This window comes from Rutilus rutilus (genome assembly GCF_951802725.1).
Source record: "Rutilus rutilus genome assembly, chromosome: 1".
Lineage (NCBI taxonomy): Eukaryota > Metazoa > Chordata > Actinopteri > Cypriniformes > Leuciscidae > Rutilus > Rutilus rutilus.
Genome location: NC_140209.1, coordinates 3,339,922 through 3,412,010, shown reverse-complemented (window position 1 = coordinate 3,412,010; position 72,089 = coordinate 3,339,922). Strand labels below are relative to the sequence as shown.

The following is a 72,089-nucleotide window of genomic DNA, read 5'->3' as shown; positions in this document are numbered from 1 at the left end:
GGTAAGAGGTGCTCACTCCTGTTCCTGGATATCTACCTTCCTGCAGAGTTCAGTCTGATCCAACAAAAGGTAGATATCCAGCTACAGGAATGAGCACCTCTTACTTAAGGTGTTTTGCATGTGCTGTTGTGGTCAGCAAATGTGGAAAAACTAAGTGGATTATTGAAAAATAATCAGTGTAAAATATATTATAGGGAATAAATAGGGAATCTCTCAGACTTTGAAATGTAATTTTTAATTTTTATTGTGGTCTTAGGGGCTTCCTGGGCTTCAACCCTGATACAGGATCTAAATCAGAGAAGAAGCAGGGAGGCATTGATCAGCAAGTTTGTTCTCTGCTGCGCAAAATTGTGGATTTTGAATGGATGGCAACATAATCAGATTTTGTGTTGAGTATGTACTCGCATGAACCCTGTGTGCTTGGCCTCGGGTTGCTGTGTTATTGTGTTATTGTTTTGGACTTTCCCTCTGGCTGTGTTTTCTGGACTGACATCTCGTTGCCGACTCCTGCCCACTGCCCACAACGTTTGTTATGATATTGTAGTATCAGTTTTATTGAAAATAAAATCAATTGTGAAAAGTATTGTTTAATCATTTTTTTAATACTTTTATGTCATCACATTGCATTACTGTATTAAATTGTAAGTTTACAGTTAATTACTGACTACTAGTTGCATTACTTTTACAGCTGAAACACAATAAATTACTGGTCAAGTTACAGCTGATAACTATATTTATACAGTTATGCACTGTGAAATTACAGTAATGATGTGATGTGATCATTAACTGTGAAATCATTGTACACAACTGTCATTTTACATGTAATTTACATTCAATTTCTTACTGTACTCTTATTCAATTTTTTAAATTAAGTAAGGGTTAATGCCCGACGAGGTGTCCATTATCAGGTATTAATGGACGACGGCGAGGCGTGAATCGTCCGACGCGCAGCGAAGTCCATTAATACCTGACAATGGACACCTCAAAGGGCATTAACCCGCTTATACCATGGTCACTTAGGAAAGAAATAAATATTTAATCAATTAATAATACTTGTTTTAGAGTAAAACTCATGAGGGTTTTTATTTATTAAGTCGAGCGCACTATTTAATATCTCCCGTATACAGGCGTTGCCAAGCAACGTGGCCACAGCGCCCCGACCGCAGCAGTTGATCAGTGAGTTTGAGCCAGCGCAATCATTTAGAACTGTCATCAGGCAAATTGACGGGACGCCTTTCCTTTCCTACCAGACCATGGTATAAGCAAGGATAATCATGTGCATTTGATCTGATATAACAGTATAAGGGTAGGAGATGCAGTATATTAATGCTAGGCTAAAGAGAAGCGTCTTTAATCTAGATTTAAACTGGGAGAGTGAGTCTGAGCCTCGGACATTATCAGGAAGACTTTTCCAGAGTTAAGGAGTTAAATGTGAAAATACTCTCCCTCCTTTAGCGGACTCAGATATTCTACCAGAAGCCCTGAGTTTTGTGACCCTAATAGACAAAACTATAGCATATTTATTTTAACCAGCCTTTTAAAGTACTCTCACATGACCTCTAGGTTCCAGGTGGGTAAATCCATTTTTCTTGACTGACTAAACGACTGACGATTGTTTTCATCCACTGTTTGTTATGAATTTAAATGTTCATTTATAGGCTATTGACAACTTTGACTAAATTTGTTTATGACGCTGCTGTTGTTTATGCTCACTGGGAAACGCGAAGCTAACAATATCTTGCTATTATTGCGTCCTTGTATGGGAGCTATAATTATAACCACAACAATATTATAATTTTAAGATAATGTTTCTCTTTTTCTGCATTCTATTCTGCAATATATAAAACCCTTTATCTAACTTGGCGACATTACACATTGAATGAAGTATCAGTAAAACTTAACTTGTTTGTAGTGACTACTTTGACTTTCCTTTATGCCGGAAGGGAGGGGAGGAGGGAGGAGACGGGATGAGGAGGAGGGAGGGTCTAGCTAGCCTCCGTTTTGTTTGACAACAATTCGAACGTCAACAAGAAGTTACGTCTCCCAACATCGCTTAGAGCACCTTTAACTTTTGACTATATCACAGATGGTTTCAATAAATCAACAAAAAATAAATAAATCAATGGTAAGGAATAAAAGTTTTGAGTTCAGTTGAAGGAGCATGTCTAGATGTCAAGTCCACATTTATCTGACCATTACTGAACCTCTCACTGAATCACACACATGCTCTGTCCTGCTAGTTTATGTGTAGCTCTGAATGCAAGTCTTGCTGCCTCTCTACGACTGATTCCTCTACTCTCAGCCTCCTTTATGGCTCTGTCTTCCTCTTCACGGGTCACTGTGATCTTATTATGTGCTCTGGCAGTAGCAACTATGTAGACATCGAGAACATTTCTTAGGAATGAATCAGTAAAAGACTCCTTAGCTTCCTATCGTGACTCCTCTACTAAACTCCAGTATATTTTCTGCCATTCTGTTAGAGTAACCTCTTCATGCTCCTGTTTGTACAGCTTCACTTTCTCATCTAACTTCTGCTTCTGAATCTCCTGAATGCGTTTCTCTGTTTCATCAAACACATCATTGGTGAAGTGTCTTCCTCCATTCTCTTCTACCATCATCTCTACTTTACTGATCAGATCTCTGAACTGTGGGAAACTGGCAGACGTATTATCTAAACAGAAGAACCGGTTTCCACAACTCTCTACAAGTTCTTTAAGATCTGGATTACTATCCTGTAGAAACTGCTCAATGGTTTTGTTTTCCTCTAACTGATCTTTGTGAGTAAAGAGGATTAAAGTGTATTTTTCCATTTGTTCTCCAAACACTTCTTTGAGCTGCTGTATTGTGTTTTTCTCCTCCTCAGTGAATCGACCCACTTTAATCACGATAATAAAAGCATGTGGTCCAGGAGAAGCGTATGTTACGCATTTCACTATTTCAGTTTTAACTTCCTCATTATTGAGTTCTGTATCATAAAGTCCAGGAGTGTCGATCACTGAGATCTCTTTACCCATCCTCACTGTAGTTTCTGCCCGACACTGTTTCGTCACAGAGTCTGAACCAGCTGTAGATTTAAACCAGTTTCTGCCGATGATGGTGTTTCCAGTGGCACTTTTCCCAGATCCAGTTTTTCCCAGCAGAACCAGTCTGATCTGGTCTTTCCTCACAGGAATATGATGCTAATCTTCAGCTGTTGAACTTTCTCCTGAAACTACAACACAACAATCACATCAATGTGCAATTTAATTAAATACAACCTTCTCTCTCAGCGATATTTACATATCAGGCTTAAGCAGATGTTCACAAACAGGTTATGAAATGCATTTTAAGTTGTTTTATAATTGTCCCTGGGGTGGACTTAAAATGCTAGTATGATTTTTACATAAAAAATAATTTAGAACTTAGTCATAATTTAGAAATAAATGGCATTTTTCATACACTGATTTTAGCCTCTGATCTGAGCGCTCTGTTTTAAGGGGCGTGTCTGTGTGAGACTGTTATAACCCACTGCTGTGATTGGCTGCTGTGAGACTTCAGTGTAAACGCCCACTGCTGTGATTGGCTGCTGTGAGACTTCAGTGTAAACGCCCACTACTGTGATTGGCTGCTGTGAGACTTCAGTGTAAACGCCCACTACTGTGATTGGCTGCTGTGAGACTTCAGTGTAAACGCCCACTGCTGTGATTGGCTGCTATGAGACTTCAGTGTAAACACCCACTGCTGTGATTGGCTGCTATGAGACTTCAGTGTAAACGCCCACTGCTGTGATTGGCTGCTATGAGACTTCAGTGTAAACGCCCACTGTTATGATTGGCTGCTGTGAGACTTCAGTGTAAACGCCCACTGCTGTGATTGGATGCTGTGAGACTTCAGTGTAAACGCCCACTGCTGTAATTGGCTGCTATGAGACTTCAGTGTAAACACCCACTGCTGTGATTGGCTGCTATGAGACTTCAGTGTAAACGCCCACTGCTGTGATTGGCTGCTATGAGACTTCAGTGTAAACGCCCACTGCTGTGATTGGATGCTGTGAGACTTCAGTGTAAACGCCCACTGCTGTGATTGGCTGCTATGAGACTTCAGTGTAAACACCCACTGCTGTGATTGGCTGCTATGAGACTTCAGTGTAAACGCCCACTGCTGTGATTGGCTGCTATGAGACTTCAGTGTAAACGCCCACTGTTATGATTGGCTGCTGTGAGACTTCAGTGTAAACGCCCACTGCTGTGATTGGATGCTGTGAGACTTCAGTGTAAATGCTCACTGCTGTGAGACTTCAGTGTAAACGCTCACTGCTCTGATTGGCTGACAACTTTGCATATGAAATAAGTATTACATGTGTATTACATGTGGAATAAGTATTACATGTGGAACATATCCATGATGCCTCCTTACATTTAATGAATAGGTTGGCTAAACCCAGGGGTGTCAAACTCATTTTATGTCAGGACCAAATCACTGTTACTGAATATCTAAAACCAATTTTGTTACTCATATTTCGAAATACATCTGTAATGATGTAATCCTGGAGGCAAGTTGAAGTGAACTCAAATGCAACTTTTATCTATTAACAAAACAAACATTAAACAAAGGCTGGAAACTGGAAACAAAGACAAGAGCCTGGACAAACATGCAATACTAGACCAAGACACAGGGCAAACATGAGGGCTTATATACACAAGACTAACGACAAGACAAGGGACACCTGTGAACAATAATCCTCTCAGCACTGGGCATGCCTCTCAGCACTGGGCATCACAGGAACTTCACTCCACTGGTTTGAGTCCTATCTCACAGGTAGGTCCTTCAAGGTCGCATGGAGAGGCGAGGTATCCAGAGCACATCAACTGACCACAGGGGTTCCCCAGGGTTCAGTTCTTGGTCCCCTCCTCTTCTCCATCTACACCACATCACTGGGACACATCATACAAGCACACGGCTTCTCCTACCACTGCTATGCTGATGACACACAGCTCTTCCTCTCGTTTCAACCAGATGATCCCACAGTAGCTGCACGGATCTCAAGCTGCCTGGCAGACATCTCGACGTGGATGAAGGAACATCACCTGCAGCTCAACTTGGCAAAGACTGAGCTTCTCGTCCTCCCTGCCAATCCGTCTCTACAGCACAACTTCACTATCCAGCTAGAGTCATCATCAATCACCCCATCAAAGTCGGTGAGAAATCTTGGAGTAACGTTTGATGACCAGCTGACCTTCACAGATCACATTTCAAAGACAGCTCGATCATGCAGGTTTGCACTGCACAACATAAGGAAGATCAGGCCTTTCCTAACTGAGCATGCAACACAACTTCTCGTCCAGGCCCTGGTCATTTCTAGGCTTGACTACTGTAATGCTCTTCTGGCCGGACTTCCAGCATGTGCAACTAAACCTCTACAGATGATCCAAAATGCTGCAGCCCGTCTTGTCTTCAACGAGCCAAAGAGGGCCCACGTCACTCCTCTGTTCAGCTCACTGCACTGGCTACCTCTCGCTGCTCGCATCAAGTTCAAGGCATTGACGCTTGCTTACAGATCTATCACAGGCTCAGCTCCCTCCTACTTTCACTCACTCCTACGAGTCTACATCCCTGCCAGAAGCCTACGATCGGCCAACGAGCGACGTCTCGTGGTTCCATCCCAGAAAGCCACAAAATCACTTTCCAGAACATTCTCATTCACAGTTCCATGCTGGTGGAACGCTCTCCCCACCCTCATCCGGAATGCAGAATCCCTGACAACCTTCAAAAAACATCTGAAAACCCATCTCTTCCGGGAGCACTTAACCTCATAAAAAAAAATAAATAAATAAATAAATAAATAAAAAAATAAAAAAAAACACCTCCCCTTTCCCTCTAACCCTCACTTATCGGGCTTATGCTACTCTGAATAATGCCTGAACGTTGTATCTTGAGCACTTCTTGCGCTGCTTCTTGTTTTTTGCCTCTTCATGATGTCTCGCTTAATCTAGTCCTACTTTGTAAGTCGCTTTGGATAAAAGCGTCTGCTAAATGACTAAATGTAAATGTAAAATGTAAATGTAAATAATCAGAAGATTAACCAATGACAAGACACATGGCAGGATCACATGACAAACAGGGAATCACATGACAAGACGAAAACCAGGAACAAGAAACAAAACCCAAAACATGACAACAGGAAATTCAGACTATTATTGTTTTTATTAAGAATGTGCTGCATTGAAAGCATTAGGCATTATAGGTATTGTTACGTGAAGTATACAAGGATGCAAGTTGCAAGTAAGATACAGATACATAGCCCCTTTCACACAGAGATTCCGGAAAATACACGGATAAAGTGACCCGGGATTTGACCCGGGTTCGTTTTATTTTGGTTCATTCACACTGCCAGTGATTTTCCGGAATCAGAGAGCGCGTTCACACACAACCCGTAAAATTCCCGTAAAGACACGTGACATTGATGTGACTTGTAATGTCTCAGCAGCATCTTAAGTTTGCTTATGAGCTGCGATTTCTCTCTCGAGAAACCATGCTTGTGCATTTTTTTCTCTCATTCGATCATAAACTTGCGCATTACGTACCGCTTCACAGCTGGCAAACGATCCCGCGCTTCAGCATCATCACTACGACACGGCATTATTACGGCTTTTGTTCACACAGCGCGCGTTCCGGGACTGAGCAGGCCAATGTTACTAGGTGCCCAATCCGGCATCGATGCCGGCATCACTTCCGGGTCGTGTTTGGGTTCACACAGAAGGCGTTCTTAGCCTGGATGCCAGCCGAACTTAGCCCCGCCCACAAAAATTTTTGGTCGGGAAGTTCGGTCTGGACTTGATCCGTTGAAGAGCTATTATGCCCGAACAAAAATTGTTCGGACCAATCAAATTGTCAGGGCGGGCTTTATACGATGATGGACATGTAAGAACAATGGGTTGTACATTAATATTAATATTAGCTCAAATGATCTATAGGGAATTTTAATAATTAATCATGAATATGATTAATATTTTGTATGTTACAGTTACATTAATTTATCGCAGCTGAACTAGATTGATATATGAACGATTACCATAACGGGTTATGGTTCGTCATTAATACATCAATTGTTCTTATTTCAGCTCGAAGTTATGGGATAACTTTAATGGAATTAATTTAGTTATCAAACAATCTGTTTGTCCAGCGAACAGATTGTACGTAAGATTAACTTAACTCTCAAGGAAAATTATCCTTCTTACAAACACGAGAAAGAGTATCTTTTCCAGGCCTTGAAAAGACACTCTCGGTGTTTGTAGACTAAAATTAGGTTACTTAAATCGTAGCCTACCAAGATAAAGCATATAGCTAAGATCGAACATTTCAGGGACTAAGTAACATGGGCAATTAAATCAGAGTCAGTCAAGGGCATATGGAATTTAATAATTGGACTAATACATCGAACTAAGGAATACAAGTTCTACAATTTACACGAGTAAATATGTATGTACAGGACACGTAAACAAAATACAAGACTAAACGGATAACAGATGAGAGAGGGAGAGGAAGGGAGAAAGTGAAACTAAAGTTTCAGGACGAGAGAGATCACCGAGATGATCTCAGCATGGCAAAAATCACAGACAGTAACCCGTAAGAGACAACAAAGAAATCACATTGTAAGTTCAATTCAATAATCGATACTTGCATGGCACATGGTTCTCTTTGTATTTGCTGAAGAAGAGCTCCTTTAAGAGCGGGGCGTGTTTCCTCGTGTCTTCGGGGCGAGCAGACTAGCGCGCAGTTTAAAGGTTCACTGAAACGTGAAGTGGCCAGAAACATGATTCAGAGTTCAGTTCCCTTTGTGGAGGGAGTAACGAATATGAAAATAAAACTTAGTAAAGAAAATAAAACGGAGATGAGGACTCCCTAGGTCCCATGGAGCCAGGAATTTCCTCAGACGCAGTGCTCGTGCACGTCCTCAATGAAGAGGAGCGCGCGCCGCGGGATTTTCAACAGAGTCTTTTCCTTTGAGTTGAAGTTGTCGGCTGAAGTTCGAAGACGAAACAAAACTAAAAGACTTAAAGAAAATAAAATATAAAGCCCCCTAAACGGGAGCCATTGATGGTCTCCCTGATGAGGAGGGTTCGAACAAGCAGGAACAAATAAGACGAAAGAAAATACCGAACTCAACTGAACGGAACGCGGAGTGTAACCGCTTTTCTAGGGTAGCGAAAAATTCCTCCTCCCTGGCGCTTGGGCCAATTGGAACGCGAAATTCCAGGCAGGAGAAATTTCCTTTGTCTCACTTAGGAGTTCGATTTGCATGTTTTATGACAGTCTTAGGATCATGCCATTTCTACTTTAAACAATTATAACTGCAGTAAAATGCATTTTATCATAATTTGGTACCCATATCTTTCCTACGGGTATATGGAGGTTCAATTCAAGACCACATTTGGTATGTTTAAACGCTACGGCATAGAAATGACTTCTTATTCTGTAAAATAAGCATTAAGAGTTCTACTAACAATCTAGGAATAAGATTAACCCAAAATGTGATGTACATTTACAAATGGAAATGAAAATTGGACTTTTAAAAAGATCCACATGGCATATCTATGATTGCAACAGGGTGCACATCTGAAACATTATTCCTTTAAGGTTTACAAGAATACAAAAACCCATCACAGAGAAGAACAATCGTGGAAAAGAGAAATTACATTCAGGTTTACATATTTCTTCAATGGTTATACATATAGAAAATGTAGGATTTAAGTAGGGTTAAAGATTAACACTAACTCTGCTCCACTCCTAAAATGTCTGTTGCTGGACATTCCAGGAGGCAATAAAACACAGTTCAACACATGGGGGAAGGGATTGCCAGAGAATGTTAGTGAACCTTCTCTAACTAAAACACTATTGATTAAAGAACACATTTCAAAACCACACCTCTAGAAAATCATAATTATATGATCAAACAAATTACTAAAACATGCCTACAGGAAGGTCAAACCCAAATCTGAGTTACATACATTAAAACTATATTTCTATAGGAGGATGTTTGTGTGTGTGTGTGTGTCTGTGTGTAGAAAGTTTCAAGTTTCGTTATCTCTCGGTGGTCCAGAGAGGGGAAAGGGGGGGTTCGGAATGTCTCTGAGGTGAAATTAGTGTCGTAAAAGTCAATTGGTCACCGACTAGCTGGAGCCAAAGCCTGATTTGCACTCACGAGTTCAAAGTGCACCAGCTTTTGTATTCAGGAAGAAATGTTTTTAGCAACACAGAGTATTTGAATTTGTTAATTCAAACCAACGACGAATGATTCGATAGCCAATGTTGTTACAGACAGATGAGTAACGTAATCACTACGTCATCAAAGAGCGCTTGGGTTGAATTTGTTTACAACAAAGAAGATTGCCGCTGGAGAATTGAGATTTCACGAGTTCACACCTATGGATCACACTTACAAATAAGTCAGATAGAATAAATGTATATTTGGCGTGCTGTCCGAGGAGAGGGCGCCGGGCTCGGTATTCGGCCCGAACCCAAAGTAGCCTACTCCCCCGTATTCCTGGCTGTGGAAGAACAAGCCGAGAGTGAGTGGAGGGATGCTGAAAACTGTCAAGGAATGTTAGGTGAGTTGACAGAGTGAATAAATATATATGCTTCCTCTCATGCTGATAGGGTAGACACGGTAATTGTTTGATGACAAGTTGAATGGATTGATTATTTGAACGTGCTCCTCCCGAAGTTTGTTTATAAACATCATGTGTAGATTCCGCCATCGTGTCTGTTATAGAAGATATCGACAGTGCATTAATTTTAAAAGAGGAACAGAGAACCGCGATCAAGGCATTTGTCGATCGGAAACATGAATGAAGAACATACGTCACTTACTCCGTTGCTCTGATTGGTTGTAGGTCTATCCAATTGAGTGCAGAGGCATTTTCTTTCCTGGTTCGGTTGAAACACGCCCCATAATCAAAGCTCAATGGAGCAGTATCAGACTCACATTCTGACTAGAATCTGAGTATGACCACGTCAGGCTAGGCGTTCTGGCATTTTCCCAGCAATTTGCTGGGATCATCGCGCTGTGTGAAAGGGGCTTTAGAGACAGATAGAGAATATTAAAAGGTTACAATTAAAGGAAAAATAGATCTGTGTGTGTGTGTGTACGTACTACTTACATTTCAGAAATTCCACTGATAATCCATCACTTTGCTGGGCAACCTGTTTCTTCTGTACCATTTGCCCTGTTGTATTAGATGCCAATTTTCCTCTCGACGACTTTGTTCCTGTTTCCGGATTAATACACACAAAGCGCCTAAAGGGTCAGGAAACAGACAATATGTAATTAAGATTGGTTTTAAGTTTTTGAGACTTGTAATAATGTTTTTCAAATTGGACCATATATTAGAGCAGTGTTTCTCAACTCCAGTCATGAGGACCTTCCAGGAAGTTTTATATATCCACTAATTAAAACACATGATTTAACTCATTAGTCATTTGCTTGCTAGTGTTAAAGAGGGAGACATCTAAATCATTCACCCTAAAAATTCTCTCTTCTCGAGTTGAGAAACATTGTGTTAAAGGCCTCAACAGATAATATATCTAGAAAAGGCAAGTTCTGATATTGAATACATGTGTAAAATGCAGGTACTGAGGTTGTTAAGAATTCAATCATTACCTTTGAATGAACTCCAAGGCACAGACTGCCTCCTCCTGATTGAATATGTAATATGCTGTGAACAGTATGGGAAGGCCAGACAGAAAGCTGCTCCTCACACACAACTTGGCCTTCCAGTGTCCACTTGTCAAAGTGTCTCCTAAAACAATACATGTGACAATAGTTATTTTTAACTATACCATTTTTATTTTTCAGCTTTTTACATTTAAACTATATTTTAGTATTCAGAGTGCAGGAAATCTTTATTTTAAATAAAGTTAACAACAGCATTGCAAACAAACAATACACAAATTTCACACACAGAGTAGGCTACAGCTAAAAAAACACATTCGTACTGAAATCTAAGCCAACTAGGGATTTTTACACTTGCATATTAAATGTGTGACAAAACTGGTAACTTATTACAGCATCATTCAGAATTTATATGACACACATCCTCCGTGAGTCTGACGCAAGGCTTTAGCAGCCATTTTCATTTTGGCGCCCATTTTAACAGATGACTTGATTTTGATTTGATTTACACCATAAAATAATCACGACAAAGTGTGCTGATCAACACGAAGCTTGTGTGAATACCGACAGTTGTCGTTAAAGCATGTAATTCTTAACATAAGAGCCCATAGATTTTCTGCCCATAGCCGCTAAAGCGCCAGGGTGAGATGTGTAAAATACTACCGCGTCCACGCTGCTGAAGCCCGGTGCAAGTATCCTTCGCGGATGTGTGATCCGGGGTTACCAATATGAACCGCGAATATAACGTTAGCTTCATAGTCTACGATTAGCCAAACATGAAAAATAATAAACTGAAATAATAAGTCACTTACCACAGAGTTGTGAAGCACTCCTCTTGCGCTACCCGAAAGTCAACCACACGACCGTTGAAGATCACAATGCCTCTGAAGATTTGAAATTTACAGCAATATTCTGTATTTTGAATTAAACCGCCTAGCGACCCCAGAATGCATTGCAGTTTACAGCAATATGCTGTATTATTAGAAAACAGGCAGCTGCTGTAAAATAATGGTGTAATTTTTACAGCAATTCATTACAGTGAAGACTTCTTTGATGACTGGAGTCGTGTGGATGGATCTTTGATTGCCTGAGGGTAAGTAAATTATCAGCAAATATTAATTTTTAGGTGAACTATTCCTTTAAGTTGTTTAACTAACATAACTTTATTTTTTATAACAATGCATGTTTGTACAACATTAAAGGGATGGTTCGGAGTAAAATCAACCTAGGGTCCTTTGCACCATGACCTCGAGCCAAACACCCCCAGAAGCCTTTTTTCCCTTGGTTGAACATTATTAAAGTTAGATTTACAATAGTAATTTAAAATAGTAATTTACTGTAAAATCACAGCAGATATTTTACAGTGTTGTGTTCACTCATTCTTACTCAAGTTTTGATTCAGCCACAGAAACTACAGAAACGCTCAAACATGTAAAAACACAACTCAACATCTCTCCCTTTTCACAGAAATGCATAATATATAACACTTATTTTCAACATTTAGTGTCCTAAACCGGCACTATGCAGTGCATGCTGGGAAATAACCTAAACCTGACACAGAAAGTGTTCAAGCAAAGTTTTGAAAAATATAAAATGGATTGAATGTAATAACATTTAATGCAGATCACAATAAAACAAAAACAAAAAATAAATCAAGAACACTGTTGCTTTTGCTTCAGAGGTGACTGTGTCCAAATAATGTTTATATTACAGAAATATACAGTTCAAGATATCACAAATCATGCAGTTAGCTAACATGTATTAGTTTAAACATGTGTACTGCTGTTCACAACATTAAGCAAGGATAATCATGTGCATTTGATCTGATATAACAGTATAAGGGTAGGAGATGCAGTATATGAATGCTAGGCTAAAGAGAAGCGTCTTTAATCAGTGAGTCTGAGCCTCAGACATTATCAGAGACACTATTCCAGAGTTTAGGAGTTAAATGTGAAAACGCTCTCCCTCCTTTAGTGGACTCAGATATCCTTGGGAACTATAACATATTTATAGTCACCAGTCTTTTACAGTACTCTCACATGACTGCTAGGTTCATTATACTGTACATGTATTTGCCATTATAAGAAACATTAACTTTTGACTATTTCACAGATGGTTCAATTAATCAACAAGAAAAAAAAAAATCAATAGTAAGGAATAAAAGTTTTGAGTTCAGTTGAAGGAGCATGTCTAGATGTCAAGTCCACATTTATCTGACCATTACTAAACCTCTCACTGAACTCTACACATCTTCTGTCTTGCTAGTTTCTTTGTCGCTCTGAATGCAAGTGTTGCTGCCTCTATACGACTGATTCCTCTACTCTCAGCCTCCTTTATGGCTCTCTCTTCCTCTTCACGGGTCACTGTTATCTTATTATGTTTTCTGGCAGCAGCAACTATGTAGCCATCAATAATCTTTCTTAGGAATGAATCAGTAAAAGACAGCTCAGCTTCATACCGTGACTCCTCTACTAAACTCCAGTATATTTTCTGCCATTCTGTTTGAGGAACCTCTTTATGCTCCTGTTTGTACTGCTTCACTTTCTCATCTAACTTCTGCTTCTGAATCTCCTGAATGTGTTTCTCTGTTCTCTCAAACATGTCATTGGTGAAGTGTCTTCCTCCATTCTCTTCTACCATCTTCTCTACTTTACTGATCAGATCTTTGAACTGTGTGAGATTGGCAGACTCATTATCTATACAGAAGAACCGGTTTCCACAACTCTCTACAAGTTCTTCAAGATCTTTACCCTTACTATCCTGTAGAAACTGCTCAATGGTTTTGTTTTCTTTCTTTAACTGATCTTTGTGAGTAAAGAGGATTAAAGCGTATTTTTCCATCTGTTCTCCAAACACTTCTTTGAGCTGCTGTATTGTGTTTTTCTCCTCCTCAGTGAATCGACCCACTTTAATCACGATAATAAAAGCATGTGGTCCAGGAGAAGCGTATGTTACGCATTTCACTATTTCAGTTTTAAACTCCTCATCAGTGAGTTCAGTATCATAAAGTCCAGGAGTGTCGATCACTGAGATCTCTTTACCCATCCTCACTGTAGTTTCTGCCTGACACTGTTTCGTCTGAGAGTCTGAACCAGCTGTAGATTTAAAAACGTTTCTGCCGATGATGGTGTTTCCAGTGGCACTTTTCCCACATCCAGTTTTTCCCAGCAGAACCAGTCTGATCTGGTCTTTCCTCACAGGAATCTGATGCTCATCTTCAGCTGTTGAACTTTCTCCTGAAACTACAACACAACAATCACATCAATGTGGAATTTAATTAAATACAACCTTCCCTATCAGCTCTTCTCTTTTAAGATCAGTGATATTTACATATCAGGCATTAGCAGATGTTCTCAAACAGGTTATGAAATGCATTTTTTAAGTTATTTTATATTTCATGAGGTGCTCTTATAATGCTAGTGTGATTTTTACATCAAAAATGGTCATGATTCAGAAATAAAAATACATTTTTCCTTGCCTGATTTTAGCCTCTGATCTATTAATAAGAAATAGACACTTTTGGTCAGGGATAATATCAGTGAATTATCCTACTTTATGTCACTGAAACACATATCACCTAATCATCTTTGTTTCTGGTTCCCTTTGCAACAAATTATGTGTTTTGTTAAACACTGTTACAAAGACCACAAACTCACATAAAAGCCAAGAGTCAAACTGCCAACTAAATGAAATACTGATCATCATAATGGTGACCACACATGTTCAATAAACTTTTAAACCACTGTTAATGTCAATAAGATCTTCTGTAGACGTCTGACAGAAATAAAGTCAGTCTGTTTATTAATAAGTGAAGCTGGTAATGCTGTTTGTGGAGTTGTTTCATCCTCTGCTGAGATCTTCAGAGATTTAAAGGTCCTGTAGGACATCTGGGAAAATCCTAACTTTAGCCTGATAGCACTAAAAGCAAACGTATGCGAGAAGTGATTAAGGAAATAATGCGAGATCACGCGTGCGTGAGACCAAAATTGTTATTAAAAATGATAGCCCACAAGAAGATTGTGATCCAAATTGTCTGTGTGCTGATTTGCAGCGAAAAGGAGAAAAAGAAAAACAGATTATGCAGAAGGAAATGCTTGAGGAGAGCAAGGATTGTGTGTTTCTGCAAAGAGAGTTGGGGGTAAATAAATAATGTTGCAATGTGCTGCTGTTGCTGCTGGTCAAGCAAATGTTTGTGCTTTATTTCTGTTTGATATGATTGTAAATATATCTCTTAAATTGCTGATATTCTAGTCTATAACTCCTCCCCGAACATCCCGCTGTCCTGTATCTTGCTCTCTCATTGGCTGTCAATCATCGCCGATGTAGTTTTCAGTCAGAACACATTAGGCTTGTTTGAGATGCGCCTTGCCTCACCTGAATTGTAGTCAAGAGTAGCGGCTGCAGTGAGGGGAGGAGTGAAAAAAGTGCAGGCGAGACGGGCAGACCTCTCTTCTCGCAGTGGATCAGACACCTGTGAGAAGCCGGATATCGTGGGATTCACGCTTGTGCACGGTGTTGCTCATAAACTGGATGTAATTTAAGTTATGTTGCTTTTATATGAAAATAATTATAATGAACAAGACACCCATTTAATAACATACCAAATACGTGTTTATCAATAATTTTTACTTTAATTACAGACATGTTTTATATAGCCTATATATTTGTATAAATATGACAACAATCAAATAACCCATAGATCACACTGTCAGAGAGTTTGAGAATACTAACACATAATTTATACACATGAGATCAGAGTTTTAAAATCAAACATTTTAAAAGAGAACAGTTCATCACGGTTGTTTAAACCAATGAGCATTAAGCTGTGTCGTCAACAAGTCGTTTCCCATCATGCTTTTGATCATCAGTCGGTGGAGAGCAACTGCACTCGACTGCAGAATTCGACATGTCCGCCTTGCGCTCGCAAGAGTTTTTTGACATACGTCAGCATGACATCAGAGCCAGGCGGACCGCACTAGGACACATTTATAACCGGCATGCATCTCACGCTGATCATAGGTGATCGGTTCTGCACAGATTTTGCTCATCTCAAACAAGCCTATTCACACAGCAGGATTGCTAAATATCTCACGGATATTTTCTCAGATTCACACTGCGTGATTGTCACTCACGGGAACAAGCACCGATTTGCCTGTGATTTCGGGCATTTGTCGGCGATCTCCCAAAACCTTTTAGCGAGTGAAAATTGGGGCTAAAATCGTTCAGTGTGAAGAACTCAGCATAACACTCTTTAGAGCGGGACCACTTGTACTCTAAGCAGATTTCATTTAACTGACTAATTTAACTTAACTTAATTGTTTGTTTTTTTGACAGTTACAACATGCTCTACAATAGAACAAATTCAAACTTGCACTCTTCCATTCACATAGGTATACAGTTACTTTAATACAAAACAAAATCCTTCAAATGGCCCGGAGGTCTATGAACTCTCCCAGTCCTACTCATGTTTTGCTCAGACCCCTTAACTGAACATGGTGAGTCAGACAAAGCACTCAGATCTTTCTGATGAGAAACACACTCCTCTCCACCAGAAACTCCAGACTCCAGGGAAAGAGACTCAGGCTGTGAGTCCAGAACATTGGACAATGTCTGGTTCTGTGACACAAGAGAAACAGGCAATGTGTAAGGACACACCCTATTGTAATGCACAACCTGCGCCCTCTCACCAGAGTCAAAAGGATCTACATTCCGTTAAGTCAGTCCCTTTTCCCCACATGAATCCACCATGAATTGCACTATTTTATACGATCCCTTCCAATGGAGTGCCAGTTTCATGCGGCTCTCCTCTGGATTGTGGAGCCACACCATGGCACCTACATCATAGGGCTGGTGACGCAATCCAACATCATGGTACAGTTTTTGACGGTCTTGGGCTGCCCCACTGTGCATCCGTGCACTGCTAAAGGCAGAGTTCAGTTTTGTCAGCAATATGGAAACAAACTCAACATGTGATGCTGACATCTGAGGAACAAGAGCACGGGTGGGTAACAGTACATCAGCAGGGACCCGTGCAAGAAGTAAGGTGTGAAACGAGTGCTGGAGTGAGTCGTTGTGTTGTAAGCGAAAGCCACATGCTTCACATAATCGTCCCATTCCCCTCCATAGGTCAAAAGGGTCCTAGCCAGTTGATCAATCAGGGTCCGATTAAATCGTTCAACCATAACATCCGACTGCGGATGGTAGGGAGTGGTGCGTGTCTTTTTAATGCTCAGCAGATGACAGAAATTCTGAACCACCTCCGCCTCAAACTGATGACCCTGGTCCGAATGCAAAGTCTCTGGAACGCCATGAATCAGAACATAGTCCTCAAACAGACAACATGCTACTGTCTGTGCTGACTGATTAAAGCAGCGCTATGCAGCTTTGCCAATTTCTTCGCTGTTTTCTCGCTTTTTCTTCGCGGGTTTCTCTATAGAGCTCCCCCTACAGCTTCCGAATAGATATTTGACAAACACTGTCATCAAAACTCGTTGGCGACCTGGATGGTCTTTGGGATTGCATCACCCAGCTCAACGTATAAATTTTAAAATATTGCTGATTACTTACAAAGCACTAAATGGTTTAGCTCCGCAGTACTTGAGCGAGCTCTTAACGCATTATAGTCCTTCACGTCTATTGCGATCTAAAAATTCCGGCCAGTTGATAATACCTAGAATATCAAAATCGACTGCTTGAGGAAGATCCTTTTCCTATTTAGCACCAAAACTTTGGAACAGTCTTCCTAACATTGTCCAGGAAGCAGACACACTCTTGTCAGTTCAAAGCTAGACTAAAAACACACCTCTTTGACCTATCATACACATAACACATTATAGACTTTTACAATTCAATGTTAGGCTGCATAGATTAGGTCAGCCAGAACCGGGAACACTTCCCATAAATCCTGATGTACTCGTTACATCATAAGAAGAATGGCGTCTACGCTAATATTAGTCTCTTTGTTTATCTCGAGGTTTACCGCAGTCCGCCAGATCCAGGCCATATCCAGATGAAGGACCTGCGCCCGGATGCGACGACAGCACAGTCTTGAAATGTCAACTACAGTAGGCTCTTCCCTGTGAAGGCCTCCTTCCCCTCCCTTTACCTATCTACATATAAAGCGTTGTCGGGATAATTCCGGTTCGCGTGGCTACGTGGAAGTGCTAAAAAATCTGTATTATAAATTTGAAGGCCAGACAAGTAGTATGTTGAGGGTTGATTAGTAGGGAAGGAGTACACGCCTGCACACATATATTCAAACGCACATACCTATAGACTGAACTTGTAATGTGCATGTGGTCACTGGTTCACGTTTTTGAAGTTTTTTTAAGTTTGCGCAGAAAGAACTTAAGAATTTTCTGTTAAAACGGTGTCGTGTTAGCGGCCCCTAAGTTAATAACTAATGATCATTGCGACGGAAGTGAATCAATCAAACTAACTTTAGCTGGACAATAACTTTATTCTAGAGCTGCTATAAAGCCAAAACAATCTCTGTTACTTTAATTTCCTATTATCAATGTAAAGATGCTTTGGAACAATCTACATTATTAAAAGAGCTATATAAATGAAGATGACTTGACTTGACTTAAATTGTCATGTGAGTTGACAGCAGTCGCATCTCCTGCCAAATCAGTGACTTCAGAGGAACATGGAATGCCATCTGTTTGATTAGAACTCACCACATTCACTTCCAGTACCTCTTTAACACTGGCCTCTGCCTCGTTAGGGCCAGGTGTCTCAGGGCGGCGAGAAAGCGCGTCTGCATTCTTATGTTTTTTTCCATCTTTGTGTACAATGACCCAATTCAATGGATCAAGCTCCAGTATCCACCTCCCTCTTCTTCCTGTTGGATCATCATTAATGGACATACGTCAAAGTGCCAAGAGTGGTCTGTGATAATGGTAAATGAGGCAAGTCCAATGTAATGCTTGAATTCCCTTACTGCCCACACAATAGCCCACAACACACGATCAAAGGTGGACTAACGCCTTTGTGTGGAATTCAATGCCCAGCTGGCATAGGCTATGCGACCACACAAGTCCATCTCTGTCCTGGGCAAGAACTGCAGAACGGCCAGGTTGGATGCATCAGTGTAGATTTTAAAAGGCACACTGAAGTCAGGCAATACCACTACAGGATCGGATGACAACACACTTTTCAAAAGGTTAAATGATTTGTCTCAGTGATGACTCAGCATTCCACACAAAGGGCACATTTTTCCTGACGAGATGGTTTAGTGGAGCAGCGAGTTTAGAAAAATCCTTGACGAATCGTCTGTAATAGGAACACAGTCCCACAAAGGCTCTCACCTCAGAAGGAGAATGGGGAATTGACCAGTTCAAAACTTTCTCTGTGTTCTTTGGATCAGGTTGAAGACCTGTTCGAGAAACGACATGGCCAAGAAAGACCACATGATCTCTGGCAAGGTAACATTTGCCTAGATTTAGTCTCAAACCAGCAAATTGGATTCTTGAAATCACCTCTTTCAGGCTAGACAGGTGTTCTTCAAATGTTTTGTTATAAATTAAAATGTCATCGAGATATACCATGCAAATGTGCCACGGGAGCCCTCTGAGGACAAACTCCATTAAGCATTGAAATGTGGTGGGGGTGTTGGATAGGCCCATCAGCATGGACAGTAGTGTGTCATCCACATGGGGTAGAGGATGAGAGTCTTTAATAGTCACACTGTTTAATTGCCTGTAGTCTACACAAAAATGCCATGTTCCACACTTCTTTTTCACCAAAACAACTGGTGACGTCCAGGGACTACAGCTCTCCTCAATGACTCCATCTTCTAACAGGCCAGCCACTTTTTTCTCTATCTCAGCACGTTTTTTAGGGGAAGCACGATATGCACGCTGTTTGATAGGAGTCTGCTCACCAGTTCTGATGTGATGTTTTGCTAGTGCACATCTACTGGAATTCCATTTGGAGGAGCTGAAGATGTCATTGTATTCCAACAGCAATGCTGAAAGCGCAGCTCTCTCAGATTCAGAAATAGGTGACTCATCCAATGAGACAGGAGGCGTGACCCTGGAAAAGGTCACTGCAGCTACGTCAACTGGAGCATGAAACAGCGGAACATCTGAGTCATCAACTGTGTAAAACTCACCCAGGTGCATACCTTGTTTCAATTAAATGTCCTGTCCAGTAGGATTCAAAAAACAAACTTTTGTCAGTCCGTTGTGAATCATGGCAACTGTGTGAACCACTAGACCGGAAGAATCCGCCACATTGGGTTCCAGATAGCCAACAAAGTCACTAGCCAAATGGACTGTGTTGGGTGTACACACTTTAACTGCCACAACTGACTCACTGAGAGGTGGCAAGTTCATAGCGGTGGCCAGCGACACATTGCAGCACAGTGGAACAAAATCTTTGCTGGTAAGGAGAGGAACTGAGATGTCCCACAGTAGTAGCTTAGCATGGCCGAGGTCCAGTAAAGCATGGCTCCTCAACAAAAAGTCCCAGCAGAGCAACACAGTCTGTGTGGTTTCTCTTAGCACATGAAATACATGCTGCCACAACTCAGTTCCCAGCTGAAATGTTACTGTGATGGTGCCGAGTGTATCTAGCATTTGTCTATTCACAGCACAGGCTGACACATAGTCCTTTTTTAATAGCCGATTACGAAGTGTTGGAGTCCACTAACATCTGAACCTCCACACCTTCAATTCAATTCCTCTCACATAAGACACCAGCTCCTGGCCAGCATCCACAGTCACATTGATGTCTTTTGAAATTGAGTCACCATCATCAACATTGTCCATTACAGGGTCCACAGGCAGCATAGCTGGTGTTTGGGCCACAACATCAGCTAAAGTCTGTTTCCCAGCCCATTGCGGCGCTCCACCAGGAGACATGAAACGCACTCCCCGCTTTCTCGAGTCATCCTCAAAGCTGTTCCATCTGCGAGGACCGGGGCTAGGGCTGCGTCTTGCAGGAGACTGAGCAGAGTACGAGTCTTTATAACCACGAACATCCATACCTGGTGTACACTCATCAAAGTGTTGGAATGATTTCTTCTCAGGTGAACGGCCCCTCCGCACACTGTCAAAGACACGTGACTGGCATCCACGGCCCCCGCAGACACACTGGCAAATTCCACTCCATTCCACTCATCCATTGCTCTAGGACTCACACTGGATTTCAGTCTTGGTTTTCATCACCCAAGCGCCAATGTGACCGAGCATTCATACAGGGTTCGCCTAACACTCAGAAATAAGAAAACAATAAATGATAGCAGTTTGAACCCTTCTCCACTTTATTATACAACACCTCAGATCACCAACTCCAAAAACCTGTGACACTCCAGTACCAAGTGTGCATGACCCATGCCTATCTACGGCAAGCCCAGAGGGGAAAAATACATTGCATACACACATATACAACAAGCGCCAGTACATCCAAAATTTGTGCATCATAACAGAATTCAACAAAGTCTGTTACACCAGCAAACACTGGGAAAAAGATTTTTTTCTATATAATAAAAAATAAAAAAGTTGTTCATATTAATAAGGGAGGAATATTACCTTTTTTTATGTAATTTCCACCTACCCAAATCTAAACTCTGCCCATACACCCATATTTGACATTTATTTATTGAAGAGGAATAAACCCTTGAGATGAATCATCTCGTTTTCGAGGGGATCCTCAAATCCAGGTACAAAAATTGACATTGACCTTACAGCGGCAGTCAAATAAAACAAAAAACACAAACACAAATGAAACAGAAGACACATACACAACAAAGAAAAAAAAAACAACTTACTTTACGATAATAGTAAGTGCAGAAATATACACTCACCTAAAGGATTATTAGGAACACCTGTTTAATTTCTCATTAATGCAATTATCTAATCAACCAATCATATGGCAGTTGCTTCAATGCATTTAGGGGTGTGGTCCTGGTCAAGACAATCTCCTGAACTCCAAACTGAATGTCAGAATGGGAAAGAAAGGTGATTTAAGCAATTTTGAGCGTGGCATGGTTGTTGGTGCCAGACGGGCCGGTCTGAGTATTTCACAATCTGCTCAGTTACTGGTGTGAAAAGGGAAAAACATCCAGTATGCGGCAGTCCTGTGGGCGAAAATGCCTTGTTGATGCTAGAGGTCAGAGGAGAATGGGCCGACTGATTCAAGCTGATAGAAGAGCAACTTTGACTGAAATAACCACTCGTTACAACCGAGGTATGCAGCAAAGCATTTGTGAAGCCACAACACACACAACCTTGAGGCGGAAGGGCTACAACAGCAGAAGAACCCACAGGGTACCACTCATCTCCACTACAAATAGGAAAAAGAGGCTACAATTTGCACGAGCTCACCAAAATTGGACAGTTGAAGACTGGAAAAATGTTGCCTGGTCTGATGAGTCTCGATTTCTGTTGAGACATTCAGATGGTAGAGTCAGAATTTGGCGTAAACAGAATGAGAACATGGATCCATCATGCCTTGTTACCACTGTGCAGGCTGGTGGTGGTAATGTAATGGTGTGGGGGATGTTTTCTTGGCACACTTTAGGCCCTTTGGGCAATTGGGCATCGTTTAAATGCCACGGCCTACCTGAGCATTGTTTCTGACCATGTCCATCCCTTTATGGCCACCATGTACCCATCCTCTGATGGCTACTTCCAGCAGGATAATGCACCATGTCACAAAGCTCGAATCATTTCAAATTGGTTTCTTGAACATGACAATGAGTTCACTGTACTAAAATGGCCCCCACAGTCACCAGATCTCAACCCAATAGAGCATCTTTGGGATGTGGTGGAACGGGAGCTTTGTGCCCTGGATGTGCATCCCACAAATCTCCATCAACTGCAAGATGCTATCCTATCAATATGGGCCAACATTTCTAAAGAATGCTTTCAGCACCTTGTTGAATCAATGCCACGTAGAATTAAGGCAGTTCTGAAGGCGAAAGGGGGTCAAACACAGTATTAGTATGGTGTTCCTAATAATCTTTTAGGTGAGTGTATAATGCATAACTCATACAAACAAGACATTTACTCAAGACTCTTTAAAAGTTGCTCATTCATCCCTCAACAAAGTAAACACATGAAATATATATGTACCAAAACACACATAGACACCAGTAAACACGTATGCACACATAAATGTAAAGGATTAATGCACCATGCTTAACCCTCTGGGGACCAAGGTGTTTTTGGGGCCCTTGAGATGTTCTGACATGCCTTGACATTTGTGGTTTTTTCAGTTATTTATAAACATGTTAATGGCTAAGGTGTAAATTCACTCTATATAGCAAAAACAGGGCTACCATAATATGCGAGCAACGTGTATGTAGATGTTTGTATTTTTAAGAGAATAATGTTTATGCGTGGTTATTGGAAAAAATAAAAATGAAAGTTGCTGAATTAAGACCACAAAACACATATTAAATATGTGTCCACAAGACTTTTGACTAATGGATGTTGTCCCTTTGAGTTCTAGCTTCAAAATTATGTGAAAATAGTCTTGCTTTATCGTTCACAAAAAAAAAAAACATTGATTTAACCCTCTGGGGACCAAAAACGCGCCCGCGCGTTTTGCTCGGTTTTTTTTTTTAGCAATGAAAATAAACACTAAATGCTCTGCTAATTTTGATCTTTCATTTTCGTGTAATACATCAATCGATCCTGTTAAGTGTGTATTTTTTTTCTGTATACTCACAATAAAAATAAAGTGTTTTGCTTTTTGACAAATAAAGAAAAAATAACATGATGCGATTTCTGCCTTCTCTCTGTCAGTAAACTCCCATTTGAAACGCGTTCGAAAATGATCTATAACTCCGCGAAAATTCAGTCAAACAGGCAAACAGACCCACGGGCATAAAGCTTGAGATCGCATCTTTTAAATGAAGTCATTTATATAAAAAACAAATATTCTCAGCTTCTGTAATCTGTATAAAAAGAGAGCGACTCCAGTCGACCTCATTACGAGATGATTCACAGTAATGTGACCACTCCCTGGAGAGCGCGTGCTATTCAAACGCAAATTCTGAGAACTATTTCAGACCTATGAAACGCCCACATCAGCTGTAAACACAGCGCGCCGCGACTCCTCGCGAGTGAGACATTATAGCCTACCTTATGGAGAAAAGATTCTTCAGAACAGTGCTGATGAGGAGCAATATCTCCTGAAATGAGGAGCAGATTCCGCTGAGGAGTGAGGTAGGCTGTTTTCTTTTCTCACGTGTGGAATAACGTTATGGAATAACGTTAGTGTAGGCCTATGTAAACCGCAAAAAGATGAATCCCATTTCTATAATATGACTCGCCTTTCTGTGAGATGAATGAAGGGGACATATTTGTAAAGACTGTTTAGCCTAAATATGAATCGCGCGTCTGTGTGTAAAATAATAAACTGCTTTGCTATAGCCTACTGAGATGAGTAAAAATCAACTGGAATATGTTGAAATAAAATGTATTTGTATAAGCAACGTATTAAACTGCAAATTAGCATTTATATGCCCTAATATTTCATAAAAACAACATTACAGTCAGGCGAAGTATGAAAGACAACATTTTGTTGACTAGACTAGGGTACAGTTTTTAGGCTACTGTAGAATATACCGCCACATCAAAAAAGCTTTTGTTTAGCAATTTCTGCTCATATCTAACATTATATATATATAATATATATATATATATATATATATATATATATATATATATATATATATATATATATACTATTTTTGTCAAAAATAAAGTCATAGACTAAGATGTTAGATGTTCCAATGTTGGCTGATGTCACGGGTGACAAAATGCTGGGAAAAGCGGAACCTTTGTTTTCTTTCCATGTTCCCCGGGGGGAATTATTTTGGTGTAACGCCTCACTCCGGTTCCGGGTGTAGCGGAGATATTGTCCAAACTAATTACCGCCGATGCACGACAGGTGTGAGGGAGAGAGGAGCGGTGTTTGCACAGGCTTTCCGCTTCACAAGAGGAGGATAAAAGAGCCATTCGAAGTTGAGTTGAGGTCGAGGTTGGAACTGGTAAAAGTCAATCGGTGTTCAGTTGATCAGTTGTTTGGCTGGGTCTCTGTCGTTGTGTTTTGGGGTAGAATATCTCCTGTTTGAGTGCTCACTTTGGACGTTGTAATCCTGGAAATTCGTGTAAGTGAAGAACTGCCATTGGAGTCTGTCGTTAGAGCTGCTTGTGGAATATTACTGGATTGAACTGCTGCTTGGATCTGCGCTGGAAGAGGAAGAGAGAAAGATAAGTGAATCAATTACATCGTTGAATCAAATGTAAAGCTTGAAGAAAAGACTGTGAATGTGAAATTTACTGTTGAGGAGGACATCTGTTTCAGATACATTGGAGAGGAATTGAGAGTTGAATATTCCCATTGAAATGCATGGATGAAGCGAGGCTTCTGATCAGCCCTACTGTGTGAGTGATTTGCAGTTGTTTGCCTTACCTGATGCACGTCGAATTAATGCTGTGGATTTGTAGTGAACACGAGTGCTGTGTGCTATGCTGAGAAGAGTCTCCCAACGCCTGCTTTCATTCTTGTGAAATGATCTACTTGTCCCCATCCAAATTCCAGAACGATACAACTGAACTGTTGAAGTAATGCTTTGTATTATCCTCTCTTCCACTGAGTATTGTCGTGAAGTAATCCCTCATTGAAGGCTCCTGTTAACCCTCTCTCTCTCTGAAATTACAAGTCTCGTGAAGAACCGTATGGCTGTGGAAAAGTCTGAACCGTTATACTTACTGATGGAGCTCTGAAGATGTACAACATCGCTGGTAAAGCTGCCTATTGAGTCTCTCGCTAATGTCTGATGAAAGTGTTTGATGCTGAGGGAAGAATCCTGAAAGAATCTGCTGTTGGACGAAGAAACATTACCTGTTACTTACCGTCCGAGACCTGCAGATGTGCAGCAACGCTGTGAAGTGAGTTTTAAAGTCGCAATTCCCCTCTCACGTTCTGATAAGAGAAGCTGCTGTTAAGAGAAGAAATCTTACCTGTTACCTACCGTCTGAGTCCTGCAGATGTGCAGCAACGCTGTGAAGTAAGTTTTAAAGTCACGATTTCCCTTGCATGTCCTGATAAGAGAATCTGCTGCTGGGCGAAGAAACATTGCCTGTTACTTACCGTCTGAATCCTGCAGATGTGCAGCAACGCTGTGGAGTAAGCCTTCCCAGCCACTATTACACCATTGGGTCTCGAAGACAGTGAATAATCGATCCAGCGGCTACTCCGGTCGAATAGCCTTAGAAGACAAGAGTTGCTTATTCTTTCCTCAAGTTGATTATTATTCAATAAAGATTGTTACTTGTGAACTCAATTACTTGCCTCCTCCTTTGTCCGTCTGTTGCGTGCCTGTGGTGTCGGCTCCTCACGGTGGTGTCTGGAGTCAGGGGCGGCTGGTCATCCGAGTCCGCCCCAGCCTGCACCGGTGACACTATATTCAAACTAATGAATACATATGATAAAATGTAGGCCTATAATCGTTTTTTTTTTTTTTTTTTTTTTTACAAAGAAAGAGTACACTTGAAATATTGTTGAAATTGTAATTATTGTTGTAATTGTAACATTTTTAATAAAATAGCAAAACATATTTACAAGAGAGATGTAAGCGAAATCTTAAATGGTCAATATAAGTCTTCTTCTAAATACATCTTTTGTCCTTGCATTGTGGCTCAGTCAGTGTCACACCTGAATGAATGGGCATTAGGCAGAGTCATTATGCAGAGTGGGTGGGACAAACTACTCCTCCTCCACGCCCCCCTCGCATAATGGCTTTCCAAGCAAAACCTGTTTTACACCATTTAAATCAATGTATTTTTTTTGTGAACGATAAAGCAAGACTATTTTCACATAATTTTGAAGCTAGAACTCAAAGGGACAACATCCATTAGTCAAAAGTCTTGTGGACACATATTTAATATGTGTTTTGTGGTCTTAATTCAGCAACTTTCATTTTTATTTTTTCCAATAACCACGCATAAACATTATTCTCTTAAAAATACAAACATCTACATACACGTTGCTCGCATATTATGGTAGCCCTGTTTGTGCTATATAGAGTGAATTTACACCTTAGCCATTAACATGTTTATAAATAACTGAAAAAACCACAAATGTCAAGGCATGTCAGAACATCTCAAGGGCCCCAAAAACACCTTGGTCCCCAGAGGGTTAAATGGTGTAAAACAGGTTTTGCTTGGAAAGCCATTATGCGAGGGGGGCGTGGAGGAGGAGTAGTTTGTCCCACCCACTCTGCATAATGACTCTGCCTAATGCCCATTCATTCAGGTGTGACACTGACTGAGCCACAATGCAAGGACAAAAGATGTATTTAGAAGAAGACTTATATTGACCATTTAAGATTTCGCTTACATCTCTCTTGTAAATATATTTTGCTATTTTATTAAAAATGTTACAATTACAACAATAATTACAATTTCAACAATATTTCAAGTGTACTCTTTCTTTGTAAAAAAAAAAAAAAAAAAAAGATTATAGGCCTACATTTGATCATATGTATTCATTAGTTTGAATATAGCCAACATTGGAACATCTAACATCTTAGTCTATGACTTTATTTTTGACAAAAATAGTATATATATATATATATATATATATTATATATATTATATATATATAACGTTAGATATGAGCAGAAATTGCTAAACAAAAGCTTTTTTGATGTGGCGGTATATTCTACAGTAGCCTAAAAACTGTACCCTAGTCTAGTCAACAAAATGTTGTCTTTCATACTTCGCCTGACTGTAATGTTGTTTTTATGAAATATTAGGGCATATAAATGCTAATTTGCAGTTTAATACGTTGCTTATACAAATACATTTTATTTCAACATATTCCAGTTGATTTTTACTCATCTCAGTAGGCTATAGCAAAGCAGTTTATTATTTTACACACAGACGCGCGATTCATATTTAGGCTAAACAGTCTTTACAAATATGTCCCCTTCATTCATCTCACAGAAAGGCGAGTCATATTATAGAAATGGGATTCATCTTTTTGCGGTTTACATAGGCCTACACTAACGTTATTCCATAACGTTATTCCACACGTGAGAAAAGAAAACAGCCTACCTCACTCCTCAGCGGAATCTGCTCCTCATTTCAGGAGATATTGCTCCTCATCAGCACTGTTCTGAGGAATCGTTTCTCCATAAGGTAGGCTATAATGTCTCACTCGCGAGGAGTCGCGACGCGCTTTGTTTACAGCTGATGTGGGCGTTTCACAGCTCTGAAATGGTTCTCAGAATTTGCGTTTGAATAGCACGCGCTCTCCGGGGCGTGGTCACATTACTGTGAATCATCTCGTAATGAGGTCGACTGGAGTCGCTCTCTTTTTATACAGATTACAGAAGCTGAGAATATTTGTTTTTTATATAAATGACTTCATTTAAAAGATGCGATCTCAAGCTTTATGCCCGTGGGTCTGTTTGCCTGTTTGACTGAATTTTCGCGGAGTTATAGATCATTTTCGAACGCGTTTCAAATGGGAGTTTACTGACAGAGAGAAGGCAGAAATCGCATCATGTTAATTTTTCTTTATTTGTCAAAAAGCAAAACACTTTATTTTTATTGTGAGTATACAGAAAAAAAATAGACACTGAACAGGATCGATTGATGTATAACACGAAAATGAAAGATCAAAATTAACAGAGCATTTAGTGTTTATTTTCATTGCTAAAAAAAAAAAACGAGCAAAACGCGCGGGTGCGTTTTTGGTCCCCAGAGGGTTAAAATAGGTTTTAATTAATCCCATGTAAGGGTATCAACTCAGTGGTAACCACTGTAAAGCAGTAGTGACCACCGAAAATGCTCCAGCATCTGTCCTGACCTGTTCCCTCAAACCAGCACAGAGATATAAAAAAAAAAAAAAAACAATTGCATGTATTCTGAAGATGTTGAACTAAGGCATTTTTAAACATTGGAAAGGAAATCAAAGAACGAATTGAAATTGGAAGGTTATTCCACTCATACTGTGCTTTATATTGAAATGCATGTCTTCCTATTTCTTTATTGATTTGAGGAATAAGAAAATAAATTTGATAATTGTGTCGCAAGTTATAAAACAAACTAAATGGAATTAGATATTGCTTTAAATAGGAAGGATAGTCCATATAAATACATTTAAAAATAAATTGTAACCAATGAAAATGCCTTCTATCTGGTAGGGTCAGCCAGGACAGTTGATGGTACATTTCACAATGGTGTGTTCTATAGGGGCAGCGGAGAATAAATCTACACAGGCTATTGTAGGCAGTGGCTGTAGTATTTTGATATACGATGTCGGCATAATCCAAGATTGGCAATATAAGTTGAGAAATAATTATTTTTCTGACAAGAAAATTAAAACAGTTAATTGACTGGTATAAAATTCTAAGTGAGCAGTTGAGCTTATTAGTTATATTATGTACATGAGTGCTAAAAGAAAGATCAGAGTCAAGCCAAAGGCCAAGATACTTGACTTGCCTAGTAGATTTTATGAGAGTTTGACCAAGAAAAATTATTTTTAGTGAATTTTCAGATGATGGATTCAGCTTTTTTTGAAAAAGCATTGAATATGATTTTGATTTGTTAAGTAGAAGCTTGTTGGACAATAGCCACCGCTGGACTGAATCAAAACCATTTTGTAGTGTAGTGCTGATGTCATAAATATTAGGTTTGGAGCAATAAATGACCGTGTCGTCAGCATAAAGTTGGATATTGCATTCAGTGCAGCTATGTGGAAGATCATTGATAAATATCGAAAATAGTAAAGGCCCTAGAGAGGAACCTTGAGGAATTCCTCTGTCAATGCCAGTGAAATAAGAGATGCTGCCCCCAAAGGACACACACTGGTGACGATTATGTAGATAAGAATTGAACCAAAGCAAAGAAGAAGTAGACAGACCAACAGAATACAATTTGTCTAACAATAAATAATGATCAACTAAATCAAAAGCTTTAGTAAGATCTAAAAATAATGCACCTGTACACATACGATTATCAAAACTCGAAAACACATCGTTAGAAAATTTAAAGGGACACTAGGTAACTTTTGAACCTTAACTGAACAGCTTCGGAGTCAGTGGAATGGTTATATTACTTATTTCGGGTTGAATGGTGGTGGTTTCACACCCCCCTGGTGCCCGAGAGCGGAAAAAACTCACTTGCAACTTTGGGCCGGCGGGTCGGCGTCAGGAAGTATCGCGTGATATCAGGTCTCGCGATGTAACGAATTGCTTGACGGCACTGCACATGTACACGCCCCTATTCAAGCACCGGCGGGCTAGCTATAAGCAAAGGGCAACGATAGATTGAGTTATGGCTGAGGCTGAGCCTGTAAAAAAGAAGCAGAAAGCTAGGAAATCTTTGTCGGAGGACCAACGAAAGAGGAAACGGGAGACTGACCGAGCAAGAAGTCAGACTCGAGTAAATATATCGGACCGGCTTTTTCAGAATGGTGAGAACTGAGAGAAACAGAAGCCTGCAAAATGGATGCTGATCCTGCTGTTGCACTTGTAAGTTAAGTATCTTTGGAATAAACTGTGTTTAATATTTAAATTTCAAGTAATTGCAACCTCAGGATGTTTGCTATTGTCTGTAAAGGTTTTTATTATGATCGCTGTCTGTTAGGGGCTTACTAGTACGCTAGATACTATAACTTTGATGTTAGCATTGTCATTAGCAAACATGTTTGATTTCTGTAGTTGTTTGGCAGTTCCTCTGTCGGTTTTATTTGTGTAACTTACACTTTTATTTTATGTCACTAAGTCAACGCGTCTGATAGTAACGTTAGGCAATATCAGACGCGCAAAATGTTGCACATTTCATGATCGAGCTAGAAAAAACGTTCTGATGTTTTCTTAGACAAGCAAAGGTAAACCATCATTCTACCAGATGAACTTATAGACCTTGCTAATATAACTTTAGACAAATATTAGCCTCCGATATATATATTTTTTTTTATGCTCATGCCCATTCTCCCAAAAACAAACAAACAAACAAACACGAAAGCAGTAGTTCGCCTCGTTCATATCGTTCGTTCCCGGTAAAAATACTAGTATGCATGACAACACAATAAATAAAAAAATCGCCATCAGTTGGAAAGAAAGTATTGCTTTACTTGCCTCGGTAGACATAACTGGTTTTGAAATAGCCGGTTCCTCTGCTCAGGTAGGTTGACAGCTGATCAGCTGGGTTGCTCGTGGTGAGGGACAACAGTTCGTTTTTATGACAGAGTGTTTGAAAGCATTATACTACCAGACACTAGGGGGAGCTCGTAGAGAAAAAACACTCAGACTTGCATAATGCCCCTTTAAGAAGTGCTGTAGTGGTAGAAAAATGTTTTCTGAATCCAGATTTGCATTGAGATAATAGAATATTGTCGGCTAAATAATTCGATAATTGGAAAAAGATTATTTTCTCAAAAACTTTTACAACACTATTGTTGATTTAGATGGGTCTGTAGTATTACTATTAATATTAATATATTAATAGTCTATTAATTTTGTGAAGTGTTTTCCCCCCAAGAAGAAGATTTTTTTTTGAGAATTTAACATGTAAATTAAGCATTCTGGTGCATTCCGACAAAAAAAAAAAAAAAAAAAAAAAAAAAATTAGGGAAAAGACAGGTAAAAAATCACATTTATTAATACCAATTAAACATTTTGGTACACCAGCCACAACTTGGTCAAAATGTTTATTTCTTCTGTCTTTTTGCCTGCACAAGTCTTTCAAGTGCCAATTTTTGCTGCTTAGCAATGTGTCTCTTTCTTGCTATATGTTCTTCCTGGCAGTCGAACTCCAACCTCCTCTCTCTGACTCTCAGCAACTTCCTTTGTCGCTGGGCCTTGTCTCTTACTCCTGCAGAACTGATGTTGCTGCACAGCTTCATGTCTACCTCCCCAAGCTTAACCCTTTGGGGTCTGAGTTGTTTTCTGGGCCCTGGAGGTGTTCTGACATGCTCTGACATTTGTGGTTATTTCTGTTACTTGTGACATTTTCATGGCTAAAATCTAATTACACTGTATTCAGCACAAACTCTGCTACAATAATATATCAGCAGCATGTATGTAAAAGTTTGTAGTTTTGAGATAATGACATTTATGTGTGGTTTGTGAAAATACAAAAAAAATTCTCACTGAAATAAGGCCATAAAACCCATACTGATTATTTATTCACAAGACTTTTGAAAATTGTATGACGTAGCCTAAAATATTTGCTCTAAAACTATGTGAAAATCACCCTGACTGCTCATTCAGATAAGACAATATATTGATTTAAAAATGTTACGACGTGTTTTGTGTAAGAAAGCTTTATGCGGGAGGTCATTAATATGTATTGTTTTCACACCTGAGAAAGACAAAGACCCTCCCCTAACGGCCCAATTAGGAGCTATCAGGCCCTGTCATTCTGAGCAAACTTGCACAAAGAATGAGGAGATTTAAAAAAGAATGGCTTTTAAATTGTTTGGATTTATTTACAACACAACATAATCCAAAGATACACAACAAATGCCAAAAAAGCACTTATTGAAAACAATGATCCAAAGACAGAGACCTTTGTGCCATTCCTAAAAACATTGTACTTACCTTTCATTTCCAAGGTGTTTCATTTTCACTTTACCATGTTCATGTACAGAGACTAATGTGAATGTTGAAGTCAGCAGGACTCAGTGGCATCTGGGCCCTGAAAAAAAAAAAGTGAACATACTGATATCAAGAGAAAGTCCTGCACGATTTTGGGAATAAATTTTAGTTTTTTTCTGGTTAAAATTGCTTTTTAAAATTCACAGAATACACACACACAGATGTTTCCAACAATATATAATATAATGAACACCAGGTTTGTTGTGCCTTGTAGGCATAAGCTATGCGCAGTGCTGGATAAAATAATAATAACAATAACCTATAGCAGTATAAATCTTCCAAAAGATTTCAGTAACAACTAAGCTAGAGAAAAATATATTGATTATCATGTTACTTCAAATGTTTCCAATCGTTATGATGATATGAAATGAGATAATAGTAAAAACATGAAGCCGTTTGGTGCGTTTTGCTTTTCAAATGCGATCGCGATCCAAAATATGATACATTCAAACGCGATCGCGCTTCAAAATATGATACATTCAAACGCGATCGCGCTCAAATATAAAACATTATGGTTACCATATACATATCTACGTTTGAGCAGATATTCACAAACACAGTAACAGTAAACACGGGTCTAAATATTATAATATTCCCCATATATCTAGCAACAGTTCTGCTGCAATGTGAAATTTATGCAACAATAACAAACTAATATGTAAGAATTTCTTACCTTACATCTTTCTTGTCTTCAAATCGCGTTCTTCTTCTTCTGAGGTAAATCCAATGTAAGCTCAGGCGCGTCTTTCAAACTCGAAGAAAAGTGAAGTGAAGTGTTTTGGTGTTTTGTTTTTGAGGTAATGAGCGAGTTCGCGTTCCATGTGGAGATTTGCATGTGAATCTCTTTTGCGCTCTTGGGCGTGGTCAAATTAAAAATAATTAGGAAGCGTTTGAGAAGCTGGACATCTTGTTGGTTTTATACAAATTACTTAAACAGAGAATATTTGTTTTCAGTTTGAATACGATCATTTAAAAGTACACACTTAAATGTTTATAAAGGTATATGGCTCATAAATGTGTGACAAGTATTCGCTGAGTTTTGTTTCAGTTTATAGATGTGCTCAAGAAAAAAAGTTCACCACGACGGAGAGGCAGAACGCACACCCTGTTTGTTTTCTTTATTTTACAAAAGCACAATGTTTTGATTTTATTGTAAGTGGACACATACAAAAGTAGAAATATCACAGATTATTTTTTATATTTCTTTTTTCTGTATGACCATAAATGATGGAGTAATTTAAGTTTATAGTGCTACAATGTGGAGAAAATCCAGCAAAACGCGCCTGCGCGTTTGCCGACCTCAGAGTGTTAACATCATCCATCCTGAACATCTCTATGGCAGTCTGATTCCTGTACAGCAAAGTGTACTTGACAGTCTGGATGGAACTGAATGTATCGATGTTTATGCTGGTGCGTCTTGGGTCTATAATGTCACCCATCAGATTGAAGGACGATTCCACCAAGGGACCATGGAAGAAGGACAAGGCAGCTTTTACAGCTTGGCACAGGCCTGGATGTTTTTCTGTTTCAAAGACTGAGGCCCACCATGTCACAATATCATTTACGTCTGTGAAAGTGGGCAGGGTCTGGTCCACACTATAATGAAGAATCTCCTGGTGAGTGTCAGCTTCAGGTGCCAGCATGTGACTCAACATTTGTGTGAGCTGAGCTTCTTTAATTCAAACACATTCTGAGAGTGCCCTCTCACAACTGGATCCATGGTAGACAAACACTGCAGGGTCTTGCTCTGCAAAGGCAGCTTTTTCTGCAGGTATTTGGCACATGTAATGTATGCCCTGGCCTGGAGACTTGTTGAAGGAATGGCTTCAGTAGCTAAAACAGATCAACAACAAGCACACATACACTAGTGTACATATAATCATGCAAACACAGCAGAGGCTCCAAATTAATCATTCCAGTTACTCACAGCGTGTTGTGGATGAGCCACTTTGAACCGATCCTCGTCTCGTCCAACATACATTTCTCTCGCAGGTAGTAGTTTGCCATCAAAGTCCAGAGTAGTCAGAGCTTTGGGCATTGGATTCAGGTGTTCAGACTGGACAAAGCAGGCAAGGAAGTTTGTGAAAACTTGCAGCTGTTTGTCGTGCAGTTTATGGATAAGTGTCTGACTGCCCTGTGAGGAAAATAACATGAAGGTGTGGGTTAATGTACATAAATTAACACAAAGAATCAGATCTTTGGGTCTCAAGTCTAAGGTCCTACAAAGAAAGTGTTCTCAGTAATTATTAAACATGAGATTGCTATAATTTATTTTTTGAGGCCAGCCACCACAGAATTCAGTTACATTTTTATCATCATAATCCAAATGTCATAATTTGGGATTTTAAAACTTTTTTTTTCTCATTCTGATTAGATAAAAAGCTTGATGGGATATGTACCATTCATTTGAGTCAAACTGTCAGTGGAGGACTAATTCTGTAACTCACCTGGAACACCATGACATATTCTTTAAGGATTGGCTGCACTCCTGTATAAACACTGAGGTGCAGCTCAGTTGTGGTGGCTTCATGCCACACTTTCTGAACCACCCTCTTCTTCCGGTCTTTTCCAAGCTGAGCCATTCCTGAAGAAAATAAATAAATAAAATCAAGGGTTCTTGAAAATCCTTTGGTTACCATAGTGCAGGTAGGCAATCAGAACCAAAGAATAACAACTGTGATGAGTTACCTTTTTTGCCGAGGTCTTCGTGAAAGAACTAAATCTGTGTCTGTGCCTTTTCCCTTACGTTGTAAGATGCTGCATGGGGTCCTTGTAGAGTGCCTTGTCTTCTCTGTCCATGAAGCCGTAGTAAAGGATCTTACAGGCAGGAAGCACCTCTGGGTGCTAATGGCAACATCATAAGCCAATAGCCAGTGGTGCTGAACAAACCTTTTGGAAGCTGAACCAGGAATGCTCATGAACTCACATATCTCTCTGAGGTACATCAGCTGATAAAAAGAGACAATGGAACACATTTGTTAAGTTCACTAAGGTCACATGTACTTGGCTGACATGCTGAAGACACACTGTAACTTTTACTGGGTAAAATTAAGTTGTAAAATTAAGTGTAAAGGCAATCATTGCATTTAGTAGCAGGCTGAAAAGTGCTTTAAAAATTAATTTGAATGTTATTAGCTAACCTGGTCTGAGGCCCATTGATGATCTGAATGCAGGTCACTGAACAGCTTTTCAAGGTGGTTGCTGAAAGGAGCTGCAAAAACCTTTGCACCTTTGTGAATATATGTGACAACTATCACCATCAACATCAAGAAGATCTGGACAGTGGTTTTGTCGCATTCTTGTTTCCAACCCCATCTTACTGCCTCGCATAACACCACAGGAGTCCATCAGCGTGCTGACAGGGTTGGACCATGGGATGTATTTATCCTCAAAGAACTTAACAAGCAACTTCTCTAACTTGAGAGCGCTAACTTTAAAGGGATGGTTTGGAGTAAAATCAACCTAGGGTCCTTTGCACCAAGACCTCGAGCCAAAAACACTCCCCAGAAGCCTTTTTTCCCTTGGTCGAACATTATTAAAGTTAGAGCTTATTTAGAGATATCAGCCGGATGACTTAGTGCAGACACTAATGGATCCAAGGCTGTATCTGGTAAATTACCCCACTAATAATGCCCAGAATGGTACCAAACTTCTACAGTAGTACAAATAAGTTCTGTACTCATAAAACAAGGCATTGGAAAGTTTGTAAGTACATCAGGAGTTTATTTAAATAACACTTGCCTGACGGCTCATGCTACCGCTAACCTGGACGTCGACGTCACTTCAGTGGTTTGGGAAAAGCTAAGGATGTTGGTACAGGCACCCTAATTCACTGTCTCATGGCTTCAGGGCCCTTAGGATCAACTGCACTTTGGGTTGAGACTGGAAGGACACTGGCTGTAGTCATTATAGAGTACACTTTTTGGTGGTGCACCTCGGTTTGGCAGTGTGCCAAGAGGGCATGAGAACTTTTGTTTTTCTTTCGAGCAGAGGCTGCATTTTGCATACCCTGCCTTGTCAATTTTTTTAAAATACTGTGACAGCGGGAAGCTGTGCTGAACTCCCTTCACCTCTGTTTTGGCCTCAACCTTCAGCCAGGACCAGTTCCATCTGCACCTCATATAATATAATCCGTTTGCGGTGCGTATGCGGTGCGTATCCGCACACATTTTAACAGGTTAGAGCTTTCACACTGCACACGGATGTGGTCCGGCAATGCGTTCCAGGTGCCGATCAGTGTAGCGATCGTTTCACAGGCTAGTCTATTTCTGCTGTGCTGCACGTGCTGAATTAAAGTGACAGCGCATGGTTTGTGGTCAAAGCTTAAACATATTCGGAAGCGCGCTAACCAGACAGAATTTAAAATGTCGGCTGGAGACACAAGTTTGGTTTGAAGACGGAAAACATACCAAGATTCCATATGTTCTCTCATCATTCCTGATTTCTAACATGCACTCGATCGTTCGTCTGGTCTTTTGTCTGTCAGAGCAGAAACTAAAGCTGATGCTCTCCGTATGTTTCTCCGTCGTCTCTGGTCGCATTCATATGTAATTTACGCAAGCTTATTTTGTCTATTAGATCGAAAGATCTGGGGAAAAAAACATACATTTACCCACCCATAGACACTCCCCTCGAAGAAATCAGGATAGAAGTGGTTGAAAGTGGATGAAAGAGACGGATTGAAAAACCAGGTGTAACGGGTAACGTTATGTCTCATTCGTCAACTTGTGATCCGATCGACCAAAACGCATCTTAATACCAGCTGTAAACAGAGCCTTACTTGACTTAATAGGTTAAGTAAATTTAAAAGCATTACATCGTTGCCAACTTACCTCAGAATTGTTGATGTACCGCGAAAAAAGTTGTCCATGGAAAAGAAGAGGGTTAAAAGGATTGGTCAAAAGGATTGGCGAGGATGATTGCGTCAGCCCAAGAGATCCAGCCCCCTTTCCACTGCACACGAAATTCGCATACGATTGTCACATTTCACCCCCTAGTGTCAGTGACACGTAACTTTGAAATTGGTTGTGAAGCAACCGTTACCCTCGGCTATTCACAATGGTAAAATTAATGATTTTAATGAATGTAATGCATGCATGAATATATCCACACAAAACAAATGACTCTCAATACATCTAAAATAAAAAATAGTCGATTGTATAGAGCTAATCAATATAAATATTGTTAAATATGATAAAATATTTTTTTCAGCCACAATTATTAATAACCGCCATTTTGCAGGAATAGCGTTAACGTTAAAGTATTAAAATATTGGTAATTCTAGGTTCGCGCTCATAGTTTTGATTAGAATACATCACATCCAGTCGACCGGTCGCATATGGGCTGCGTTCCAGTCCAAAATTGTCATGCCCTTCACTCGCTAACTTCCCTCCGTCTCGTTCACTCAGATGTACGTCATTGCTTACGTTGCACGAGTGCCCTCTACTGGCGGAAACTGCAATGGGCTGAATTGGAACGTCCTAAGCCCTTGATCACTTGGAATCAGCTATAGAGTTGATATATTTTTTACATTTTTTTCCCTTTAAGAATTTGTTTAATGCAGCATCTAAATGTGTATAGGTGTATTTGGGTTGTTTTAAATTAAAAATATATAATTAATATATCATAGAGTTGTTTGTTGTGGTGGTGATTAGATGAGATATGTGGTGACGTCCCAATCGTAATGCATTGTGGGACATATAGGTGCCTAAAGTGTACATATGAAGTAGACTCGCTCCCTCTGTCAAAATCGAGGGAACGAGGGTCTGACTATATAAACTTCCATCATCCACTTCACGAAGTGGAGCGCACTTCAAAATGGCGGCAGGGATTCCCATGAGGGGAAGTGCTTAGGGAAGTTCGCAAGTGCATGTCTAAATGTGGACTGGAACGCAGCATAGGTCTAGCCGCAGAAGTTCAGATATTTCAACGCATCCGAAGCTCAAATCGGATCCGAAACATCCGCCTGATGTGATTGACGTGCGCCACTTCTGTCTCAAATCTCAAATCCTACGCAAAGTTTTATAAATGAGGCCCCAGGTATTGGTTTCGTGCACATAAATGTGAGAAGTCTATTGCCAAAAATTTATATGGTCAGAATTTGGGCCAAATCGACAAATGTTGATATTATGGTGTTATCTGAGACTTGGCTGGGTAGATCCACTCTTGATAGTTATATTTATATGGAGGGGTATAATTTATTTCGTACTGATCATCATGCTAAAGGTGGAGGAGTGGTGATCTATGTAAAAAATAGTTTGCAGGCAACAGTACAATTATCCAAGTCTGTGCCTAGAAAATTTTAATTGGTAGTGTTGAAAATTGAATTATCGCAGAATTATGTTTTGACAGTTGCGCCGGATGCTATAGACCACCTTCTGCGCCAAAGGACACGTTGTCCTCATTGTCTGATTGTTTGTCATCTATAAAATAAACCGAAGTGGCTTTAATGGGTGACTTAAATTGGGACTGGCTAACTCCTGCATCTGATCAAATTAAAAGTTGTTTTGACTCAGCGAATCTGACCCAAATTATAGACTCGCAAACTAGGCCAAATCCTTAACATCCTGATAAGTCTACACTCCTTGATTTGTTTTTAACAAATGGGCCACAGAAATACAAAGCTTCTGCTATTTTTGCAAATTATATGAGTGATCACTGCTTTATAGCTGGTGTGAGAGATACCAGGATATCGAAATGTAAACTGCGTATTATAATTAAGAGAAATCTGAAGTCGTTCTGTGAGTAAGCTTTTTTCATTGATCTTAATCTTTGTGACTGGACCAGAATGAATCTGATCTCAGAGCCCAAAATAGCTTTGCAATATTTTAAATCACTATTTTTGGACATTATAAACAAGCATGCTCCTTTTAGGAAATATAAGATGAAAGAGCATGATAATCCGTGGTTTTCAGAGAAATTGTCTGATCTAATTCATGAGCGTGATCTTGCTTGGTCAATGGCAAAGAAATCCAAAAATAGCTCAGACTGGCAAAATTTTAGGCGCCTGAGAAACAAATGTGTCTCTCAAATACGTAAAGCAAAATCTGATTTTTATGTAAATGAAATATGTGATAGTTCAGTTAATCCCTCTAATTTTTTGAAAGTTATAAAATCACTGTCTTCTGACTCTAGGGATACTGTCATGCCAAATATGTTGAAGTTGAATGACAAAATTATCACAGAAAAGTATGTTAGATTCTCTAAACCAGCACTTTATATTTTCTGGGTTGTTGTTTGAGCATGCAACACAACAACAGAGGAGACCAGAGGACTACTCTGTGTCAGGGAAAATTAACCTATCAATTTTGATCTTGTTCCTCTTGCAACGCAGTAGGTATATGATGCTCTTATAAAGTTAAATGCTAAGAAATCTGCTGGTCCGGATGGGTTGGATCCATACTTTTTAAAATATTGCTGCTGAACATATTGCAGAACCTTTGACATACATTTTCAACCTGACTATTGAAACTGGATTAATACAGAGTGTATTGAAGTCAGCATATGTCACTCCTTTATTTAAGGGTGGTGACCGATCAAATCCAAATAATTATAGGCCAATATCTAAGCGATCTGCTTTAGCCAAGGTTTTAGAAGGGCTTATAGGGACCAGTTGAAACACTATTTAGCAACAAAAAACATTTAAAATTATTTGCAGTCGGGTTTTCGTAAAAAACACAGCACTGTCACTGCCACTATGAAAGTGTTAAATGATTTCATAAGTGCTATAAATAATATTTTGCTGCTCTGTTCTTAGATCTTTCAAAGGCGTTTGACACAGTTGACCACTATGTCCTGTCTCAGAGATTGCTGGATAGTGGAATGTCTCCAAAAGCTGTCAAATGGTTTGGCAACTATTTGAGTGGCAGAACACAAAGTGTTCATGTTGTGTCCTCAAACTCATTACTTGTATAAAATGGTGTCCCCCAGGGGTCCATTTTGGGTCCCATTTTATTTACTATTTATATAAATGACTTGTGTCAGAATGTAACAAAAGCAAAGTGTCATTTTTATGCAGATGATACCATTTAGTATTGTTCTGCATCATCCTTGACAAGTGCCATAGAAGATCTGCAATCTGCTTGTAAAATGATTCAGAAGAATCTTCATAAATTGAGACTTGTACTAAACTCAGATAAAATTAAAATGATGTGCTTTTCTAAATCAAGGAAAACAGAAGATGCTTGTCAAATTGTTATACTATATGAGAAAGTAATTGAACGAGTATCAGTCTATAAATATCTTGGTTTCCTTTTAGAAGAAAATTTGTCCTTCATCAGCACATAGAGTGTTTAAGAAAGAAACTTAGAGCAAAGTTGGGTTTCTATTATAGAAACAAAGGCTGTTTCTCTTTTAGTAAGAGAAAAACACTTATACAAACAACATTTATGTCAATGCTGGATTATGGTGATATTTTATACATGCATGCAAATCAATCTTCTTTGAAAATGCTGGATTCAGTATATCATTCAGCATTAAGATTTGTAACTAATTCTAATTTTCGTACTCATCATTGTAGCTTGTACGAGAGTGTTGGTTGGCCATCTTTGCACAATCATACTGTGTAAACTGCCTTCTTACTTGTGTTCTCTTTTGACTCCTAAAATCACTACCAGGAAATGTAATCTTTGATCATATGGGCAAATCATGTATGATATCCCACAAACACGAACTGTCTTCGGTGAAAGTGCCTTTAAAGTTTTTGCACCTTTTTCCTGGTATGAAATACAGAATCAACTAAAATTGGACTATTTACCGACATGACATTAAAATTGGGATTAAGGACTATTTGAGTACTAAATGCACATGTGCTGTTACTGAACACTGCTGGTGATTATGTTGAGATGATGTTAAATTGCCAACTGTCTTTTTCTGTAAAATGTCTGTATATATATATATATATATATATATATATATATATATATATATATATATATATATATTTTTATGGAACTGATATTCTGCTGTCTTGGCCCTTGAAAAAGAGATTTTGAATCTCAATGGGATTATTTCCTGGTAAAATAAAGGTAAATAAATAAAACAATTGTGTGGCCTGTGCTACAAAACTTTCAGCCTCTGCAGCATCAGTGCTATGTGCAAAAACAGTTCATGTACAGCCCTGTGTGGCCTAGCTCATCATAAGTTATTGAAATAACAACTTACAATTGATTATAATCTCCTTGCTGTCACTCCTCCTCATCTCTTCCATGATATATTTCCCTCCGTTCTCCATCATCATTCCTTCAATCTTCTGCAGTAGTTCATGTGTCTGATCACCTGATTTACTCCTGTTATTGAAACAGTGAAAGTTTCCTCCACATTCAGTCACCAGTCGCTGGAGATCCTCATGATCTTGTAGATATTCCTCAATGGTCTGATCCAGATCCTCCAGTTCATCTTCATGTGTGAACAGAATCATGATGTACTTCTGAACTGCAGGACCTAATAAACACTTGATATAATCCAGGATCTCTTCCTCGTTTTCCACAGGTTCCTCTAGAGGAATGGTGAGCAGAACTGCACTGAGTCCTGATGAACATCGAGAGACCAGCTGATCCTTCATCTTCTCCAGCTTCTCTTTATTCAGATCTGGATCCAGTAGATCTGGACAATCAATCACACACACCTGCTTCTCTCCGATCTGAGTTTCTTCATCACGCACTTCAGCTTCTTGTTTCTTGTATTTGTGGATTTTAAACCTCTTTTTTCCCAGTATAGTGTTTCCAGATGAGCTTTTCCCAGAACCCTTCCTGCCCAGCAGAAGAACCCGGATCACCGGATCATCTGCACCCCAGGACATCTCTGAAGGAGACAGAAAATATGGAGTCTGACTGTAAATATAATGTCAAGTCTATTGTCAATGTATGATTTTTATGGCCTAAAATGACTGAAATTACTGTGGATTTTGTCCAAAAAAATAAATAGTCCTATAATCACTAGCCGCGTTTCCACTGTCGGGCCAGGGCCGGGCCAGGGCTTTAAACGGGCCGTGCCGGGCTAATAGCCTCGGGCCAATAGCACCGGGCATGCGTTTCCACTGTCGGGCCAGAAGCTCCACAGCGCTTCACTAAAACACGCCCGTAACACGCCTCTCTGGGACAACGTCACACTAACCCATCATTTCACCAACAAATGGAAGTTTTATCAGAAAACTAATCAGATATCACTGGAAACAGCATTGAAAACAAACACGATAAAAGCGGCCGTTTGCTAGCTTTTTTTTGTTTGTTTGTTTAGCAGCTACTTGAATATTTAAAACCCAAGCATCGATATTTTACCACAGGTTTACAATAAAAAGTGATACATTGATCATAATGAATTAATTTATGTAAAAATTGCACATTAGTCACTCAGAAATAAATTACCGTTAGGTCTATTTCACAAAAGAAAGAGGACACACTTACTTTTTCAGTCGCGTCTGTTTCTTTATCTGGTAACTTAGTTACAGGACATATTTACATCACATTTAGAAAAAATGATAATTTCTACAAATATATGCCATACGACCTGAGGAGCTTTAGCACTCTCTCGACTCCCATACAGATATTTTCAGTCAGAGAAACAGAGGAAGCTCCCGAAAAAAAAAGTTACTTTATTTTTTGATAGTCCGGTTTAAAGAGACGAGACGTAGGCTATGACAGATAAAATAAAAACATGACTGTGATAGCCTTTAAGATTGGTCTGATTTCTTCAAGCGTTCGCTGTTGTTTTTTTTACTATGCGTATCTTCAAGCGTTTAGTATGTTTACTATGGTAACGGCTAGCGCGCATAGTCTTTTGCATCACAAACAGAAGGCATTCAAACATGAACGCGATTTAAATTATTTTATTTTTAAGTCTTAAATGCTGACAGAATCATCCGCCGCTGCCGTCTCCCAATGGTAAACTCCTCCTCTGTTGGTAACCACTCCTCTAGCCCGAGCTGGCCCGCTTTGGACCAAGGTATTCGACGGGCCAGAAATCCTGGCCGTTGGCCCCGAGTAAGCCCCGATCAAGCCCCGGAAGTGACAGTGGAAACGCGACTGGCCCTGGCACGCACTAGCACGGCCCGGCCCTGGCCCGACAGTGGAAACGCGGCTACTGAAAGACAGAGAAACAAGAGTGTGAAACCAGTTTACAAACCAGTTTAACATTATTTCATACATGTACAAAAGAAGAATGAGAATTGAGAATTTACATATATGTAGTTGTTGATGTTTTATTGAATATAATAAAGTTTGTAGTCACCATGCTGGAGATGAGTATCTGCTTTAGTTGGTCTCTAGCTGGTAATGCTGTTTGTGGAGTTGTTTAATCCTCCTCTGCTAAAACCTTCAGAGATTTAATCTTAATCTTTAATCTTCTTTTATCTTGAGTTGATTTAATCTAAGGCTGTGGCTGAAGTCAGTAGTTCTTGTGTTTCCCTTTCATTCAGTGATTCTGTTTGTTAATTTAATTATCTATTACTATTATTAATATAATATAATATAAATTAGTAATTATCTTTTCCGAGCTGCAGTTTATAAACAAACACTGTTGCCCTTTGTCGTTTATCAAACGTAATAAATAGTTGTATTTAACTCTCACTTTTTTTTGTAGGGCACAGAGTCACAGAAAACAGCCCTGGAAGTGGCCGGCATTAGCGAGCAAGACACAGAAAGACCAAAAGATGCCCAGCTAGGTTAGCAAGGACACCTAGCAAGTTGGCCACGACTAGCTAACGGGATGACACTGTGAGGACCTCTGTCAGTGACGGGACTTTTTAACGGCAGCAGACGATGTGATCATTTAACCTGAACTTTGTTTTTCCACCTACTAAGAAAAGGTACTGTAACGATGCTCTACCAGGCTGCAACCGATTGTCACTATACGCAGATGTGGTTTTAATCCCACACAGACAGATGCATGCGCGTATGCATATATTGTATATTTTGTTCGCTTAATCCAGTAAGCCGATTGGCCGATAGAATGCCGATAGAATGTTAGATAGAATGTTAGAGGTATGGTGAAGTTGGCTAAAATTAAGCAAGTCCTCAGTAGGGTTAAACAACTCAAATCGTTAGTTGTATATCTCCAAGAAACCCATTTATTGTCAGATGAAGTGATAAAGATAAAAAGGAGATGGCCAGGGCAAGTAATATCAGCTTCCTACTTATCACACACCCGAGGGGTGATGATCCTGATCCATAAATTGATACCCTTTAAAGTGGACAACGTCATCCGTGACATGGGGGGTAGATACCTGATTGTCCAGGGTACATTGATAAATGAGAAGATAAACATGATTAATGTATATGCCCCAAACAAAGACAATCCCAAATTCTTTGGAAATGTATTTTTATGAAGCTCCTCTCCCAGGGAAGGCTCTTATAGCAGGTGATTTCAACTGCACTTTAGAGCCTAAATTGGATCGGTCAACTGAGATGGATTCCTCTCATATAGAAAGTAGGAAGAAATTGTTACAGTATATAAATTATCTGAATTTGTGTGACCCCTGGAGGAGACTGAACCCAGATAAATTAGAATTCTCCTGTTATTCTCCCCAATTTAAGTCATACTCACAAATAGATTTTTTCCTTATTTCCAGCTCTATGCTCTCCTCTGTGATAGAATGTAAATATAACAGCATACTGCTGTCAGACCACTCCCCTACTTCACTTGTATATAGAGCCCAAGGGGTAGTTAAAGGGACTCCTAGATGGAGATTTCATCCCAAATGGCTTTCTGATTCGAATTTCCTGCAATTTTTAGATGCCCAAATTGAGTTTTTCTTCAATACAAATACAGATGAGACATCTGCTATTGTCAGATGGGAGGCCTTTAAGGCATAAATCAGAGGCATGATCATATTTTATCACTAGTTTCTGGCTCAAACAGAGTTACTATGATCAAGGTGAAAAACCGAGGAGACTGTTAGCCTGGCGAATAAAGAAATTAGATGCAGACAGGGCAATTACAGCAATTCAAGCTCAGAGTGGAGCAATAACAACAGACCCACAGGAAATTGATGATACTTTCTCCATCTACTATAAAATATTCAATTCATCCGAATCCCCGGGGAGTCTGGAAACACAATCTGAGTTCCTGGATGATCTTTATATTCCTTCTATATCAGACGATTTTAAACGAACAATTGGATAGGAAACTTGATGCCTCAGAAATTGCTGGTGCCATTACTAATATGAGAGGAGGTAAAGCCGGTTCCAGCTGATATCTATAAGATATTTAAAGATAAATTAATTGAACCCCTTTTAGCTATGTATGAGGAGGCCTTTCAACAGGGTTGTCTTCCAGATTCCCTGAGGTGCGCGCTGATAACACTTATATTGAAACCCAGTAAGTCCCCTACCAACTGCACATCGTATAGACCTATTTCTCTGCTTAACACAGATGCTAAGATTATTGCTAAAGTAATGGCTAGAAGACCGGAACCGGTGCTGCCGACGGTGATCAACCCGGATCAGAATGGTTTTGTGAAAAACCGTCAAGCTTTCCATAATGTCAGAAGGGTGTTGAATTTGATACATGCGAGGGAGGGAACCCCTGACACCGCTATTCTGTCCTTAGATGCTGAAAAAGCATTCGACAGAGTGGAGTGGAGCTTTTTATTTGATGTGTTATCTCGCCTTGGCTTCGGTTACTGCTTTCGAAAATGTATTGAGACACTTTTTACTGACCCAATGGCAGAGGTCTCCACCAACCATATAATATCATCTCCTTTCAAACTCACAAGAGGTACTCGTCAGGGGTGCCCTCTCTCGCCAATGCTATTTGTTTTAGCAATGGAACCGCATGCATTGGCGGTGAGATCGCACCCTTCAATTTAAGGAATAAAAGTATCGGACACCAAACATCGCACTGTAATGTATGCTGATGACACCCTCTTACTTCTAACAGACCTAAGTAATTCAATTCTCAATCTGACTAATTTAATTGACACATTTGGAAAATGTTCAGGCTTTAAAGTAAACAAAACAAAATCCTCTATTATGTTCCTAAATAAGCGGGAGCGAATAAATCCAGTGATAAAACACCCTTTCAACAATGCGGTAAATGGATTTAAATATCTCGGTATCACCATTACCCCATCCATTAAAGATCTAGTATCCTGTAACTATGATCCTCTACAGTAAATGAATCTATGAATAGCTGGTCATCAATGCCAATCTCCCATTTAGGGCGTATAAATATAATCAAGATGAATATACTACCTAAGTTTTTATACCCATTTCAATCCATCCCTTTACCCCCGCCGCCACAGTTCTTCTCCAAAATGAAGCAACTATTTACTAAGTTTATTTGGAATAACATGAGGTCAAGGTTGAGACTGTCACTTCTTTACCTGCCTTATGAGAGAGGAGGGTTACAATTACCCAATTTACAATGGTACTTTTGGGCTGCTCAAATTAGAGCTGCAATGTACTGGTTTTCACCTGAACCTTACTTACCATGGGTGCAGATTGAAAGTATCTGCACTAAAGGCCAGCGACTTGACACTTATTTATACTCTGCATCTGTCAAAAAACTGAAGAGGCTCACTGATAACCCCTTTGTGAGAAACACAATTAATGTCTGGCACAATGTACAGTCATTTCTTGGTGAATCTACTTTGTTTTCAGGCTTTTCACCAATATGGGGGAATGATAACTTTTCTCCTGGGAAAAAAAGACCAAGGTTTTAAAATGTGGGCAACAAAGGGCATCTGAAAAGTTATGGATCTATATAAGGAAAGTAAACTAGCTTCATTTGAGGAACTTAGAAATGAATATGATATACCTTGGACACACTTATTTAAATATTTACAGTTAAGGAGTTTTGTTTATGCACAGACACATTCCTATATACAACCCCTCTTGTCCACGTTAGAAAACCTAGCAGTGAATAATTGTACTGGCAAGGGTCAGATATCTTTATTCTATAACATTCTGGTGAAAAACCATAAAGACTCTACTGAGCATAAGAAAACTCAATGGATAAATGACTTACAAACAGATATCTCAGAGGAGGACTGGAGAAAGGTGTGCTCTAGAGCACAACTTCTAACAATAAATACCCATCTCAAACTGATTCAATATAATTGGATTATGATGACTTATGTTACTCTGGAAAGAATATTCCTGATATCTGTGTTAAATGTAATGTCGAAAAGGGCACCTTATTTCATTGTCTGTGGGACTGCTCAGAGATACGAAAGTTCTGGAATGAAGTTATAAAATGTATTTCTAAGATGACCTTAGTTGTCTGACTCTGTTTGAACATAAAAGGCTAAAAGTTGTAGAAATTTTGCCAATGTCTGTGTGAGGTAAAAGGACACAAGCTCTTAAAGCTCCGCCCCCTGTGCCACGAGTATGGGGTTAGATTTCAGTCACAATTCTGTGCACGCAAGATCACATTTTGAGCATGCAAAAGGGCATTTCGCACATGCGTGAACTGAGTTTTGCAGATAAGAAAATATTTTGAGCGAACGAAAATCAATTTTGCATTTAAATCAAATCATACTATTACTGTACAAAATGGCATGTCCCAGTGTTTCCTACACCTCAAGTGGTAGTTCTAACTTCTTTCTGAACTGCAAGTTATTTAATTAACATTAATGGAATATGAATGTGACCAAGCTGGGGTCTCAAATGTCCCACTGTGCATAATATCCATCCTAAATAGTATATAAGGTTACTAATCCAGTCTATATTTTTACAGTAGACTAATATATATAATATATGCAAAACCATCCACCTAATTGTTTACATTGTTATGTTTGCCATTTTGAGTATATATGATATGACAAGCATACACTTGTGTACTTTTTAAGGCAAATGTAATTTAATAATTTGACCTGTATTCTAAAAAAAGAAAAACTAAAAGATTTGCTGGATACATATCTACCTGTTTCTTGCATTGCCAAATGCCTTGGTGTTTCTACAAATACAGTTCAGAGGAGAATGAAAGAATATGATCTTTCTGTTAGAGGAGCATACAGCACCATCACAGACCCTGAGCTAGATAATGTAATTTCAGCTATCAAGTCTCAGATGCCAAATGCTGGTTACCGCATGCTTCAGGGACATCTGGTTTCAATGGGACTCCGTGTTCAATGGTGGAGAATAATGGCATCCATGCATAGAGTCGATGCAGTGGATCTCTTTTCACGGCTTAAACGTGTAGTACGGAGAGGCTATTCTGTGCAAGGCCCCCTTTCCTTGGTCCATATTGATACCAATCATAAACTGATAAGGTATAGTATAATGTTTACATTGGAATTAATGTATAAAGTAGATGTTGAGGGCATAATACATCTGATTCTGGCCTAATAAAAGTCTTTGAGTGTAATATTGTATTGTACTAGTGGTGGAAAATAAGAGGCTAGTTAATTTTGCCTAATAATGATTTTATTCTTACTTTTCATCCCATGTAGGTACAATATTGTTGCATTTGGTGGAGTAGATGGCTACTGACGGAAGGTAATTGTTCTTGATAAGTTCATTACTGTTTTTAGAGATTATTTCATTCTAAGGGCCCTTGAAATCCACCTCAATTGTGTTTCAAAGAGGAAAATAAGTCATATAGATTTGAAACACAAGGCTGAGTAACTTTGGCACTTTTCATTTGTTACATAGTTTCAGATTATGTACCTGGACGCTGCTACTAATAATAAAGCTTCAACAGCACTTTCATTTTTCCTGACATCTGTACACCTCCATGGCTTGCCATCAAGGTATTTTGCTCAGTTCAGAAACATAATTGAAATGATAAAATATTGATAAATCCTGAAGTCACAGATTTACATAGTTTTATTGTCATAAAACCAGCATTAATGGCTTTTTTGTAAACTGCACCTGAAAGTCTTTTTTACTATAATTATTGTGTTTTAGGGTTAGGGGAGATCAGGGAGTGGAAAATGTTGACATTGCTCACTACATGTTTACCACACGTAGAACAGGAAGGGCAAGCTTTATTTCCGTTCACAATCAGCGGTATTTTTGATAATTTTTTGCTTCCTTTAATTCAGTGGCCTTGACAAATTCAGATTTGTATTATTAGCATTAGGAATTTCAAACAGTCCTTCTCTAAAAACTAATTTCAATACATTAATTTAATTTTAGTATTGAGCGCCTTTGGCAAGATGTCTGGGTGGCTGTCACAAGCAAGTACTATGATGTTCTGCACACTCTTGAGGAGGACAGGCTGCTGGACATCTCGGACATCTTCCACCTGTTTGGGGTACATTACATCTTTCTTCCTCACATTAGGATAGACCATCACCCTCTGCGAACAGAAGGACATCTCTCTCCTGAACAACTATGGCAATTGGGAGATGTGCAAGATCTGGAAGAGGAGGAAATACTTCAGGTCTGACATTTTCTATATTTTACTTGGTTTACCCACAAATGAAAATTGTCATTTACTCACCCTCAAGTTGTTCCAAACCTGTATGAGTTTCTATCTTCTATTGAACACAAAATAAGATATTTTAAAAGAATTACAGATTCTTTTGAAAGACATTTAAAGAAAGATATTTAAATAATGGTAACCAGAGAGTTGATAGTAGCCTTTGACTTCCATAGTATTTTTTTTTTCCTACTATGGAAGTCAATGGTTGCCATCTACTGTCTGGATACCAACATTCTTTAAAATATCTTCTTTTGTTTTCAACAGACGATAGAAACTCATGCAGGTTTGGAACAACTTGAGGGTGAGTAAATTATAGAATTTAGATTTATTTTTTTTGGGAGGGTGAGCTATCCCTTTAACTAAATTGAATTTGTTTCTAGTGATAAGACAAACAATTGTAAGACTTTTTAAGCTACATATAGAAATTTAATCCAGCAGTCTTTAAGCATCAGTGAACAATAATATTGCTTTCTATTTTTCAATGAATTTATAGAATCTTCAAGATCCAGGCATAGACTGGGAAAGTGCCACACTGCAAGAGAACACTACTGGTGCAGATGTGGTCCCTGAAACTGAATGCCCACTTGATGAGCAAGTATTGACCGAACTGCAGAGAGTTATTGATACTCTTTCTTCCTCTCCTTCACAAGGTCGAGTCTTCACATTTCTCAACAGTATAGCTCAATTAAAAAATTTGTAAAAAAACAAACAAAAGTGAAACAGAACACTTCTCAATAACTCTCATTTGAAAACAGTTGTGTAAAAACTATAACTCAAGTTTTTATTCAGTGCATGGTATTTTTACAGTAACATTCCAATTAGATCACAGTAAAGAACTGTACGATTAACAGTAAATTAATGACAAAAGTGTGGCCAGTATTTTAAAGCACTGGCTGCGGGAGTGTGTTCCTGTGGCAAAAAGTGACGTCAGTGCATATTCTCTATAGGCCTCCACATGCTGACTGGGTAGACCCATGCTGGTTACTGACTGCTGTTTGGAATGATGTGATACATGGATAGATCATTTGAAATTTTGTTAATAAAACATCATTTAGGTCACCTACAAGAGATGTATCTCCCCAAAACCCAGCAGTAAATGATTTTGTGTGCAGACTCTATGGGACGTCCACTATAAAACTGACAAATCCTTTTTTCTTATTATTAGAAATTAGATTTTATAAGCCTCTGACAATGGTTAATGGTACATATCTCCAAAACGCAGCAGTAAAATAGTTTTATATGAGGTGTGTATACTGTATGGGACGTCCCCTATCTACTTATTACAAATTAGGTTTTTATGGGTGTAAAAATTATTCATATGAGGTAGGTAACGTGCATGCAAGAATAGATTAAGTGACTCAATAACGCATTCCATATAAGTAACTAATGCATTTAAAGTGGTCATATAAAGATATTTAGAAGAATGTCAGTAAACAGACAGTTTCTGGTGTCATTGACTTCCATAGTATATATTTTTCCTACTATGGAAGTCAATGAGACCAGAAACTGTCTGTTTACTGACATTCTTCTAAATATCTTCCTTTCTGTTCAGCAGAAGAAAGAAATTCATACAGGTTCGAAACAACATGAGGGTGAGTATATGATGACAGAATTTTCATTTTAAAGTGGAGTATCCCTTTAACCTTTATAAAAATAAATAAATAGATATATTTGGATGGCTCTTGCCCGGTTTGGAAAAGAACAGGTTGAAAAAAAATAATGAAATGATTTGGAGAAATCACTTTGAAATATTAAATACATTTTATTATTATTATTATTATTATGTAACATCAAGGGAAGTTATGAATCAAGAGGGTGCGGTTTTGAGATCTTTCACATTGTAATCGCATATTTAATGTAGGCTAATATAGGGCCTATTTTTTTTTTTTAAATATATTCTCACCGTCATTCCTGGGTTTCATTTCGGACATATCTTTCCTATAAACCTGGCTGCTCATTTTACAATGGAATATTCAGCAGAATCAGCAAAAAAAAAAAAAAAAAAAAAAAAAAAAGACTGTGAAAGACTGTAGCCTGACGAACGAAATATAATACTAGCTACTGATTTCCCAACCGGGTAAAAAATACTAAAATACAAGCTGCAATGAAGGGATTATATGAATTTGTTCTCAAAGGTTTTGTGCTTGAACGAAAAGACATTCCCGCCCATGTCATATTTCCTGCATCATCATCTCCATGTCTCATTAGGAGCTCCGCTATTTAGCTTTAATAAATCCTGTGGGATATTCTCTTACCAGGAGGAGTTTCAGAGCCCGTCGCCATTACTGTATCAGACTGCAGAAAGATCACAGCGCAGGAAAATACTTCCTAAAACAACAATTAATACATTCAACAATCTCAATATGTTTGTCATTACTTATATTATCAATAAATCAACACATCTGCATGAAACCCGTTGCAGGAAATGCAAACTCACCAGGAGTCGAGCTGATGTTGAAGTTTGTCTGAATCTCAATTAGGAAAATTTTAGATAAATTAGATAAGCATTAATAACTGGTTGTGTAGCTTCTCCTTCTTCTGTAGTATTGCGTCATATGAGACATTCATTTATATAGTAGCCTTAAGCCACGCCCATGTCTCGAGCTGCAGCATGACGTGATATCGAAACTGAAAGAAAATCTGATCATAAACCACACACCTATAGTCTAGTATTGCTCTTATTATTGTTGAATAAATGGTTTTCAGTTTCATTCTATCAGCGAGAGAAATACCTACAATCCTCTAACATTTCCCTTCCATTTTGAGAAATCCATGTAATGTTCGTGTCAAACCACATTCCAGGAAATCTTATCACTTGTTCTAATTCCTTTTTATTATATAATTTTAGATTTATATCTCTACTTATTTTTTTATTTGTAAAGAAAATATATTTGGTTTTCTCTACAGATAATTTAAATCTCCCATCCATAGCTGATTGCATTTTATTAACAATATAATCCACATTTCTGCCTCTAATCCAAAATCATCTGTCAAGAGAGCGATGGTTTGATGATGAATAACTGAATAACTGTCCTGCTCCCGCATAAACACCAGCATTTGATCTGTTTCTGACACTGTATAAACCTAAACTAACTTTAGCTGGACAATAACTTTATTCTAGAGCTGCTATAAAGCCAAAACAATCTCTGTTACTGTAATTATGTCCTATTATCACTGTAAAGCCTCTTTAAAAGCGCTGTATAAATGAAGATGACTTGGCTGTGTGTGTGTTCCTCTGAGTGTCCGGCAGGAGGCGCCACATCCTCTCCACTCACACTCTCACTGATGACGTTTGATCTTCCGCTCCTGCGCAGCGCGAGGCTGATCCACAGGCTGGACACACAGATCTGAACTAAACAACAACAAACCCTCCAGAATCAGCGCGAGTCCGTCGACAAACACACTCTCAGTGTGAATCTGATGCTTACATCATGTCTGGAAACGCTTTTCCAGGTGTGTACATCTCAATGTGTGCGACAAACCTGTTTCTGTGTGTCACTAACTTGTGTTTGTTTACTTCTAAACAGCTGAAGTTTGTTTATCTACATGTGTCCCTGATAACTATATGTGTCTCATTCTGTTAACATGAGTTCATCATTATGAAAAATTACATAATAAAATAACCCCTATTTCACACAAAGATTCGGGGAACTTTTGTTTATGATTATAATGACCGATAAAGTTTGTTAAAACCGTTATATACCCGTTAAAGTTCATTTAGAAATTGTTACTTAAAATAACCAACCAAACAACTGCTGATTATTGGACGGAAAACAACATTTTAATATAAACTCTTAATATAAAAAGTAATATTTTATTAGTATATGAAAATAAAATACTATTTTAAATAAATAATAAAAAAAATCTAAATTTTCCCGTTTTTAACCCCATTTTTTGAAAGGTGTATTAATTGTTTTGGCATGTTATCAAGCTGCTGATGTTTATATTCAGTACTATCAAATTATATACAATTTCCATTGTCATAAGATTATGAGTCTGCAACTTCTTAATAAAGGTATCAACATTTCTCAAGGTAACAAAATAATTTTGAAAGAACTATAATGAAACTCATTTATATTCGACATTCTTTTCTTTCTTATGAGCCAGAAAACACACTAAATTCAAACTATAGTATAAAGGATACATATCTGTAAAAATAAGTCTAATATTATTTATAAAAGATATATACCAAAAGTTCAACTGAAAAAGTTCAAGGAACACCTCTATGAAAGGTTCCAGAAACACTGTGAACTCCAATAGGCTGGTGAGGCTTTGCTTTTCCTCTCCAAATCCTTTTGGCTTGGTGCAGCTCATGCTTCAGATCATCCAGATTTGACTCATAGATCTCTGCGAATGAAAAAAGGGGTGACTCTTGTAGAAAGCTGTTGCTGTTAGGATAGAGTGCTTGAACACCGCTCATTATGTTGCAGTTGGGCTTGGAGAAACGTTTCTGTAATTCCCCAATAACAGAGTCAAGGATGTTCCTTCTTTCTAAAACCATCTTTGCCATCTTGGTCACTTGTATGCGCGCCAACAGTGGATGCCACTACAGATCCTTCTAGTCTAGAGCTGGTCTTACGTTGCCTTTCAATGCTGATATTACACTTTTGAGCTGTGTTTAAGATTTCTCTCCATAGCTCATCACAAAAGGATTCTTCTCTATAATTCTTAAATGTGTCCTGAAGTGCTTCAATAAGCGCGACAGCTCTCGCTAGGTCTAGTGACGGTGATTTAAGCATATCAGATAGACGCTTGGTGTCACCCAGCACTTTGCAGAATGTTGCTAGAAGCCCAATGAAAGGCAAGAAGACCCCGTGCCTCCACAGACCAGTCCCCACTTCTCTCTTCAGCAATATCTCCAAGGACACACAGCACTGCAGGTAACCGGTCCATCATATTACGGCAGGCAAAGTGCCTGCACGCCCATCTTGCGTCGCTAAGCTTCTGGAGCTCTCTAGGCTGATCTCCATACATTTCTTTCTGAACTTCAAGCCATTTGTGGTGAATGTATGAGCCTGACATGAAGACATATCCAGTAAAGAACAGAAACATGATGCCTCAGGTACTGACTTGACAGTATCAACTAAAACTAAGTTCAGGCAATGTGTTTTGCCACTGCCTTGATGCGTGCAGAAACACCTGTATGTTTTCCACTCATTATAAATAATAATATCTCAGGACCAGGGAAATTTGTTCTTTTTTTCATGTCCTTAGTTTCATCAACTAGAACACTGAATGACACGTTTTCTTTGACTTCTTCGATGATATTTTGTTGAACCATCTCTGCCAAACACTCCAGGATTTATTTTTGCATTATGTACTCAGCATTTCCGCTGAACAGTTTTTTCTTCACTATTGGGTCATGTTTTGCTATTTGCTCCAATATGGCCAGAAAGTTCCCCCTATTCTCAGACTCCTCTGACTCACGATGGCCTCTTCTGGGAATATGTTGTGTAGCAGTAAGCAGGAGAACATCTGCCACAGTTTTTATATAGTCCTGATTCTCTTTGACTCTTTTTAGGTAGTCTTTATTAATTGACTTCAACAAAGATGTGTTGCTCTCAGCTCCCCTTGTGTAGTCAGACCATGCCAACATTATTGCATTTACATGGTGCTCTGATTTGGCATGCATTGCAAACCCACCGTCCTTATATAGTGCTTTTTTCCAGTTTGCAAAACCAGAGCTTGAAGTGAAGGCAGATTGAGGGGCAGAAGGGAGTGAAAAATGTCTGCGAGTTCTGGCTTTGTGAATATTCTATCCATGGATATTCTTTATACCGTGTAGAATTAAATGCCCTACTTTTTTCCCCTTGCTGTGTTCTAGGAAACATCGCTAAGTTAGGCTGCACAGGACCAACCGCTCTGGATTGTGAAATATCTAAATAAATAGACATATTGATAAAGCAAAGATTAGTCCCTGTCATTTCAACATTAACAACTTTAAAAAAAAAAGTTTTTCTTCTGCTGAACACAAAAGAAAATATTTTGAAGAATCTTGGTAGCCAAAATCAGTTGATGAACCCCATTGGCTGCCATGCTATTTTTTTCCTACTATGGAAGTCAATGGGGTCCATCAACTGATTTTGCTTACCGACATTCTTAACTCTATTCTCTTTTGTGTTCAGCAGAAGAAAGAAACTCATACAGGTTTGAAACAAGTTTAGGGTGAGTAAATGACCATTTAAATTAAGTGAACTAATCCTTTAAGTAGGCTATCTAAATTACACAGAGTTGCATGTAGCTGGTATTAGTTAACGTTCAAACATTTCAGTGTTTATCAGGCCTTTTTGGGAAAATATTATTGTGCCTTTCTTTAGTCTTTAAAACAACAGATAAAGTAATATTTATCTACTTTATATGCATGTGGTGGTGTGTGCATTGCTGCTGAATAACACTGACAAAGTCAATTTATCTAGGTTATATGTATGTGGTGGTGTGTGCATTGCTGCTGAATAACACTGACAAAGTCAATTCTATTCAGTAGTCTGCCGAAGTTACGTTAGCTAATCTACTAGCTACATGCAATAGCTTGGTCAGTCACACACATAAAAAGTATCAGACTATTAACATAAGATGCGATATTTCAAAATATATAACTTTAATACATAGCTTGGTCAGTCACACACTAAAGTATCAGACTAAATACTAACATACGATGCGATATTTCAAAATATATAATTTAGTGTGTACATACCGTAAACACTGACGTGTTGTGGAGTCTCTCTCCTCCTGTTTTGTAAACGTGCAACTGTGCTCGCTTCCTCTTCACGCGAGTCTCAAATCAAGCAGTGATTGACAGCGCTCTGGTCCAATGGTGCGGTGGGCATTTTCAGGTGCCACCCCGTGCCCCCCCTCTAGACACGCCCCTGCGACCATTTCATTGAAATGGCTAAAAATATTATGCTGTACAAGGACAATGCTGCTATAATTACTAAAGTAAACCTAACTCGGAAATTGGGCTCTATATAAGTTCAGAGATTCAGGTCAAATGATTGTGAAATAATGATTATGTTAAAACACAATCAACACCATCAGATCACCTTTACTCTTTGTTTATCTTGCTGTTATAACTCAGTTACAGCATCCAAACTAAATCTAAAGTCAATGATTTAAGGGTCAAGAGCCCAACTAAATCAAACACTGATCATCATAATGGTGACTTACAATTACGGTTTTCTCCTTCAGTGATTCTGCTTGTTAACATCAGGTGTCTTCAATGTTGGCAATACAAAATAAAGAGTTCTTAATGCATCTTTGACATCTGTATGTTATTCAGATATTTTGAAATTTATTTGTTAAATTTAATGAATAATATTGCTTGTAATCTGTTGCCACAATTTTGAGTAGATATAGCGTATTCATTTTTACAGTGTAGGCTACCTGAATGTTTAAATGTTTCATTTTTACTTCTAAAATGTTTGTTAAATGAGTTTAAATGTAGGCAATATTGTATACCTGTACATGTTAAAACAGTAAAATGTGCTGTATTGCTGTACTCATCGACAATAAAGGCCAATGTCATGTATACTGGTGGTTTTATGGAATACTATTTTACAAAGGTTTAGAGGAAATAAAAAAGTTAATATTACTCATAAATAAAAACAGTTAATATTACTCATAAATATTGTTTTTTAAATGTTTAAATGTTAAATTATTTCTACTCAATTTTATTAGTTAATGTACCAGATGCAGTTACTCAGATTTATTTTACTTAATTTTTTTTACTTGCATTTACTCAATTCATACAGTATATTTCATTGATTTCACAGCTTTAAAATTTACTACATTTTTTTTTAGTGTAAAAATTGTGTGTTAAAAATCTACACAACATGAGTGAAAATACCATCAACACACTCTGTATTGAACACATCTCTTTTTACAGTGTGTAGACTTTAAGTTCCTGTACTCAACGTCTCTTTAAAAACTAATGTGCAGATAACGGCAACATTGCTGATCTCGTGCTGTACAACCACAATCATTAAAACCTTTTTACAAGTCACCTATCAGACATTACACACTTGCTGAGATTAACAATACCACATGATGATAATATTATCGTAAGATTATATTTTTAATATTATCTCATGTCTATTCTTGCTCCTTCAAATGTGCAAAATAAACACAGTTAGTGTAAGCAGAGAAAAACCTAATGTTAAAGAGTCAAGGGCCCAAATAAAGCTGACACTAATCACGATTCAATGAAACATCAACATCTAAAAATCTGTTAATTCTCAACAAGAATGTCTGTAGACGTCTGGGGCCCGTTCTTCGTACGTTGCTTATTACATCCGAGATCAAATGACACATCCAAGATGATATCATCGTGCGAATCATGATCTGGCTAACTCGGTTCTTCGAACACACTTGCCGGATATGATTAGTATCGCTGGATTGAGTTATCTGAGATAACTGCACGTTCATGCGCTGGTTAAAAGGGGATATGTATCGATAGTAGAAACATTGATCAGCAACGCTGCTATTGGCTGCTCAGCGTGGCCAAAGAGCGCGCTCAGTTTTTCTCCTCAGCAGAGCAAGAACTAATAGTCGAAGTTTATTCGGAATTTTAATGTTTAATCAAAACGCCAGGGAACACCTCAAAGTCTGCAAAAGCCAGGAGAGAGGGCTGGCAAAAAGTAGCAGACAATTTAAATCCGTTAGAAGTGGCCATGTTAGATGTTTTTATCACTTATTAGCCTATATTTTTGTATTTTAATAATTGCATAATTACTTTGTGCATTGTAATGTCAGAGTCACCACACTAGAACATGGGAACAAATAAAAGTGAAGTACAAAAAAAAGTATTTTTAATAATATTAGTTATTTAATTTTTAGTTATATTATAGTCTCTTTTATAAAAGGCACTGTTAAATAAATGGTGTTCTGTTTATAAAAGCAACCAAATAGAAAAGATCTTAGTAGCCTACACTGTAAAATATTTTTTGCTGCATTAAATTAAGGCCATATAGTCATTTCAACTGTTAAATCTTGAGTAATGATGAACTGCTTTGACTTGTGAAAGTGAAAACTGATAAACTTGTTAATGTAAAAATATTTTGCCATGAGTTATTGATCACATTTTTCCCGAGTGTAGTTCATTGTAATGACATTGTGTTTTCCTCTTTTGTGCACTTTTACATAATACACCAACACTTGTATCTGCTCCCAAGAAAGTGGTGCTGAAATATGTGCAGTAAGTGGACATTTTCTAACTTTCCAAAGGAAAGAAAGTATATAAGACTTTGTAATGTCCATTTGTTTCCATTGCACTGGACAGTGAATAAACCCTCTCAGATAACTGTCATATGGAGGAACTAGCCTACCTGCAAGTGCATAAATAACTTTACTTCATTTATACTTGTATGCTTTATGGCTGCAATATGAGTTGCAGGATTCCACATCTACAGAAAGGCCTACAGAAGAGTCTGCACACACAGAGGAGACACAGGCCTACAGGTGGGCAGTGGATAGACAACTTCTCCTTTTTATTTGTTGCATGAGGCATGTGTCTAATATCTCTTGTTGCAGGCACTTGACCACTGGCTTTTCTTTACAAAGAACAATTGAAATAAAACTCAAGGAACTAAGCATATTTGTCTTTTATTAAACATTTAATGAAAAGTGTTTTTTTTTTTGGCAATGTTGTGTAATATGGCACATGCAGCAATGTCACAGGCCCTGTCAGGTGTGCAACCCTCAGACTTTTCAGACACTGAAATCTTCCCTTTAGTTAGCTGAAGTTCATTTCATTGTGTGCCCTTGTCCTGGCTAGAGCTGCATTGTAACTGGTTTGGGTCAGGGAATGGGGTCATAAAACACCTGTCTGCAGGCAGGAACATGTCATAATCACCTATGAAGAAATGCAGTTCTGTTAGGATCAGCATAAGTGTATGTAATACAGTGAGCTTGATATTTAATTGTGGAACTTTCCTTACCACTTTCAGATAATGTGCATAAATGTGAATCTCTGAAAATTCTTAAGTCATGCACAGATCCTGGCCATTTTGCTTTCACATTTGTGATATGGAAGATTTTAGTCAACTGCCTTTTTTTATTTGATATAATATTACTAATCTGGAATATTAAGAATCACAATAGTAACTGGGCTGCACATTTACATTGTGAATCCCCTTTCTGTTCACATAATCTCCTTCATTGAGGCCTTGATGGCAGTCTATAGTAGCCTATAGTCTATGGTACCAATCACGTTAGTGAAGCCTGAGTGACATATCTGTAATCGGCATGGTCATGATTGCATGATCTTCATAAAAAATTATGATAGCCTAAAAAAAAAAAAACTTCTTTACAACATTGTGTCCTTAAGTGGCTTGGAAATGCCACAAAAAAAAAACTAAACCTGTTTTTTAAACATAAAAGTGACAAAAAACGACAATCTCACGAATCACGAGAAAAAATATATATCTCAGAAAGTGCACTATCGCGCTGCGCTGGACTCCCTGCATCAGGTTTAAGTTTGCGCACATGTTGCTATGACAGCAAGTCCAGGATGAGCGTTGAAGAACCAAACAATCCAAGATCATGCCAAATCCCCAAAAATCAAATCCAGCTAACTGAGTTAGCGACGTACGAAGAACGGACCCATGATCTGGTGAGTAATAAACAGACTCACACAGAGATCAAGAATCAGCACAGGAATCTCAACAATGATGACAAACCAAAAGCTTCATGCCGCAATGCATGCTGGGTACCAGCATAGTACAAAATTCATCCATGACTCCCAGCATGCATTGCGGCATGAATAAATTATGCAGATGAATATTCCTACTTGTCTGACTATTTGCTGTTTTTGTTGTGACTTTAGTTGATTTTTTGTGATGTTCAGAGTTGATCTGTTTATATTATATAAACAGATGAGGAATGTATTGGAAGCACAATATATTGTGCTTCCAATACATTCCTGTTTTCTCTCGGCAACGCCCTTTCATCACGCGCAAAAGGCAGCGCAATACTGCTAATCTGCGTCCAATTCTCTCATCCTCACACACACCTCTCTCTATTTCCGTGGGTCTATGGAATTGTCAGTCAGCAGTCAATAAAGCTGACTTTATTCCAGCCTTTGCATCTCATTCTACTCTTATGGTGTATTCACACCAGGAAAGTCCGATAGTTCACTTGCTTTGGTCCGGACCAAATAGAATGTTGATTTTGTTTTGTTTGGTACGGTTCGCTTTCACACTGCTCTTTTTGCAAGTGAACCAAAATGTGTAAACAAAACCACACGTGTGCTAAGGTCGTCCATTCATTGGACAGGAATTATCAAGCAGGGAAGAGCAGGAAGTGCACAAACAGGCTCAGCATGGACATATTTTGTAATGTAATATTTGTTATTTTACTGATTTGGTGTTATTCTCTACAAACGCAATATGAAGAAACTATATGGTATAGATAAAAGCCCGCCTGCACTGACAATTGATTGCTTGGGTCGTTACATGCGCTTCGTGAGTCACACTAGCGCACACACACGCGCAAGGTCTCTCGCTCTCTGCCGTGCTCGCTCGCTTTAGACACCATTATGCCGAAATGTCCGTTTTGTTAAGTATCCTCATAAGAGCAGTCAAATAAAAAGGTGCAGTTTTCTGCAATTGGGTCGGTTCATGTTCACACCGTAAACGAACCGTACCAGAGTTCGTTTGGAACCGTACCGAGACCACCTCTTCAGCTGGGTCTCGGTTCGATTGTTTGGTCCGCACCCGAGTTCGATTGCTGTATTCACACCTGCCCAAAAGGTCCGCACCAAGGGGGGAAACGAACTAGAGTTCGATTCAATCGAACCAAACGAGGCAGGTGTGAATACACTGTGTGTATCCTGGGCTTGACTGAGACCTGGATTCGTCCAGAAGACTCAGCAATCCCCGCTGCTCTCTCTAGCAATTTCTCCTTCTCTCACTCCCCTCGCCAGTCTGGGAGGGGTGGGGGTACAGGGCTTCTCATTTCTAACAATTGGAAATACTCAGCACTCTCTTCTCTATGCAACAACAACTCATTTGAATATCATGCTATTACACTTACAACTCCCAAGAAGATCCATATTGTAGTCATTTATCGCCCCCCAGGTCAGCTGGGTAACTTCGTAGAGGAGTTGGATGTGCTGCTGTCCTCTTTCCCTGAGGACGACACCCCACTTCTAGTCCTCGGTGACTTCAACATTCATCTTGAAAAGCCGCATGCAACTGACTTCATCTCTCTCCTAGCCTCTTTCGATCTCAAACGACTCATCACTACAAGTACTCACAAATCAGGCAACCAACTGGACTTGGTTTACACACGCAAGTGCATCACAGACAACATCTTGGTGAGACCTCTCCATGTCTCAGATCATTTCCTCATTACTTTCAGTCTACATCTCTCTACCCCTGCACCACCAACCCCCACCACCAGTCACTCTCAGGCGAAACCTGCGCTCACTTTCTCCCTCCCATCTTTCCTCTGCTGTGTCATCTTCTCTTCCCCCACCCTCACAATTCTCATCTCTGGATGTGAATACCGCAACGGATACCTTATGCTCCACTCTAACCTCTTCTCTACAATATCTGCCCTCTCTCCTCCAGGCCAGCACGCGCTACTCCTTCTAACCCCTGGCTATCTGAGGTTCTTCGTGAACACCGGACCGAACTCAGGGCGGCGGAGAGGAAATGGCGCAAATCCAAAGACACATCTGACCTGAGTATGTATAAATCTCTCCTCTCTTCCTTTTCTGTTGATGTTCATGCTGCAAAATCTTCATACTTCCACAACAAGATCAACAGCTCCTCCAACACACGATCACTCTTCAAGACATTCAACTCTCTCCTCTGTCCACCTCCACCACCACCCACCTCCTCTTTAACTGCTGACGATTTTGCGAACTTCTTCACCAACAAAACAACAACTATCAGCAGTCAGTTCTCAGCTCCACACACACAGAAACCCAGACTGACCACTTCCACAGCCAATAACCCTCTGTCCTCCTTCTCCCCGCTAACCGAGGAAGAAGTATCTACACTTCTCCTCTCCAGTCATCCTACCACCTGCCCTCTAGACCCCATCCCCTCACACCTTCTACAAGCCATCTCTCCCACACTTCTACCAGCACTCACACACATCATCAACTCATCCCTCCATACTGGCACTTTCCCTACAGCATTCAAGCAGGCTCGGGTAACACCACTGCTTAAAAAACCAACACTAAACACATCATTTGTAGAGAATTACAGACCTATCTCTCTCCTACCATTCATTGCGAAAACACTTGAAAGAGCTGTTTTCAACCAAGTAACATCCTTCTTGTCTCTAAACAACCAGCTACATGTCAACCAATCTGGCTTCAAGAAAGGGCATTCAACTGAGACTGCATTACTGTCAGTCACAGAAGCTCTACGGATTGCAAAAGCTGCTTCCAAATCTTCAGTCCTCATTCTCCTGGAATCTGTCTGCTGCCTTTGACACTGTGAATCATCAGATCCTTATGTCCAGCCTCTCATCACTGGGCATCACAGGAACTTCACTCCACTGGTTTGAGTCCTATCTCACAGGTAGGTCCTTCAAGGTCGCATGGAGAGGCGAGGTATCCAGAACTCATCAACTGACCACAGGTGTTCCCCAGGGTTCAGTTCTTGGTCCCCTCCTCTTCTCCATCTACACCACATCACTGGGACACATCATACAGGCACACGGTTTCTCCTACCACTGCTATGCTGATGACACACAGCTCTTCCTCTCATTTCAACCAGATGATCCCACAGTAGCTGCACGGGTCTCAAGCTGTCTGGCGGACATCTCCACATGGATGAAGGAGCATCACCTGCAGCTCAACCTGGTAAAGACTGAGCTTCTCGTCCTCCCTGCCAATCCGTCTCTACAGCACGACTTCACTATCCAGCTAGAATCATCATCAATCACCCCTTCAAGGTCGGTCAGAAATCTTGGAGTAACGCTTGATGACCAGCTGACCTTCACAGATCACATTTCAAAGACAGCTCGATCATGCAGGTTTGCACTGCACAACATCAGGAAGATCAGGCCTTTCCTAACTGAGCATGCAACACAACTTCTCGTCCAGGCCCTGGTCATTTGTAGGCTTGACTACTGCAATGCTCTTCTGGCCGGACTTCCAGCATGTGCAACCAAACCTCTACAGATGATCCAGAACGCTGCAGCTCGTCTTGTCTTCAACGAGCCCAAGAGGGCCCACGTCACTCCTCTGTTCATCTCTCTGCACTGGCTACCTCTCGCTGCTCGCATCAAGTTCAAGGCATTGACGCTCGCTTACAGATCTATCACAGGCTCAGCTCCCTCCTACTTTCACTCACTACCACAAGCCTACATCCCTACCAGACGCCTACGATCGGTCAACGAGCGACGTCTCGTGGTTCTATCACAGAGAGCCACAAAATCTCTTTCCAGAACATTCTCATACACAGTTCCATGCTGGTGGAACGCTCTCCCCACCCTCATCCGGAATGCAGAATCCTTGACAACCTTCAAAAGACAGCTGAAAACTCATCTCTTCCGTGAGCACTTAACCGCATGAAAAAAAATAAAATAAAAATAAAAAAACCTCCCCTTTCCTCTAAAACCCCACTTATCGGGCTTATGCTACTCTGAATAATGCCTGAACTTCGTATCTTGAGCACTTCTTGCGTTGTTTTTGTTTTTGCCTCTTCATGACGACTCGCTTAATCTAGTCCTAATTTGTAAGTCGCTTTGGATAAAAGCGTCTGCTAAATGACTAAATGTAAATGTAAATGTAAATGTAAATATTAATATTTTGTCGATTGTCACCGTTGTTGAGATTCATGAACTGATTCTTGAAGTCTGTGTGTGAGTTTCTCCTGCAGCTCAAAACTTTCTGCAAACATTTCATTTTTAAGAAATCGTTCTGCACTGCTGGATAACATGGTGTAGTTTGAAGAGACTGTAATAACTAATCTGCACATCATCCATCCATATACTCAAACTCACATTAGTGTGTAAAAGGTTTCAACACACTTCTGAGTAAAGAGGAATAACACTTTAGTTGTGTTAAAGGTAACACAAAATGTGTAGTCCTTATATAAACATAGAGATGTTTTGAGAAACGAGACAAGATGCGTGTTAAAATCTATGTGTAATTTTTAACACGTCTTTTTACAGGTTGTGTTGTTTTCAACATTTCATCATTTTATAAGAGCACACCGACACTCGCCATCAAGCAAGCAAATTTTATTTATATAGCACTTTTCCAAACAAATCAATGCAGTTCAAAGTGCTATACAGGCACAAATAAAGTAAAAGTACAAGTAAAATACAAGAATAAAAAAAAAATAATGTATGAGAATTTATTAAAATTAAGAAAAACTTAGACTTAAAACTATTAATATTTTCGGCACGTCTTCCTTCTTCTGTACTCGACTATTGATTAAAGGGTTACTAATTTTACATGTGCCCCTTTCGCTTTATTGTTAAAATTACACATCTGAATATGTAATTACCTGACACAATTTCTTTGTTAAAATGATTTGCACATCTATTGTGTTAAATTCTACACAACACAAGTTGACCCTGAGCACACTCACTACATGTGTTAAAATCTACACGTGTCCTTTTTAACACATCTCTTTTTACAGAGTAGTAAGTAGACAGAGAAGAAAGGACACAGACTGAAAACCCTTGAGAAAGTCCAGTGGTTAAATGATCAATAAAATAGACATTGGCTGAGATGAAAGAAAGCTGGAGAGTATTGACAGTATTGAGTAATGGAGGCTTTGCTCGCGTCGCAGGTTTGTAGTGTTGTGGGCAGAGGGATTTCACGTCCATACAGATTCGTTGAAATGATTACACCATTAAATGAAAGGATAGGCAGGCCTCTTATATCTAATGGAGCATCTACAGATTCAGCACCACGGACAGCAGAGATAACAGATTAGGCACCATGAACAAAAGAGATGACAGATTCCGCACCATGGACAGCAGATCGGGCAGATTCAGCACCACGGACAGCAGATATCGGGCAGATTCAGCACCATGGACAGCAGATCGGACAGATTCAGCACCATGGACAGCAGATCGGGCAGATTCAGCACCACGGACAGCAGATATCGGGCAGATTCAGCACCATGGACAGCAGATATGGCAGATTCAGCACCATGGACAGCAGATCGGGCAGATTCAGACGCGACGGGACCTCAATATCGTGGGCTTTAGGCCAGGGCTCTCTGACCAGCAGTTCAGTGCCAGTAACAGACTAATCTGGTGTTGAATACAGAGATGAATGAAGCATATTTTGCTGAAAATGTTCATATCGGTGGCTAATGTCTGCCATCATAGCCAGATAAAGCTCTAGTTCTTCCCTGTGCTCTGAGAAAACTTGACTGAGGATATCTCTGTAAATCCCAAAGGCAATTTAGAGAGGGGTTACACTAGAGTCCAGGTCTGACGTTTTAGGAGGACCACAGACATGACATTTACATCAGAATCAGCTCTTCCTCATCCTCTGGTCAGATGGAAAACCCAAAGCTAGAGCTGATGTGCGCTATCAAGTTTCTATAACTCGTTCATTTGGACAAGCAGTGTGAAATGAATCTGATGAACTCTTGTGACACTGAACAGAGAATGATACACATATGAACTGTAATTGCCCAGTGGTTTTGTTAACAGTTTTGTCATTTCAACTTTTATAAACTTAGTTCTAACATTAGTAAAGTCCACTGGAATTGCACTGCATTTCTGTTTTGAAGCATGTGTTCCTGTATAGCCTTCATTGCTCATCAACACAAATCTTTCTGCAAGTAAACACACACATTTTCTCATGTGTCAAAGTCACACTGTGTGTTTGTGTCCCGTTGACTTTAGTTCTGTTGTTCAGATACACACAGGGCAGAAGTGGAAGATCAGCAGATCCAGACTCAGAGCATTTCATTTCTTAACTCTTTTGAAGCTAGACTTTTTGTTTTTATTTATTATTGTTGTCACATTATATATGATTTCAAAGCAGATTTACAGAGATATATGTCTCAATGTCAGCAGCTTTACAGAAATTACAATTATAATCTTTGTGGTTTTATGTTTGCTATAACTCACTGTACAAGACCATGGAGAATTAGAGATTTTGATCACAGTATTGTGTAATAAACATTATTTTATCAGATATATTTTAGTAATGTCTAAGTAATAAATTTGAGTAAAGACTGAAATACTGTCAGCAAATGAAAATCTGCCTTTAACAAACACATTTATATATGCACTTCAATCATAAATCAACAATCACAGATCTTTTTCAGTTCTGTTTTGATTAGTAATAAACTCTAATGTTCATCAAGCATTTTGAGTTTTATCATTTAGGCATATGTTCAGAAATGTTGTTTTGTAGTTCAGGTCATGTATGAGGAACTGAATCTTGTCTTTAACTCTCGTCTGGTGTATTTGATGAAGCACTGATCTTCTGAGGTGTAGATGAGCTCAGATTCTCACTGATGAATGTCACAGAAACTCCTTTCTTCCTAAATCTAAGAAGAGACACAAGAGTCTCTTTCTTTATCTGCTTCATTATATGTATTTATCTAAACTCTCAATAGCGTCCTGTTTTGAGTATTGTCTCCATTCATGTGGAATCTCACCATGACTCTCAAATGTTTTACTGTAGTGTTTTTCCAGATCTTTCTGGAATCTGCACACAAACCACTTCCAGTAGTTCAGTTCAGAGAGATCAGGGCTGATGCTCCACGCTGCATAATCACCTCCTGCTCTTCTGTAGTCTCTATATCGGACTGTATCATCTGAGTCATTGGGATAAAAAGACAGATCACTTGCTACTGATGATGTGCAGATACTAGTAGATAAGTTTGTTGTTCCTCTGTAAATAAACCCATTCATTCCATTCACTCTGTGGAAAGGAGCACTGTGATCTCCATGATAGTTTTCTATGCTGTTGCTGCAGATGGCTCCACAGAACGGACACTGAACCCAACAGCACTGACAGAAGTGATCAATCAGAAGCTCATCTGGTCTGTGTTTACTGTCCAGCTTTACTGGAAATGTCTCTGTGTTGACTCTACTGCTGATGTCAGTCATTATAGCAGGAAGTTCATGTCTTATCACCTCTTCTAGGAGGCTGAAATCATCAACATCATCATGTTTGACTCCACTGAGAAGATCTTTTGGAGAGAAGATCAGCTCATATGAGAGGTGCTCTGTGAAACTCTTCAACCACAAGCCAACATCTCCTCTGTTCTCTTCAACATGTTTAGTAGATTTATGTGCAGCTCTCATGATCTTCTGCTGCAGGAGTTTAATGTTCTCCTTCATCTTGGGTAAAACACTGACACTGAACCTATCAGTGATGTACTGACTGACTTCATCTCTGATGAAACTCTTGAAGTGATCTCTGGGATTATGAACATAGTTCATGTATTTGTTAAAATCCTCCTCTTCTGCCAGTGTCTTCAGGATGTGTTTCTCCAGATGTGACCTGTTTCCATTCAGTGATTCACAGTTTTCTCTCATTTCATCGATCAGATCTCTGGCGGTCTTCTTGTAGACGCTCTGCTCAACGGGCTCTTTCAGTTTCTGACAGATGATCTCACCAAAAATCACAGCTGATGTTGCTCCATGACAGTATTTCTGGAAAATACTATAGTAATCTCCTCTCTTCTTCTCAACATATATTACAGGATCATTGGCTTCTCTGAACAGTCTGTGTTGGTCAGTGATCGTCTTGTTTGCTCTCTTACAGATGCAATAAACCAAATCCATGAAGAATTTATTCTTGAACTCATATTCCCTTGATCTTTCCTGATGTTCTGTCACTCTTATCTTGATGTAACCTGTGAGCTGTTGGATGTAACTGATGTTGTAGCCCATCTTTGAAATGTTAAATGACTGAATCATTCTGTCTGTCTGCTGAGCAACATCTGTGACTAATGATCTTATTTGGGCTTCATCTTCTTTAGACATCCCTTGAAATGATCTAATGGCATTTGTAAAGACTCCTCCAAATACACTGGATTTTTTAAACTTTACATAATCTGAATAACTGGGCACACAGAAAATATCTCTGCTCTCCCCCCAGTGATCTACAGGAGCACTTTCACAGATGTCACTGAACATCTCTCTCGCATCTCTCATTACATCAATGTCTTTGATTGGAGGAGTGTCTCTGATGATCTTCTTCACACTCTGTTCCCAAAACAAATCAAACTCTTTCTTCAGTGTTTCTTCATCATTTGCTTTGTCTTTGAGTTTCAAGGCAAGTTCTTTGCTCTTTTCATAGAGAGTGTTTTCATGATGTGTCATCTGAGCATCAATCTCTTTCTTCAGGTATCGCTGCTGAAGAATATTGTTTAATTTCCTCTTTGTTTCTCTCACAATGTTTTCCTGAAGCTCTTTGATTTTGATTTCAAACAATGTTTTCCACTGAATCAGTATATCTTTATCTTTGTCTTTCTCAAAGAATTCTGCCATTGATTTTTTCACTTCTTCTCTTGTTGTCTTCAGTTCTCTTTGAAGATCAGTTTCCTCAACCTCATGAATTGCTTCATTGTCTATTTTGTTGTGTAGTTCGTTCTCAGTTTCCATCATGGCACTGCGAAGACTCCAGGACCACTTGCTGTATTCATCCTCCAGTCTCCTGTAGGCTGAAATCTTTCTGATGATGAATCGTTCATTTAGTAAAGCCTCCCAGAGATCTTTAACACGATCTTTTAGGTCTATCAGCATCATTCCATGTGAGTTTGAGGGATGAGACATAATAGTTTCCTTTAGATCTTGTATTTTCTCACAGTAGTTTGGGTTTGGTGGTGCCATTGGTGGGCTTCCCTCCCAGAGCTGAGCAAAATACTTCATATCTTTCTGAACATCAAATCTAATGACATCACTGAAACGTTCTGCATCACAGACTTCCTCTTTAGCAGCGAGTTTTGTCATCTCATCCAGTGTCTCCTGCAGTCGTCTCCTTCCCTCCATGTTCTTCTCTCCAGCTGTGACGTCTGAGACGTTCTGATGCACAAACACACAGCTGGGATTCAGTCTGACCTTCTTCATCCTCATGAAGGCCTGAACAACAATCTGAAGAACGTCCTGCATCTCAGCTGGGTTTTCTCCAAAGATGTTGATCAATGTCAGATTTCCAAGACCAACAACAAATGTGGCCAATTCATTATCATGATGTCTTGTTGATCTTCCAGCCAGTTCTAGAGCATGAAGACCCTCAGTATCAACAACCAGAATATAGTCAAAGTTCATCTGTGTTTTCATCTCGTCTGAGACTCTGACCAGCTGCATGAAAGCTCCTCTGGTGGTCCTGCCAGCACTGACGGCAAACTGGAGCCCAAACATGGCGTTCAGCATGGTGGATTTCCCAGAGCTCTGAAGCCCTAAAACTGACAGCACAAAGACTCTCTGGTCTCCCAGTTTCTGGATGAGCTCTTCTAGAACAGCAGAGATCCAGATCACAGGAACATGAGCAGCATCTCCATCCATCAGCTCCAGTGGAAATCCAGAGATCATCATCTCGGCTGCGAGACTCGGGAGAGAAGAGAAGTCAGACTGCAGGCCTTTCTTTTGCTTCTTCACAGATGAACATGATTCATAGATCTGACCGATCTCCCTCATGATGTGCTCCAAACCAAAGGCTGCAGCCTGAAGATCCTCAGATATTCTCTCAAGTTCTGATTGTTTAGCTTTATGTTGTTCAGATTTATCACTGTTGTCTTTCAGTTTTAAGACTTCTGACCATGTTTCATCATACTTGTGGAGTAGAGCAGAAAGGTCAGCCGATGTGTGTTCATCCAGGAGGATTCTGAGCCATTTGAGAAAAAACATCTTCTCATGTTCACCATATGAGTTCATTTCTTTAATAAACTGCATCATAAACTTGCCGATGTCACATTCATGCTGTTGGTCACGGATTTTCTTCATCTCTTTTTCTTTCTCACTTGTTACCATTTCTATCTCTTCTCCTTGAGGTCGATGCAGTTCTTTGTTCTTCTGACACCACTGATGCCACAGTTTCCCCTGATGAGGCAGAAATGAATCTTTGATTTCTCTCAGATCTTTCTCCTTCAGCAAACTCATCATCTGCTGTGCTGCATCTCTTCCTCTCCTGCAGTCTTCATCATCTTCCTCATCTACTCTGATGTCTGAGAGTCTGGCCACATCTTCAAGTCTGAAAGTGGAAGATGATTCGGAGAGACAATCATTTATCGCTCCCCTGAGTTCTTCAGATACATCTGACTGATTTCTGTCTTTCAGACCAATTTTGAATTTCCCTTTCTTTAACTTAGTTACAGCAGATTCATCCTCAGTAAAAAGACAAGTGAGTGGCTTTCTGTTACTGAACAGGTTTTGTATCTTTGCTGCATGTCTGTCATTCCTGTCCAGTCGTGGTAGAAGAACAACATTGACTGAGGCCATTTCAGTGAGGATCTGCAGCTGTTTCTCATGGTCTCCTGCATCGCCGTGTAGATTACAGAACGCAACACAGTCAGTGAATTTATCCGTGTCTTTCCCAGAGGGGCAGAACCAGGCGATCTCCACCACTCCATCCATCAGGACTCTGGATCTGCTGCTGCCCGGGCAGTTCCTGTGGAAGAACGTGTTGTGTTTCTCATTGATCAGACTGTTCATCAGCTGAGACTTGGATGAAGACACAGAGCCAAACCTGAAGAAAAACACCATTGGAGTTTCTGCCTTGTAGATCGGCTGGGTTTGACTGATGGTTTCATAGTTGGTGTTTCTCTTCTTCCAGCTCTTGTTGATTTGTCTGAATGTCCAGAGAGGAAACTCAATCTGTTGTGTGAATGGATCAGGAACAAGCAGAGGCACAGCGTACTGACACTGGGACAGTTTAGTGACCATCAGCTGCTTCAGGAAACCATCAGCACAGTGAAATACGGCCATCTGAACATCCATCGGTTGAATGAGTTCAGATTGACTGTTTCCTTCATTAGACAAAGACATTTCACTGGTCTCTTTAGCATGAATGTATCTTGCTCTGTAGTCCATCATAAGTAGCTTTAGTGTGAAAGTCTGAATCAGCTCCTCTTCAGCACAAGACTCATGAGACTGTAATGAATGTTTGGTTATCTGAAGAACATCTGAAGCTCTCAGTTTATTGAGGTGTTTGACTTCAACATGGAGTCTGTGAAATAGATGCTTGATTGTTTGTCTTTCACTTCTCTTCAGTTTTTCTTCAAAGTTTTGTCGTTGATCTTCTCTTTTGTTTATTTCTTCTTTCAGTCTCTTCTCTAAATCCTCTAGTTGTTCTTGTCTCTCTCTTTCTATTCTCTCTTTCTCTCTGATTATTCCCTCCATTTCACTCTTCAGTGTCTGAATCTGTTCATCACAAATCTGTTTTTCCCTCTCTCTTCTTTTCTCATCTTCTTCTCTCCTCTCTCTCTCTTTGTCATGATTCTGTCGTTCTTCCTCCATCGTCATCTTCATTCTCTCTTTCTCTCTGATTATTCCCTC

At 39.4% G+C, this 72,089-nt stretch overlaps 3 protein-coding genes across 3 annotated transcripts in view; all 3 read right to left on the bottom strand.

Moving 5' to 3' along the window:
- Positions 1–2,426: 2,426 nt before the first annotated feature.
- LOC311302524 (GTPase IMAP family member 7) lies at positions 2,427–3,170 on the bottom strand. The gene has a single exon (XM_084428475.1). The coding sequence runs from the start codon at positions 3,012–3,014 to the stop codon at positions 2,430–2,432; it is 585 nt and encodes a 194-aa protein (XP_084284601.1). The 5' UTR covers positions 3,015–3,170; the 3' UTR covers positions 2,427–2,429.
- A 9,191-nt stretch (positions 3,171–12,361) lies between these two features.
- Positions 12,362–42,081, bottom strand: LOC311299306 (GTPase IMAP family member 8-like; the record flags this gene model as incomplete). Its single annotated transcript, XM_084422814.1, has 2 exons — positions 12,362–13,893; positions 41,445–42,081. 2 exons carry the CDS (start codon positions 42,079–42,081, stop codon positions 12,884–12,886), a joined length of 1,647 nt encoding a protein of 548 aa, XP_084278940.1. The 3' UTR covers positions 12,362–12,883.
- A 24,899-nt stretch (positions 42,082–66,980) lies between these two features.
- LOC311301790 (interferon-induced very large GTPase 1-like) overlaps positions 66,981–72,089 on the bottom strand; it is a 69,783-nt gene continuing 64,674 nt past the window's right edge. Inside the window, exon 5 of the mRNA XM_084427119.1 lies at positions 66,981–72,089. This exon is cut by the window's right edge and continues 1,706 nt beyond it. Coding sequence (XP_084283245.1) covers positions 67,170–72,089 — 4,920 coding nt within the window. The 3' untranslated portion in view covers positions 66,981–67,169.

What these genes read in the sequence shown, in the direction of transcription:
- LOC311302524 (XM_084428475.1), bottom strand. Translation starts at nt 3,014, where the DNA reads ATGGGTAAAGAGATCTCAGTGATCGACACTCCTGGACTTTATGATACA.